General features: G+C 36.8%; 4 protein-coding genes across 6 annotated transcripts; 2 read left to right on the forward strand and 2 right to left on the reverse strand.

The window, feature by feature from the left end:
* Positions 1–756: 756 nt before the first annotated feature.
* Positions 757–5,329, forward strand: LOC126798862 (chloride channel protein CLC-c). Of its 3 annotated transcripts, none has more exons than XM_050525941.1 (8): positions 757–986; positions 1,089–1,321; positions 1,645–1,845; positions 1,991–2,168; positions 2,445–2,707; positions 3,238–3,507; positions 3,625–4,750; positions 4,911–5,329. In XM_050525941.1, the coding sequence occupies exons 2-8, from the start codon at positions 1,110–1,112 to the stop codon at positions 5,001–5,003; spliced, it is 2,343 nt and encodes a 780-aa protein (XP_050381898.1). In that variant the 5' UTR covers positions 757–986; positions 1,089–1,109; the 3' UTR covers positions 5,004–5,329. The 3 variants fall into 3 exon arrangements, with proteins under 3 accessions (XP_050381898.1, XP_050381906.1, XP_050381914.1); XM_050525949.1 differs by having other exon boundaries at positions 1,096–1,321; XM_050525957.1 differs by lacking the exons at positions 757–986; positions 1,089–1,321 and having other exon boundaries at positions 1,698–1,845; positions 1,986–2,168; positions 4,911–5,328.
* Positions 5,330–7,900: 2,571 nt separating this feature from the next.
* LOC126802943 (uncharacterized) lies at positions 7,901–10,248 on the reverse strand. The gene is given in 5 exon segments (XM_050530671.1): positions 7,901–8,733; positions 8,735–8,844; positions 8,847–9,028; positions 9,333–9,584; positions 9,680–10,248. Coding segments are annotated over 5 exon segments (1,497 nt in total). The 3' UTR covers positions 7,901–8,349.
* A 21,624-nt stretch (positions 10,249–31,872) lies between these two features.
* LOC126798913 (uncharacterized) lies at positions 31,873–40,771 on the forward strand. Its single transcript, XM_050526003.1, has 12 exons — positions 31,873–31,952; positions 32,925–34,341; positions 34,800–34,807; positions 35,314–35,489; positions 35,991–36,051; positions 36,143–36,241; positions 36,515–36,609; positions 36,838–36,951; positions 38,682–38,749; positions 39,411–39,521; positions 39,980–40,211; positions 40,520–40,771. Exons 2-12 carry the CDS (start codon positions 33,023–33,025, stop codon positions 40,628–40,630), a joined length of 2,394 nt encoding a protein of 797 aa, XP_050381960.1. The 5' UTR covers positions 31,873–31,952; positions 32,925–33,022; the 3' UTR covers positions 40,631–40,771.
* A 4,525-nt stretch (positions 40,772–45,296) lies between these two features.
* Positions 45,297–48,544, reverse strand: LOC126798895 (uncharacterized). The gene is made up of 6 exons (XM_050525979.1): positions 48,262–48,544; positions 48,105–48,158; positions 47,023–47,096; positions 46,348–46,465; positions 46,170–46,228; positions 45,297–45,548 (listed from the first exon to the last, which is right to left on the reverse strand). Exons 1-6 carry the CDS (start codon positions 48,496–48,498, stop codon positions 45,470–45,472), a joined length of 621 nt encoding a protein of 206 aa, XP_050381936.1. The 5' UTR covers positions 48,499–48,544; the 3' UTR covers positions 45,297–45,469.
* Between the last annotated feature and the right edge of the window lie 23,545 nt (positions 48,545–72,089).

The raw sequence follows: 72,089 nt of genomic DNA on the forward strand, positions 1-72,089 counted from the left end.
TGGCAACATGTAATATCCATGGGGAAAAGGTCCAAATATTAATAATATCCATGACATTTTCTACTAGTTTACAGATATCTTCATCTGCTTGAAACTTAAGCTAGAATAAGATAGTACGTACACGGATACAATTCCACATAAATAAAGTATACCAAATTTGGCACTTTCTTAAACTGAATGAACATTAGAAGATTTAAGTTGAACCACCAAATTTTCAGACCGACTGGTTACATAAGAAATGACACTAACATTGCAGTTTCTTAAAGATACACCATCAAAAACCAACCCATATGAGATGTCGGAAAAACAGAGTTCTAACCTGCTCGATTGCCATCTGATTCCAAGCTTTTTGAACTAATTAGATAAAAATATCTCAGTTAGATATATACAGCTCAAAACATAAAGTTCAGCGCTCTCTAAATTAGTTTGAAACTAAATTAATATTTATATATACATATATATCCGTTAATCAAATTTCCGATACCGTTCTAACTACCGAGAAAAGAGACCAAAATTAGTCGGAAAAACGGAATGTAGGAGAGTCTAGCACCACATATTTCAGAACACCTCACCGTCCACACGACTCAGATATACATTTAAGAGCAAAAAGATAAAAGCTTCCCGCCGTCACGTTCTATTCCGGATGAAGAGAGAAGAGTTTATACGCCACAATATTTAACAGTAGATTACTATATATATACACAATTATACACCACACCAAACATGCACCATTATTATTGACCAATCTGACCACTCGTCCTTCTGGAACCGTTACATCGGAACCTGTTGGTATCTGTAATATAAACATTCTATAGATTATAGAGAAGTCCAGACTCCATTCCCAACATCTAACCATTGCTTGTTGCTGGCACTAAACTCGAACATGGTCACCACAACACTTGATGTTCCATCGTTGACTCTCTAGTCTGCAACCCACAAACTTGTGTGTGTGTGTGTGTGCTCATTTCGATCATACAGTTCAAACTGTAAGTTACAAGTATATGATGTTCTTTTTTCTGATTTGGGTTGTGTTTTCTTGAATCAAGTTAGGTTCTTGGTTAGTAAAGAGCTAATCTTGAAGGGTTAAGTTTGCAGGAGCTTGAGTGATCATGGATCCAGAAAAGAATACGGTGTTTGTTGGCACCAACCAATTCGTTGACGTTGAGAACTTTGGTTTGTTGGACAAGGAGGGTGAGGATAATGACAACAGCAGGACTCACAGCTACAGGGAACCCCTTTTGACCAGAAGGATCACCAACACAACTTCTCAGATTGCCATTGTTGGTTCCAATGTCTGCCCCATCGAGAGCCTTGATTATGAGTAAGCACCTTTTCAAGTTTGGGCTTTGTTACAATTTGTATGATTCGTTACATGATTGTTGGTCCTCTTGATCGAGTTGTCTTCGATATAAGCTTGCTCAATGCTCCCAAACCCAGGATTCGGGTTTGAGTAGGAGCCATATATGTGTGAATTTTGTGATGGGATCTTAGATATGTTGCTGACTTTGGCATTATTTCACCTTTGATGTCTCTAGCCTGTGCAAACAGTATTTAGAGTTGTGTTTCTGTAAGATCTTCATTTCCCAACTGTTATAGAGTCTCAGAATGTTTGAGTTCTTGCTGAGTTATTTTAGCACATTGCAGGATTTTTGAAAACGATCTATTTAAGCAGGACTGGAGGTCAGCAAAGAAGAGTCGAATACTTCAGTATGTGGTGCTAAAGTGGGCATTGGCACTTGTCATTGGGCTTGTGACTGGCCTAGTTGGCTTCTTCAATAATATTGCAGTCGAGAATATTTCTGGATACAAATTGCTCTTGACTAGCAGTTTCATGGCAAAGGAGCAGTAAGCCCTGTTTCAAGTTTTCTACCACCTGAGTCTATTAATCATCTGTTACTTCATTCTAAAATAAAAGTGTATCTGTTACTTGTTCATCGTTTTATACAATCTTAAGATTAAATTGATAGGAATATGATTGGTTTTAGTGCAGATATTACAGGGCTTTTGGAGTATATGCTGCCATGAATGTAGGTTTAGCAACAGCTGCTGCAGCTCTTTGTGCTTTTATTGCTCCTGCTGCAGCAGGTTCTGGTATTCCGGAGGTCAAAGCTTATCTAAACGGAATAGATGCATATTCAATACTGGCTCCAAGCACCCTGTTTGTCAAGGTACACATACGTTGATGTCATGTTCTTCCCCTCAGTCCCTTTATCTGTGTACAAACATGTAAAGTTGTAAACATATTTGCCTATAGGAAAATTAAATGAACATTGTTGCTACATTTTCTCCTAAATAACTGCTCTCTTGATATACTTTCACAGAGCTGAAAGTTTTGCTTTATGTTTCAGATCCTCCGAGTTCTCAATATATTTGATTGAATTTTTTCGATAAATATGAAGCAAATTTTTTTAAATTCAATCTAATATCATTCTGGATTGTTGCAGATTTTTGGTTCCATTCTTTGTGTTTCTGCTGGATTTGTGGTTGGTAAAGAAGGCCCCATGGTACATACAGGTGCTTGCATAGCCTCTTTGCTTGGGCAGGGGGGTTCTCGCAAGTATCATTTGACCTGGTCATGGCTAAGATACTTCAAAAATGATCGTGACCGACGAGACTTGATTACATGTGGTGCTGCAGCTGGTGTGGCTGCTGCCTTTCGTGCTCCGGTTGGTGGGGTTCTCTTTGCCCTTGAGGAAGCTGCTTCATGGTACTCTCAGTCTCTCATAAGAATAATGAGTTGGAGAAAAAAAGTATTAGAAAACAGCAGAGCCAGAAAAGTAGAGATGCTTAGAAAAGAACTCTAACAATGGTGAAAGAAAATGGGTTAAAATTTGCAATTGCATTAAGTTGGCCCATGCCAAGTTGCCAACTAGTCAATTACCCCAAAAATTTCATATATAACTCAACAAGTATTGTTTACATAACGATGCTTTATTCACATCACAGTTGGCTTTAGCTTTTCTACAATCTTAAATTTCTCAAGCCTTCTAGACATATTGACTCTAGCAGTAAAGTTTCTTTAGGTTAGTATATATCTTACATAGTGGTAGAAGTGATGGGTATTCTGAACACATTATGGGAGAAATGTGAAGGGTTTTAAAAGAGAACGAACATAGATGATGTTTCGTGATTCTGGCTGCTATAACTGTGGGAAGTATCAGTTTTGGGTGAAATATGCCTTCAGTTTTGCGAACATTGGGGTTCTGAGTTGTGTGTTCTCTCTGCTGACATCTTCAGGTGGCGAAGTGCACTTCTCTGGAGAACATTTTTCACAACAGCAGTAGTTGCAATTGTTTTGAGAGGTTTCATCCAGTTCTGTGCTACAGGAAATTGTGGCCTATTTGGGCAAGGTGGTCTGATCATGTACGATGTCAGTGCGGCTGATGCAACATATAGTGCTCCAGATATACTAGCGGTATTACTCCTTGGTGTTTTTGGAGGAATTTTTGGAAGCATATATAACTATCTTGTTGACAAGGTCATTCGAACTTATAGCATCATTCATGAGTAAGTCATGTTTCGAGGGAATGATATCACACTACTATATTACTTGCTGATACAATAATATATTTATTGTTTACTTTCCATTTCTGTTAAAGTTCTCTGGGTTTTGTTAATCTGCAGAAGGGGGGCAGCTGCAAAAATATTACTTGTTATCACCATAGCCCTATTGACGTCAGCTGTGTCTTATGGCTTGCCATGGTTTGCAACGTGCATCCAATGCCCTACTGACGAGACTGAGTGTCCTACTGTTGGTAAAGCTGGCAACTATATAAGCTTCAACTGCCCATCAGGATATTACAATGACATTGCCTCCCTCTTTCTGAACACAAATGATGATGCTATTCGTAATTTATTTGGCACCGATACAACAAAAGAATTCCACATATACTCTCTTTTCATCTTCTTTGCTGCTGTTTTCATCCTTGGAGTTGTTACATATGGCATTGCTATTCCCTCTGGACTTTTCATCCCTGTCATACTAGCCGGAGCTTGCTATGGTCGTCTTGTTGGGAGGTTGTTTGAATCAATATCTAGTCTCGACACAGGCCTCTTTGCTCTACTTGGAGCTGCCTCGTTCCTTGGTGGCACTATGCGGATGACAGTTTCCCTATGTATCATTTTGCTTGAACTGACCAATGACATACTGTTGCTTCCCCTGGTGATGTTGGTCCTGCTTATTTCAAAAACTGTGGCTGATAACTTCAACAAGGGAATTTATGACCAAATTGTTAAGATAAAGGGATTGCCTTATTTGGAGGCTCATGCAGAACCTTACATGAAGAATTTGGTCACAAGTGATGTTGTTTCAGGTCCTTTGGTTACCTTCGCAGGTGTTGAGAAAGTAGGCTATATCCTGCATGCTTTGAGGACTACAGGGCATAATGGATTCCCAGTGATTGATGAACCACCATTCTCAGACACTCCGGAGTTGTGTGGTCTTGTTTTAAGGTCCCATTTGCTTACTTTGCTCAATGGTAAGGTCTTTTCAAAGGAGAGGGTTCTTCAAGGAGAAGAAATCTTACGCAGATTTGGTGCATTTGATTTTGCTAAGGCAGGATCAGGAAAGGGACTCAAAGTGGAAGATCTTGATATAGAAGAGGAAGAGATGGAAATGTATGTTGACCTCCATCCTATTACAAATGCATCCCCATACACAGTGGTTGAGACAATGTCACTAGCCAAAGCTGCTATTCTGTTTCGACAACTTGGTCTCAGGCACTTATGTTTGGTACCAAAGAGCCAAGGGGTAAGTTCCTTCTCCTTAATATATCAACTTGGTTTCCTTATTTGTATCCAAATTCATTTTTACCTTGTTTCTATAGTTCAGCAAGAGTTCAGTGCTGCTCATCAAACTCTGCAAGCACACATCTAACGTAGTTTTTGTTGTCTTTGTTTGCAAATGGCAGAGATCTCCAATTGTCGGAATTCTGACACGGCATGACTTTATGCCAGAGCACATTCTGGGACTCTTCCCTAATATCAAGCCTCACAACAACTAGATCAAGAGGGTTGATTAAGTTCAACAAAATTTTGACGGTGCAATATATCCATTGATCTGTTTAATGCTACCTTGTTCGTCGATTGTTTGCCAGTGATTGCAACTACGTACTGGAACTTGAGGTGGTGTATGAACAAGCAAGGTTTAGTTTGAAGAAGAAAGTTTATAGGAATTATAGCTATGACTGGACAATAATCTCAGGATTACTAAACTTGCTCGTGTCTGTCGTATGTTGATGTCCAATTGTCCATGGATGCATAAAGAACTATGTAAAACTATTTAAGACCTGCCCAAGTAGTATAGACTGGGATAAAATTCATTTCTATGCACAGACAAGTATACAAGAGATTCCGTGCATGTCTCCCTTCGTGTATATGCATTGATTTATAATTTTAATTTATAGGTCACTCATAGCAGCTTCTAAGGTTTCTTTTAAAAACTATTTTTACTCACAACTCAATAAATATTAGGATAAATTATAAAAATGTACCATCTCCTAACTTATATTTTAAAAAAGTTACTATTTATGAATTAATTATAAAAAAGTCATCACATTTAAGTGAAAATTCGAAATGTGAAAATTAGAATAAGATCAACAAAATTAGAAAAAAAATCACTTTAAAAATATTTTCTGGACTGTTTTGCCATTTTTCACTCTTTTTTTTTTTCTAATTCCAGTCATAACTTTTCCGTCCGACGACAGATTTTGACGAAATTAGTATCGTTAGAAAGATCTCGCTCCCCTCTTTCATTTGATATACTACCCACACCGAATCAACCAACCGTACAAGGTGCAACAACCATCGCAAAGGGTTGTCGCCATCGATGGAGATGCTCTAAACAATTCCGGCGAAACCAAAGCTCAAGGTTCCCTAATTCTAGCTATTCTCTTCATTCTGAGCATATTTATACTAATCTCATTTGAATTTTAACAAAATTTCGCATACTTTCACATTTCCTCTATGCATATCACACCTCCTGTCACAACCACTATCACACTATCTCTTAACTGTCACACCTATTGTCACAACCACTATCACACCCACTGTCACAGAAACTGTCACACTATCTATTTACACTAATTGCCACACCTGCTATCAAACCACTATCACACCTGCCGTCACACTACCTATCACAGATCTTGTCACAGATGCCGTCACAGATCCTGTCACACCCGCTGTCACACTACCTATCACAGATGTTGTCACAGATCTTGTCACATATGCTGTCACAACTATTGTCACACCCGCTGTCACACCCGCTGTCACACTACCTATCACAACTACTGTCACCAGTCACACTACCTATCACAGCATCTGTCACAACACAAAATTTCGTTCACAGAGGAGAAACTCGAAAATGTACAAAAAAGATTTTTATGGGTCAGTCTACGATGACTGGTTCGTTCACTTAGGAGAATCTACAGTTCCAGAGAATGATCCTTAAGAGATTCGGCCTTAGTGATTCAACATATCTTCCAGAGGCTGTACTCAACATTCCTCCAAATCCCTCAATGAAAGAAGCCAGGAAAGAAGCTGAGGCACTGATGTATGGTGCCATTGACGAGCTTTTTTGCCAGGACATCGATAAAGCTCAAGGACATTGGAATCTTGATTGTCAACTATCATTCAAAGCTCGTTTCAAATTGTTTATTTCGGATGGGAGGAGCTGCTATACTTCTTTCAAACAAGAGCTCAGACAAAAGAAGGTCCAAATATCGATTGGTTCATACTGTTCGCACGCACAAAGGTGCTGACGACAAGTGCTTTAGCTGTGTTACCCAAGAAGAAGATGACGCCGGGCATATTTCATCCACCTCCCTGCCTTGGTCGCCGAGGCTCAGTCAGGATTTGAAGCTCATGTATGTTTTTTTCGGGAAATAATAAAAGTCTGTGGCAACGTGTAAATATCATGAAATTCAAGGGCAACGCTTTAAGCTTTTAGCAATTCGACTTTTTTCTAATTTTGAAATATTTCATGACTTTTTTCTCATTTCATGTGTCAATATAGACTTTTTTATAAGAAGCCTAAAATATTAATATTTTTCTTTAAAATCTAAAATAACACTCTTATTTATAATAATTCTTAATATCTTAAAATAAAATCATGTTTTAATTCTATAATGTGACTAATGTCGTCCTCTCCCTAAAAAAAAATTAATAAGGAAAGTTGAAATTTTGAATTGCCGCAAAAGCCCACAATTTTATTATTCTTCACGAAAGTCTAAAAACCGGCGGAAGGATACTACCGTAAACTAACCAAACAAAAGGGGGGGGGGGGGGACAAAACGTCCTGGGTAGAGAGGAGTACGCGGAAGCGAAGAAAATCAAACGCAGTCACCCACGAGTTGAGGAGAAGTGCCGATGACAATTCAAGTATAGCGAACTACAAATGGGAATATCAGTACTCTGTTTTCAAGAGCTTTACGAATTGGCTCCGAACTGCTATAGTTTGTTATGCAGTACCTTATAAACATGATTCTGATTTATCTTAATCTGAATTTGTTTTGACTCACTCTTTCAGGATCATGGTTGGATTGGTTGCTGAAACACAGAAATCATCGCGTCGTACGTAGTAAGCAAAGGTGTGGTCAGTTTGATCTTTGGCATTAAAAGTTGTTTGCAGAGGTAATGCCCAGAACCCTCTTTGTGGTATCTCTATCATTCCATTTATCTTTCAGAGTAATATATATGAGAAATACAAACATCTGTATTTATCTTTCAGAGTCTAAATAGATTACACTCAAGCTGACTTACCCAAGACTTTCTATAATTGTTTTTGGTATCAGATGCACGAAAAACCCATATTACGTTTGCATGTATCTCTGATATCAAATTACTTTTGCCTGTATCTCTAATGTAATAATTTTGTTTTTCTTCTCTTTTTCCCTAGGAGTGTTGATATCTCAACCTATTCTTTGGTCAAGCCGTCCAAAAGACTTCCTTTGAGGTAGGTTTTGGAGAAGTTCAGACCGAAACAATGAATTTGTATGCTTTACAGTGACTATAATCGTTGGAAACTTCTGTCTACTGATAAAGCAAAGAGGGGAATTGGATAAAGACAGCAAGTTAAATTCGATTCAATGCTCCAAGTCAATCTGTATAAACAAAAACAAATTTGGAAGAAGGAAAATTGAGCTGTTGGGCATGCGAGAAGGCAATTGCGATTATCAGGTTTGAGGGCAAACAATGGCGACATTCCACAGTTGGCTTCATAATAGTCTCACCAAAATTTTCACTTTCATAGCAGCACAGCAGCAGCAGTGTGTATCTCTCCGCACTTAGACGGAGAGAAAGCACTAAGAAGATGCCTAAATCAGGCAATGCATGAAAGAAATGACGTGAATACTAATAAGTGACCTGTCCCTTCATTCTCCGTAGCATCAATGAATGGTACAACTTTTTCTCTTTTATACTACAACACCTTTTCAGTGCTTCAATGTCGTCTTCTATTGAGTTTCTACCATAAAAGCTTTCCCGCATATCCGCAAGGGACAAGAGAGCATTACACACAGAAGTTGTCAGCAACACGGCTTCACTGAATTCAGCAGTTATGACGGACAATTTTTCACTTTTATCTGATAAAATGCCGCCCACATGCCCGTTGGAATTGCCCGCAGTTGTTAGAGCCAGATCAATCTTATCATATGCATCCTGTTGTAACAAAACTATGTACAACAAAAGCAGCAGCAGCTCATTTGGGGGTTCCCCATTGAAGGAAATCTCACAATAATTCCGAGTCGTGGCTGGCACATCCAGAGTATCCTAGTCTTCTCCACAAAGATAGTCTCGCTCTACGATGCTGACCAGAAAACAAAGACTCACTCCACTTAAGTACAAGTCCAAGTCGATATTCACAATGGCAAAAGGATTATCTGGCTCTGTAAATCCACATCTATGAAGAAGTGCAGCATTACCCAATAACCTGTAGATATTGAAGACCCGAGAAAATAAGCATGGGGTTAATAAAATAATTTCAGAGAAGCAGCATTTCACATCAGGCATAATCTGTGAAGTGCTGTCTGGACTATGGATTTCACACAAGTATCAGGAGTTGATACATGTCACTTGTAAACTGCCTAGTTCAATGTTATGTACTGCATTACACGATACAGCGCACACGGGAAAGTCCAATGCTATTTACTACACCATACGGTGCACAAAGGAAACTCTTGGTGGAAACATATTCGTTCAATACTTCAATATACTACGCCGGAAAGATATAGTTTCCTAAATGGCAGGCAATATAGCTCTAGAGTTATCCATGATATATTGAACTCCTATTTCGCATTGTAAACATTCAGAGTGGAAAGGCATTCAATTTAAAGCACCAGTGACAAACCTCAGCCCCGGGCTTAACATCTTTCACCATAACCATCTCCAAATCATCATCCCCACCATCACTAGAAACCACATCATCAGTAGCACCAGCACCAGTACTGGGACCAACACTCGAAGTTGTACTAGTACTAGACTCATTACCATACGCATTGCCATCTTCGCCGCCACTCTCACCCTCCTCGGATTCACTAGATGCAGAGGTATTCAGACGCACATCCTCCGCCCCCGTCTTGTGATTGAAACTGAACCAAACCAACTGACCAATCAGATAATCAAAATCTCAAAAAAAACCAAACATCATCACATTCACATTCAAAACAAACCAAGTAGAGCTTACATGTCGGCAAGAGGAACCATTCCGACTCCGTGGTAGTGATCACCAATCTGGAAAGACCTAGAAGCAATCAGAGTTCTAGCAGCCAAGTAATCCTCAAACCCGAAAAACCTCTCAAATTGTGGACCAATTTGCCCCTGCAATGGCGCAATGCTCTCCTTCCAATCCTCCAACATCACCGCCCTATCCTCCTTCACCGTCCCCTCCAGCTCCGTCCCCCTCAGCAGCTCCGCCGCCGTCCACACGAGCGGAATCGCCTCCCGCTCCGGCAGCACCGCCAAGTACGGCAACTGCTCCCCGAGGCTCCGCTAGTGCATGATCGCCGCCGCGAGGCCGAGGCTACCGTCGAGACCCGCGGCGTCGATGACGTCACGCGCAGAGGTGGTGACGACGGTGAGACAGGCGGACTTGGGGATTGTGGCAACGGCGTCGCCGACGTGGAGGTCGGTGAGGGCTGTGATGGAGAGGGACTGGGTGGCGGCGGGGAGCGTCAGGTCGAGGGCGTCGCTGCATTGGATGCCTCGGTGGTTCATCCACCACTTGAAGGCCCTCACGCGCCGCCCAGCCGCCATTTCCATTTCTCCCCTTTAAAAACCTAGTGCATGTTCAAAATGGTAATACATTTTTTACACTAAGTAAATATAATAATTTATTTACTTTCTTATAGGTATCACGTGACATGCACCTGCTCAGCCTCATCAGTAGTAGGGCTGGGCATAAACCGATTGTAAATGGATGAATCGACCGAACCGAACCGAATATATGGTTTGGCGACCGAATCGATTTCAAATAGATTGGAAAATGGATTCAAGAAGTCCAAAACCGAAATGATATGGTTCGAAAATGATTTCATAGGTTGAACCGACCGTTTATAAACCGAATTAATTTTTATGTATTAAAAATAATAATAAATTAGTTATAAGTTAATAAAGTTATTGTTTGCACAAAAAATAACAAGAACTAAGTTTGTCGCAGTGGTTCCTTACCATTCTCTACACCTAAGAGGTAAGGGTTTCGACTCCCACCTCATGCAAATTTTAAAAAATTTGCAATTGGGTCGAATTATCAGCCCATTTACAATAAATTCGGTTAAAACCATAACCGAACCCGACCCGATTCAAAATTCGGTCAACTCATTCAATTATGGTTTCGGTTTTTGTTTTGGCCCAACCGAATGAGTCGGTTTCGAAAATGGTTTGGGCCAAAAACCGACCCGAACCGAATTTGGCCAGCCCTAATCAGTAGTCTCCAGACTATTATTTCAACCTTAAAGTTTGAAGTCTGAACCCGTCGCCGTCTCTCTGTTCTCTCTAGGCAGTAATAAGTTCAGGTATCAATTTTATTTTTGGATGGTTTTAGTGTTTTCTTTCTTAAACCCAATTCAGGTGTCTGATTGTATCTCCAGTTTGGGGTATTTTTTTTTTGTATTGTTTTACTGTTACACACTGTTTATTTTTATCTGTATTTGTTTATTTTCAGGGTGCCAGTGCCAAAATGGGAGTGGAGGCAACTACACTTGTAATAATCCGGATTTTTTAGTTTAAATTCTTTTAATTTCTCGCAAATTATTATGCTTGGTAATTTGAGTAAAATCACATTTCAGGAATTTAAGGTTGAAAAACGTTACGTTTTCAGTGGTTTAAGAGTTGACTTTTATTCCGTCGCTCATCTCTGAAAACTTTAATCTACAGAAGTTGTAGAGCTTGTCGATACGAGTTCTTAAACACGCGCACACCTTAATCGGACATCATGTTTGAAAGTTGTTAGCAACGGAAAATTGGTTTCCGATTTTAGAAAGCTATAAAAGGACTTTTTTGGAAACTTCAAATCAGAAACACTAAAACACGAAACCGAGCCGCCCCGACCCGATTTCCCCTTTCAGCCAAATCTTTCTCACCGACTATCTCCTTCCTCCGGCCACCGTGCACGACACCGCCAGTGTCGTTGGAACCGCACGGCCAAGCCGCGTCGACTGGTGGTAGCGACGACCCACTCTGCGCCGCGTCTCAGCAACAACCGAGTATCTGAATCGGACACGCCCCAACTCGGCCCGGACACGCGGACATATCCCAACTCATGATAAAAGTGAGTGTTTATGGTGAGATTCGAATTTTGGTCATCCAAGACACCCAACAACTCTACAACCATTCCAACAGATTTAGTTTTTGTTATATTTATGCACACTTTAATATATATAATGAGAGAAACTCGTGATAAAAATAAGAATGCTTGTGGTGAGATTCGAACCTTGGTTATTCAAGGTACTTATTAAGTCTTTAGCCATTCCAACAAGTTATGTTTTCATTATTTTAATACACACTTTGACATATGTATACATCTAAATACTTTCAAATGTATAAATTAATTTTTTTAATAAATATATATTAAAACTAATATTTAATTAACGTGTCTACCACGTGTCCGTGTCCAAACAAATTTCTATATGTTGTGTCTACGTATCGAATCGTGTCCAATACGGACACTCGTGTCCGTGTCCGTGCTATTAGGTGAGTATTAGGCCTAGGAAGGTTGTAGGTAGAGGATTGGAGGGTTTTGATGGCAGCAGGCGAGGCCACGCGCGGCTGGTTGGGTGGCACACAAGCACCACACGCGGCTGTCAGAGAGTGGCGCGTGAACCCCACGCGCGTGAACTGTGTTTTTGTGAATAGGTGTCCGTGAATAGTGTTTGCGTGAAAAACAATGTTTTTAACTGTAATTAATATTCATATGTTGTTATGTGGGTCATTTTCTAAGCACATTGTTATGCTACTAGGTGACCGACGAAACGAGTGAGAGAATCTCTTTTGGTGCCGTAAAAGTTGCACGCAGGAAATAAGGTGAGTAAATCTCACGGTGACAAGTAAACTCTTGGCGGTGACTTGTATTTATGATTTCTTTAAATGAGTGAACTGTCATGTCGATATAATATAGTGAGTCGTCTATATGTATAAAAATGGTAAATACAATTCATATATATAGTTTGCTATATTATATAACGTTATAGTTTTTATTTATTAAAGTATGAAATTTTATTATTTTCGATTAATTATGGCGGATGGGACCGGAAGGGGAGGTAATGTACCTTCCGGTAGAATGAATTATTGGAGTGAGTTTATATATATTGTTGTGCAAGAGTTGCTTGGTTGTAGTACATAAACATGTGTGGATTGTTATATTGTACGTGGTTTTAACATTGAGTCTTGTTAAAACGTTTTCTGGTCTTCGGATGGTGATGTCATATAAATCGGAACCATGTCTTAGTCGGGTGTTGGTTACGATCAGTTAGAGGTCTAGTCTGTATGCCTTGTACTTGATGAGGGGTAACCAGGTGGGCTGCTCATCTCATGAGTACACATGTTTTAAAATGACATTTTGGTAACCATGTGGGCTGCCTTACGGGTAACCAGGTGGGCTGCCCAGGTCTCATGAGTACTCAAATTTTAGTGTGTTATTTGTTACGGGTAACCAGGTGAGCTACCTGGGTCTCATGTGTACTCATATTTTAATATGTTATTTGTTACGGGTAACCAGGTGGGCTGCCAGAGTCTCTTGAATACACATGTTTTAAAAATATTATTTGTATATTTTCTTTGTATGTGATGTATTTTTAAATGTTGATTTATTCATACGGGCTGAAAAGCTTACCGGGTTGGTGTTTACAATCTCGGTGCACCAAATCAATGGTGTAGGGAATAGATCTGCTGGTGAGGATTAGCAGGCTCGGAGAGCTTACTCAGATGATTACTGAGGGTTTTCTTCTTCTGTTGTGATGAGCATTTAGTGAATATTATATTTCCAATTGTTTTAATACTTGAGTGTATTAACTGGTGATGTATTATTCAAGTCAACTGAATCATACTGTGAACTCAGTTTTGATACACTGTTGTTGTAAGATGATTTCCATATATTTGAGATTATTTTAGAGTTTTCATGACTTCGAATTCGAACTTTTATCATTCGAAATTTCGGGGTCGTGACAACACTTGAGGATTCTTCGGCCCAAACCGTGTCGTCGGATAAAGTTGAAGTTAAACTAGATGAAATCAAGAGAGATTGAAACCATAATTGGTGTATATACTTGATATTCAACTATCTATTACAAACTTACGGTACTGGTGCTGCTCTTATATAAAGTTGTTAGTGTAACTATTCTACTAATATACAGTTTGGAATTTACTGATGCATTGAAGATATTGACAGTTTTGTCAATGGTGAAGATTTGCAGGCTTGTATGTCAAGGATTGTGTGCTACTGTTGGTGTGTTGTGTTGTTTCACATTAGCATGCTCATCTTAACACTCTCTCTCAAGTTAGCGCATACATATCAATCATGTCAAACTTGCTAAGTAAATCATTAAAGACTTTTCTGGAAACACTTTTTGTTAATATATCTGACAGCTGCTTTTGTATGGGAACAAAAAGAACACTGATGAGATTGGCATCTAGCTTTTCTTTTATGAAGTAATGATCAACCTCTACATGTTTAGTGCAATTATGTTGTACTAGATTTTGTGAGAAATCAATTGCTACCCAGTTGTCACAGTACAGTTTCATGGTACTTTTTAATTTGACACCCAAATCAAGTAACAGGTTTCTCAGCCATAGTAACTCACACACACCATGAGCCATACCTATGTACTCAGCTTCCGCACTAGATCGTGCCACAAGTCCCACAACTGTTTGTTTCTTGCTCTTCCATGTAACTAAATTACCTCCCGTAAATGTAAAGTAACTTGATGTTGACCGTCTGTCTGTGATATTTCTAGCTCAATCTGCATTTGTAAAGCCACATGCTTCAAGAATATTGTTGTGTTTATAAAACATCACTCCTCTCCACGGAGCTGACTTCAAGTACCTTGAAATTCTCACAATACCATTTATGTGATCCTTACTCGGATTATGCATGTATTGACTTACCACACTTACTGCATATGCAAGATCTGGTCTAGTATGAGTCAAGTAAATCAATCGCCCAACTAGTCTCTAATAACGAGCTCGATCAATAGGTATTTGATCTTGATATTATGCTAAATGATTATTTTGCTCAATAGGACTGTCAACAGGTGTGTAATCTAACATGCATGTTTCTGTCAATATATCGAGGATGTACTTTCTCTGACACAAGTAGATCCCTTCACTTCCCCTGGCTACCGCAATGCCTAAGAAGTACCTTAGTTCACCCAAGTCCTTCAGCTCAAACTCAGAGGCCAACTGTTTTTGTAATCTATCTGTCTCCACAGTGTTATCGCCAGTTATTACCATATCATCAACATAGATAAATCAAAGTTGTAATATTTCCTTGTTGATGTTTGAGAAACAAAGTATGGTATGAATTACTCTACTTGTAACCAACCTTCCGCATGAATTGTGAGAATCTTCCAAACCAAGCATGAGGTGACTATTTGAGGCCATATAGGGATTTTCTTAATTTAAACACAAAGTTACCAAGTGATGCAGCTACATATACAGGTGGAAGACTCATGTATACCTCCTCGGTTAACTCTCCATGAAGAAATACGTTCTTGACATCAAATTGCCGAAGTGGCTAGTTTGAACTTGCAGCCAATGACAGCAAGACCCGAATAGTATTTATTTTAGCAAATGGAGCAAAGGTCTTATCATAGTCTATACCATATGTCTGAGTGAACCCCTTTGCTACAAGTTGTGCTTTATACCGGCTCACTGATCCATCAACATTATGTTTTATTGTACACACAGCGACAACCTACAACATTCTTTTCATCTGGTGGAGGAACAAGTTTCCATGTATTGTTCTTCTACAACACTTCCATCTCTTCCGCTATTGTTTTCCTCCATTTTTTACCATCCAATGCATCATGCACTTTGTTAGATACTAATACAATAGATATTTGATTCACAAATGATTCAAATGACTTGGATAATCTTCTAGTTGACATATAATGGGTTACTAGATACTTAGATTTGGCTTGTAGAGAAAGTTCATATCTTTTAGCTGACTGACCACGAGTAAATCTATTTGGTAACACATATTGACCACTGTTAGACTCACTACTACTGATATTAGTAGACAAACTAACCTCTCGAGTATGATCTTCAATACTAGGGAGATGTGAGTCGGGGGTAGGAGTGATGACATGAAGGGCCAGTTTTGGTACCTAGATGTTTGGGGGCTTGCAATCTGAATATTTTGTGAGAGTTGATGAGTTGATAATTTCAACTGGATTCGTCAAAGTTTCACTCTCCTGAATGACTTCTAATTCATCACCCTCTCCATGATACAGCTCTTCGAAATATGAATACTCCCCCTGAAGAGATGTATCAGAAGAGGTAAAATAGCTCATGTCCTCAAAGAAAGTAACATCCATAGTGACATAGTATTTTCTAGTATATCCAACAAACACACATTTAAGTGTCCGAGCATCCAACTTAGATCTTTGATTTTTAGGTACATGAACAAAAGCAACACAACCAAAGACACGTGTAGGAAGATTGTGAAATGAAGTTAATGAAACATGGGATGCAAGTACCTCAAAGGGGATTTTTCCTGACAGGACACTAGACGAAAGATGATTGATGAGGTGGGAAGAGGCTTAGACAACATCGCTCCAAAGATATTTAGGCATATGAGTGCGAAAGAGAAGAGAACAAGCCATATCAAGCAAATGGTGATTTTTCCTCTCTGACACTCTGTTTTGTTCAAGTGTTTGTGGACATGTAGTTTGATGAACTATCCCATGAGATTTTAAAAAAAAATTGGAAAACATGATTAACATATTCTCCCCCGTTGTCTAAACGAAAAACTTTAATGCTACTGTTATACTGTGTTGAATAAGAGTATGGAAAGCAACGAAAGCTGAAAAAACTTCAACTTTAGTTTTAAGAAGGACAACCCATGACAATCTCGTACAATCATCAATAAACATAAAATATCTCATACTCGACACAGTAGGTTCTCTAGAGGGTCCCTAAACATCAGAGTGAATAAGCTCAAAAGGAATGACATTTTATTGGAAATACTATGAGAGTAAGTAGTACAGTGACTTTTGGCCAAAACACATGTTTCATAATGTAAAACTGACTCATCCATACCAATAAACAAAGTGGGCATGGATTTCTTCGTAAGAGTAAAAGATAAATGTCCTAAACGACGATGTCATAATCAAATTTCACTTAGCTTATCAGATGTCAATGTCATGGCGGTACGGGACTGTGCTCCTAGTTTCTCTCCTACATATGTTTGATCCAGATGGAACAATCTGTCCCTCAGATACCCCCGACTAATTAACTCCCTGGTGAGAAGATCCTGAAAGATCACATATATGAGGTAAAAGATCACATAACATTTAGATTCAGTATTTAACTATGAAACATATATCAAATGATGAGAGAAGTCCGGCACATATTACACATTAAGAAGCTCTATTGTAGGAGTGATACAGACTGACCATTTTTCTAAAAGTGGAAAGGCCTCACCATTGGCATTTGTATGATGATCATGATCGGTTACACCATAGAAATCTGGTTCTTGGACCAACTGAACAGTTGCTTTCGCCTTAGGATGATAACCATGCTTCTTCGGTTTGAGATGCGGATGCAGCTTCCAACAAGTTTCTTGAAAATGACCTGAATCATCATAGTAAGAGTAGTAAGGACGGGGACAATTCCCAAAGCCAGGTGGTGATCCTTGCTGATGAATTGGAACTGAATTTGATTACTGAAGAAGTGGTGTTGGAGATCTCGACTGAACAATAAGGTTAGAAACTTCAACTTGTGCTTGATTGAGACTTTCCTGCTGAGACTCATCCTTACGGATATATGTGAAAGTTGTAGTTAGCCTAGGGGGTTCTATCATTCTAAGCAGCTCTCATTTGGCACTATTATGCTTTGCATCAAGACATCTCAGGAAATTGTGAACTCGCTGAAGCTCCATTTATTTCTGGTACTAAACATTATCCTCCTGATTCTTAATCTTGCAAGGACGCTTCATATCAATCTCAGCCCAAATATTCTTCAACTTGGTGAAATACTGCTCTACTGGCTGCCCATTTTGTTACATTGGCACATTAACTCATGAACTTGTATGAAATCAGACTCATTAGTGTATAGGTCTTCCAATGTCTTCCAGATTGCCTGTGCAATATCACATTACTCTACAAGGTCTACTATCTCCTCATTCATGGCTTTGTACAAGACTGATATTACAAGACTATCATCATCTTCCCACTTAGTTTAGGCATTAAATCATCTTCACTAAGGGCTATAATTGCCCCAGTTACATGCCCAATTTTGTGCATTCATCGGAGATAAGCTGTCATGATTCTCTTCCATTTACGGAAATTGGTTCTGTTGAGTTTGACTCCCTCAAAAGAACTACTTTCAGAATTCTTAACAGATACTTCAAAACTTTTGGACCTCATTGGCTTTAGAGCTTTCAATTCCATCGTCCATCGTAAAATAATTAGTAAATAAGTAGTTATGCAGCGAAAATAAAACTAAAAATAAGAATTAGCCTCAAGTGTATTTACATTGTCGGTGGATCTTCTCTGTCTTGGATGCACCTTCAGTGCCGGTGTATTTGCACCATCAGTAGAAACAATCTAGCATATACTTTACAGACTTTTGCTGGACTTTATGGCCAAAGTGGGTCGGTTTGCAAATGACGTCGGATTGATAGCAGAGCGACATTGGGCTGAGGATGAGTGGCCAACGCGGGTTGGGTTGTTGAAGATGACACCAGATTTGTAAACGGAGTGATACCAAACTGATGAAGCGGGCTTGAGACGCCGGTGGAGGAGGGACTAGGTGCTGGAGATGCGCAGAAGATGCCGGAATGGGAATGTCGAATTGGAGATGCGCTGCAGTCTTGAGAGAGAGAGGACCGTCGTTCTAGTAACAGAATACGACGTTGATGGACTCCAACAAGTGACGATGATGAATTCTAATGACTGGATTTGTCAAACTCCAGGAAATTAGAAAAGACAGACAAAAGACAAAGTCCTCTCGGATATTTCTCTGATACCAAGTTAAACTAGATGAAATCAAAAGAGATTGAAACCAGAATTGGTGTATATACTTGATATTCAACAATCTATTACAAATTTTTGGTGCTGCTCCCATATAGAGCTGATAATGCAACTATTATACGAATATACAGTTGGGAATTTATTGATGCATTGAAGATATTGACAATTTTGTCAATGATAAAGATTTGCATGCTTGTATGTCAAGAATTGTGTGCTACTGTTTATGTGACTGTTTGTTTGTGTGCTGTGTTGTTTCACATTAGCATGCTCATCTTAACAGTTGAGTCCTTGTTGGAGGTAAAGCCAACTCAAATCACCTTTTTGCAGCTTACTCTTTTGTGTTTCAACCCACTTGGATGTTTTACCGATGGAAAATTCATGGCTTTTTTGTTGTCACAGGCTGCAAGATATGATGACATGGAAGATACTACCAACTCAGTATCCCAAGGTGTTCCTCTTGTAACTAAGGACTCTGAGGGCCGTACAGGTTATAATCTTATTTAGCTCTCTCTACTGCTTTGTTTCTTGAGATGATTTTGGGTTATATTGGATGAACTCTGATGGATACATAATTTTTCCATACCAAAGCTGAACGGTTTGGATTCATCATTAAGAATTCATTATGGAATGTACCCTCATATTGCTTTTGCTTAAAGAATACTATTTAGAGAATTTTAGTGTCCTTCACATATCTTTGATTCTTTGGGACTTTGTTACCATAGCATATTTTTTTTTTCCCGAACATCCCCAATTTTGTTTTTGGGTATGTTTAAATGTTAATAATGTTGTCTAAGGGTTGTAACAACCTTTGTAGATGATTTACCTAGAGATTGATGAGCCTTAAAATTGCCTTAGTTTCTGCCATGAGTTAGCATTCGGCCAGTACATAGCTTTTTCCAGTCAAATCTAAGGACCCGATCAATTATATATGGAGATTGAGTTACTGTGGTTGTTCTGCTTTAGAACACAGAGGTTCATGCTAGTAACTAAACATAAAACTGTATCTTATAGGATTAGTCATTGCCTATCTTACGAAGTTAGTCATTACAGATATGTATTATGTCGACTCAAATGTCACTCTCAAGTATAATGATCAAGTTGTAATGAGATTGTGAGTATGAGATGTCGTACCCAAGGAATTGGAAAAAACCTCTCTAACTAGAAGAACCTAAGGGATACTAAAAGAATATGCAAATGTACAAGTCATAAATCAAGGCTCACAAGTGAACCCAAATTTATGATGGATATATGCAAGATGGTGTAGTGATTCAAATTTCTTTCGGATGTGGAGTTACTTCTAAAAACTAAATGACTACTTAAAATGTAAACTAAGCTTTGCTAAACTAGATGTGATGAAATAGATGAAAATTAGGACTTAAGGTTTCCACCTATAACTTCTCTTGTGAACAATGATGCTACTAAATTGAATGATACCACTCTAACTAGCCAATTTCTCTCCATGTATCCCTTTCGGGTATGACAATGGACAATCTCGTTTATTGGTATCAAGCAACCCTCTCGGGTGTAGTACGTAACTACTCAAGTCATGCATATGAATCCGGTTAAGTATCAAATTCATTACCCTAAGTGCATAAAGTTTGGAGATGAAGAAATCATACAAACCAATCATGTTTATCTCTAAGTGATTGTAGTTCACAACTTTAACATGCACATATGATATGCTGTCATGCTTCAAACAACTAAGGTTAATCAAGACTTAATCATTCATCATGTTATGACAAACAATCATACACAAATTGATTAAGTTTAAGCATTGGTGTTCAACTTTTGAACTAGCATATTAGAGTGCTAATGAAAAGTGCATCAAATAAAATATTTATATTAATGTCATACAAGATTGGCTAGAGCTTTCACCCTAATCCCAACAAACTAACTACTCACTCATAACTAAATACACAAACTTCAATGTGTTTATGAACATCAAAGTAAAGAGAGAGTAGAGAGATGACTAGTGAATCTCAAGTTGAGGATGATGTGGATGAACTCATGGAGATCTTGACATGGTGGTGATGGAGATCCTCAAATGATTCTAGATTCCTCTTCTTCCTCCTTGCTTGATGATAGTGTATGAAAAATAGTGGATGATGAAGTGATGAAACTTGGTGTTTTTAGAATGAGATTGGTAGATGAAAATGTTCTCTTCCTCTCTTTCTCTTGGTTGGTGGTGGAAATGGTGTGTTTGGAGATGGTGGTGATGGAAGTTTTTATAGAGGAGAATAATGGTTAAAAAAAGTAGAGAAAGTGAGAGATAATGGTGTAGTGAGTGGGTGATAAAGGAAGAAGTAAGTGATCATGTAGGAAGTGAGTGATCATGGAAGGAACATGGAAGAAGTGAGTGATAAATGAATGAAGTGGATGATAAAGAAGTGAATGATCTCCATTATTAGACTCTTATAAAGAACATGTAATTATTAGAATATATATCTCGTGATGTTGAGAATGATTCTTCATTATTAGACTCTTATAATAATAATTAACTGGAGTTGTTGTATTTTATTTATAACAATAAGTTGTTCAAATGATTACTTATTCGAACAAATTAGTCTAAAACCGATATCTTGTAAGGTCTTACTTACAGTTGAGCAAAGAATATAAGTTTAGCAACATTATATGTAAAAAAAGGAATATATTCTTATAAAAACGGCAAAATTGCCAAAATACACCCTAAATTTGGTTAAAATTGTCAATTTACACCCCAAACTTGTATTTGAGTCAATTTAACTCCTAAACTTGGTAAAAATTGCCGATTTGCACCACATCCGTTAAATTTAACTGTTTTCATCCAATTTTGCGTCAAATGTCATGCACATGAGGGGTAATGTTGTCATTTTATATTTATATTTTTCTTAAAAACAAATACAAATATTCTTTAAAATGAGGATTATTTTTTAATCAAATTATTTATTTACATCTTTTTTCTACATACTTAACCCTACTTCGAATTATATATTCAACATACCCATCCATTCAAATAGTATGTTGTGTATATATATATATATATACACATTGTTGGAGGAGGAACAAAACGAGAATAATAACGACGTAATGAAACAAAACGTAACCATTTAATTATTGATAATGGGGCCTATATATAGGTATTACATAACTACAATCCCGTAGGATTCAGAGTCCTAATCTATTATAGAGATGCGGATTTATCTCTAACAGGAAATCTAATAAGGCTAAGACACACACAATGGTAGAATAGTAATTCTCCCAGAACACACATTTATTTTTAATTTTTAATGTATTTATTTATATTTTTCTAATATCTTTTAACTTATTATATCATGTAAAATAATAAATATATAAATCAATAACATGTTTTGAAAAAAAAAATTTATAACAAGTGTTCATCTTAAGTAATTTTATTAATTTATTTCATTATTAAATATAAATAAATATATAATGACAATATTGCCCCTCAAATGCATAACATGTGACTTAAAATTGGATGGAAAACATTAAATTTAACGGATAGAGTGCAAATCGACAATTTTTACCAAGTTTAGGAGGTAAATTGACTCAAATGCAAGTTCATGGTGCAAATTGACAATTATGACCAAGTTTGGGGTGCAAATCGGTCTTTTTGCCTATAAAAAATATATGGAGTTCGGAATGAATGATGAGATACAAAAAAAAACGGATGTCTAATGAGTGAATAAGATGTGTAATGAGTAACTAATTGAGATATAAGTCAATAAAATATTTAAGGTTATTTTTGGTAAATTAAATAGAGGTCTATTAAGCAAACGCTTATATTCAAAAATAAAATGGAGGTGTAGATAGCATGTGAGGTCTAGTGAGCAAATGTGGAGGTCTAAGAAGCAACACTCTTAGTTTTTTTTACTAAAAATAGTGGATGCACTAGACTCTTTTTACTTTACCTTTGAGCATCTCACTCGACAGATTTTTCAAGCGAAATAATTCAAAATTAAAATATTCTTTGTATGAAATTATATATAATTTATAAATAAATTTAAAATATTTTTTAGTCATGTAATTAATACTTTTAGTTCAAATAAAAATAAAATATAGAGAACTGATGTAGATGTATTTCTAAATTAACTAGTTAAAATTACTTTTAAGTTATTTTAGTTGAACTTATATTTTTTGTTTTTTGTTTTTGAGAAAAGATGTCAACTTAAAAATTTATATATCCTAGAGTTAGCTCAATTGTACAACACAGTATTCATTTGAACAAAGAGACATATATATACGACCATATTATCAAGCAACGTAGTGTTTTTTTGTTTTTGTATAATAAACTGCAGGTGTTCAGAACATAACCTGTGACTCACTGAGGCATTTGCACACTTAATTTAGCCTCCATTTGTTTTTATGGTTGGTAATTTTTTACGTGGTTCTAGAGACATGGGAGAAATTTAGGGCTACCACTTAACGGTGGGCGCAGTCGCAGTTTAAGCTGTGGTTGATTGCTGATCCAGAAATAAACAGTACTTTTTTAGTAAGACTCTATTGGGACATAATGTAGCAAGGGAACTGAGAAAGTGAGAATACACGAGGATGACATTACCCTTTCTAAGTCCCAATGAGTTTATTAGGATATAAATGTTAATTAACCAATATACATATTAATTAGAGTATCTTTAGTAAATTCTCTATTATAATTTTTTAGCAATTTTAGAGAGCACGTTTAACTTTTTACCAAAAATAGTGGATGCACTAGACTCACTTTATTTTAACTTTGAGCTATTGCACTTGACAGATTTTTCAAACGAGATAACTCAAGGTTAAAATATTCATTGTATAAAATTGTATATAATTAATAAATTATTTGAGGAGAAATGAAACGTTATTATTCTCAACGTAATGAAACAGAACATAACCGTTTATTGATTGATAGTAGGGTCTATATATAGGCATTACATAACCACAATCCCGTAGGATTCAGAGTCTTAATCTATTACAGAGATGCGAATCTATCTCTAATAGGAAGCCTAATAAGGCTAAGACACACACAAGAGTAGAATAGTAATTCTCTCAGAACACTCCCCATTGTGTCGCATGCCGAGGTTGCATGGTGCACACATCGTTGTCTTGGTAAAAACATTGTCAAGCAAAATAAAAACCTCTTGGGTAAAAAAAAAAAGCTTGATCGAAGGAAAAAAGAACACAACGCACCAGCTACATTTGATAGCATCACGTGAGGTAGACTCCCCCTGAAGTCTACGAAACAACTCTCCCTGATTAGTGCCATAATCATGAAGTACAAAAAACAACATATCCAACGTTCATTACATGCTTCTCAAAAGTAGTCTTGGACTAATGATTAATCATTAATCTTGTCACACATCCTTAGATCATATATGCTATACATAGGCAAACTTAGATCTTAGGAAACAAGATTGCATAACAACTTAAAACAAGAGTTTGCAATGAAAATCAGATTCTCGGGTAGAATGACCTTCACTCACTTACATGGCCATAAATTTTTCGCTACAATAGGTATCAATGAACTGCAAAATGTTCTGGAAAGTAGACACCCGTAGGTTTCCAATGACATAAAGTTCACAACCTAATTCGATCGGAGCAGTTCACAGTGCTCTGTCGAAATTAACTGACTTGCAAATTTCCGGACAGAACTGTCCTACTTTGTTAAAACAGCCATAACTGACTCAATATGATATATATGAACAAATAGTTAGTGTCCCTGTAAAGTAGACACATAGACCTTTCTAATGGTACCTATTTCATTGAGCGAGCTGTATTGTAAGTCTCGTTGAAGTTGACCTATGAAATTGGACAGATTCTGATTTGTCAAATTCAATGTGTCTTTCAAAAATGAATGGGGGAATTGACCAATGAATGACTGATTTTGGTCCGAGACGGAACCGTACACATCCTCTACACTACCAGTGTCGACTGCTACACCAAGGTGTACGTTGATGTTGCTGGAGCTGCTGGCGGCATTGGTGTGGATAGGATTTGTGTTAGTTTACTAAGTGCAGAACTAAACCCATGTCAAGGGATCAATGCAAGTCCAATGATGATGGATATGCGCATAGTTAATCACATCATGATGAAGCAATATTGTCCCAACAATACATACATATATGAATCTATAGCTCATTGAATCTCTTCATCATCTTTACTTAGACGGAATAGAAAATCAAGAATTAGCTTTCATATGAACACATATGGGTATGAGTTCTTGCAACTGATTGTACTACGTTCTCTCGAACGTTGCAATCTGATTACATAAGCTCTTTGTGGTCTGGAGGCATTTAAAGTCCCTCAGGCACTCTCATATCTATGTCAAGATCCCTCTACAGCTATTCTATGACCACCATCATATGCTGCAAATCAGTTTTCATGGACACTACTACTGATCAAGTAGGGGAAATCAATTATGTTCATAACAAGAGGATATACCTCATCGTAGTCAATACTAGGATAATGAGGCAATCTTTGCGCCATAAGTTCTGCAAATATTCCATGACTTCATCTTTCTCATTACACTTACGAACGATGACTAACATAACAAGTCTAGTTCAGCATGTATTGATCCTTTCCACTTCGCTCAAGTTGTTCATCGTTGATACTTTACAATGGAATAAGAGCATAAGCGACTACATCATCAATCATGGGAGATCAATCCATTAAACACACACGCGTGTTGTATACGATCAATTTGAGAGATTTATATTCTTCTCTAACATTAACAAAAGTAATCTGTAGCATCCCATCAAAACTTAGTTAATACATATGTTTAGAGAATATCTCTTGATGATGGGTAAAATACTTGTGTCTATGCACCTCGCTTCTTTCTGGTTTTTGATTCCAGAGAATAATGGTCTCCCCCTCTGCTAAGTAGGAGCCAAGACCGAAGCTATGACCCTTACTAGTCCATCTTTGCGTTTGTCGCCCTTGTTTTGTGGTGCAATACCACAAGCACCGACAACACCACAACGTACAATGGTGTTATCGTCAGCTTCCTTCCCACTATCAGGGATTGTGCCAACCGTGCTAGGACCATGTCATATGAAATTCTCCCATATTTTGAGAGTTCCAACCTTACCGGCACATCACAACATTTATGTGCGATCTCGTCACTTTCGCAATATCGGTAAAGTCATTTGAGCATTGAATCTTTGACTTTCTGGAGGTCGATAATGCATTGCACATTTGCTCACTTTGAGTAGTACGGAATCTTAATGAGACATAGTGTCACACCACGTCAATTCGTGGCATTAAAACCGGAATGGGAGCATTTCATATCTCCCCCTAACGACCGGAAATATGTCTCATCAAAGTGACCATCTACTAATATCGCAGGATAGAGATCCACGGTTGTAGATTGGAAATAACGGATAAGTATTGGTGATTCATAAATTATAACCAACCAAAATACTTCAGCGTTTTAAGTAGACCCATTGAGATTACTATAATAGAGGCACATAAACAACTTAACCAAATAGGCATAAGTGAAAAGAACATTGGGATCGTATCCAGTCTGTCTGGTACGCACTAAACGCTTGGTGAGTTGTGGGTCTGAAACGAATAAGTGTCGCTGCATGCAACATCATTACATATCTCTATGCAAAAATCGACAGGTTAGTACCCATAACCAAGTCTGAGCTCTGCTAGATCGTGCAGTGAATGAACATGAGAAATAATATGTTCAACGATGATCCTAGTAAACATGCAAAACAAAATCATCAAAGGTCTTGGAGGTGAACTCTCCAACGGTATCCAATCGAATAGATTTGAGAGGATATGAAGGGTGGTGAGCCTTTAGTATGATGATCATAGCTAAAAACTTAGCAAATGCAGCATTCCTTGTGGATAGCAAAGCGACGTGTGACCAACGCGTTGATGCTCTTAACCTTTACTATAAAAATACCGAAAAGTGTCTGCATTCGGTTGCATAGGGTCCACTAATTTCACCTTAAATACTCTGTAAAAATGAAATTTTCTCGATTGGAGCCTTATCAAATAAAGGACTTCTTTGAAATCTAGCAAGATAACAAAATTTGCAAGATGAGCGATGGCCTGAATCACAATCTCTTGTGAAAGAGGGGATGCTGCCACCAATGGCCTGAATGCCATGGAGCCGCCGAGAGGGGCCGACTCGGCCTCATCGTGCATGGCACGGATAGGCACGGCTTCACCGTGTGGAGCACGGGTGAGATGGTCCTCTAATTGCTTCGTAAACATAAAAACTAGATGATCATGTGAATTTCAAAGAACTCAAATCATCATATCTCATTCAAAACCGAGAAGACAACAAAACCGAACCCATGATTCAAAGAATCTTGAGTTACATAAAGCTAAGGAAAGTTATGTCTACAGGCTAACAAAGCTACTGTCTAAGATTGAATAAGCTACTTTCAATGAAATCTGGTAGATTTATTCCTCTCCATTCTTTTAACAAATATCAAGATGAAAATTCATCATTGACATGTATGGCCTTTTAAAACTTAGCAAGGCACGAAGACATAGAACACAATCTCCGCATGAGATCCGTAAAACAACTACATGCGCCGTAGAACAGTGTGGGTGGTTACACAATTAGCAAGACACTCGATTTCATTGCGGGACATTCTCAAAATAAAATTAAGAAAGTCAACTACACGGTGAACTTCTCTATACAATACACCGTAAAATATTGTAAGAGGGGAGATTGAAACAAAGTGCAATCCCATCAAGTGTATCACATGGCAATAGAACTACATTCTTCAACGTAAAAGTTAGAAACACATGGTATTGGAGCAATTGAATACCAAATAATTAGGGTGGTAAAAACCATCCAATTGGTGCGGGTGGTCACCAATATTAATAAAATCGTTTGAGCTATGAAACGAGTTGGAGAAAAACTAGAAAATTAACCGGAAAACTATGTCAAAATAACTCAAAACCGGGTGAAATTTGGACTGGGAAAACATGACAGTAAAAACGACTAAAAATCATCGGAAACTCGCTAGAAACCGGCGGCGCCGATTGCCGGAAAACCGGCCAGCGGCGGCCGAAGTTTAATGTCCGACAGGAGACGTTGGCAAGAACCAGATGGTGGTGCCGGAAACGCCGACAAGTGGCTGGAAGACAGCCAAAACGCCGAAAAATGTTCCGGAAACGCCGGAACAGTAACCGGGAAAAACAACATCAATTTTGACGTTTCGAGGTCCGTTTTCCAAATTCACAATCTAGTACTATTGGGGTCATATGTAACCCAAAAGTGGCTAATTTAAAAACCACGTTAGTTACAAACGTTGACCATTCATGCTAAGTCAAGGCAAATAAAATTCTCATAATATCATCTTGTAAACAAAGAATACGAGAAATTTTATTGAATATGCCAATATTTAATACAACACAACCAAACTTCCTATTTCAATAGACGACTTATGCTAAACTCGAGGAAGAAACATGGCAATGCCAACATCATACTTGAAAAATAGTAAGCAAAAAATATAGTGAAAATAGATTGACTAATCAAAAGTCTGTAGCAACAAAATCTTGCATATCGGATCGGGCAGAGCCTTAGCTTGATGCTAAAAAATTTGCTTACTTGTGAATGGAAGAATGTTACGTTTCCATCTCCAAAATTCCCTCAATAAATAGATACAGGTGTCAAAAATGGCATGTGTTTCTTGGATGTGGAGCATGCATCAAGGTCAACTATGGTAATACAACGTCATAGACGTTTATTGAATCATTTTAAGTGTGTCCCATATAATTTTTTATTTTTGAGATCTTTTGTCAACAAATAGTGTTGCATCAGAGTAATGAATTTCAACTCAAATAAATGAGTACGTAGACCTTGGGATTAACGTTTATAGACATGAGTTTAAGAAAACTCAAACATTCAAATAACAGTCACGATGACGACGCATCCATAAGAAACGAGGGTTGTATAGGTTTCGAATAATCGAAACTATTCAAGTATGTAACTGGAATTAGAAGGGTTGTGATGTATATGGTCACAAAATAATCGATGCATATCAGCGATTCTCATGATCGCACCCAAAACAGCAGTGTACTCAGACAACCACACAAAATCGATTTATTCCCTTTAAATAATAACGTGACTCCCACATGACCGTCACACGAAAAACGTCGTCCAAGAGGGGAATCATATCCCTCTTTGGTCTCATCGGCATTATAAGAAAGGCCGATAAAGAGACATGAAGAAGGCTAATAGCGCCCGATAATATATATATATATATATATATGTTCAAAAGCAGCAACTTTAAGAAAAACATAGTTGTTGGTCTGCCAAATAGACCGCATATAATTAAATTGCTCTGCAAATTGATCGTCATTCAGGAAACTACTTGATGAATTCCTTTTCGATCGTCGTATTGATGTCATCAATTCCACGTGACTAACGTTCGTCTCAGGCATGGATGTCATCACAGTGGTACGACAATTGATCATTTTTCCTATAGAGCATGTGAAATGTAGTTAGAAAACTAAAACGTACAAATAAATGATGAAATAAACAAATATGAAAAGAAAAGGAGAAAAGAAATAGGTTTTAAAGCCCAAGGGTCTATTTGGGCTCGGCATGCCATAGGCCCAAAAGGGGTTGTTGGGTTGGGTCGTGCGGGTCAGATCGGGCAGATCCGGGTCGAGAGATATGGGTTTTGCATAGATGCAACGATTGAGACCTCCATTGATCGCCGGTTGGAGAGGAGGGGGCGGCAGGCTTGGCGGGTACCTGGTCGGAGGCTGCGAGTCCCGAGAATTTTACCGTACTAACTTTGGAGGTTACGACAAAGTTAGTAACTGTTGGTAAAATTCCAAGTATTATATCATTCCTTCTTACGACGATTTCTTAACTTTGTCAACTTTTCAATTCCAATCTATGACAATTAAATTCATGTCGTTATGAGTTCACCAGTACTTTCGGAATATTTTTCTGAGTTTCGAACTATTTTATATGATTTTTCAAAGTTCTGCAATCTTGGAAAAACATTTCATTTTATTTAGAAAATTGGTGAAGAAATCTTGGCCATTTGCTTCATTCACCTTTTTTTCTCAAATTTGATCCTAGCCCTCCATTCTAACTACTTTTCTTTTCATTTTAAAATTCTAACCAAGACTTTTAATTCTAGCCTTTGGATCAATTCCCACCTTCTAATCTCCACCCTCCATTCTTTCATTTAAAAGGGGGGAAATTCCGCATTTGGTCAAAAGACCAAAAACCAACAGAGACCATCGCCTCTTTCTTCCTCGCGTCTCTCCCTTTCAGACCCGACAACCCGACTTCTCCGGCCAGCTCCGGCCACTGCTCGACGCCGCCAGCTCCAGATTGGCTTCTCTCGCTGTCGCTAGCCTCCTGGTGCTGACATGCAGAGGATTGGAGCAACTAACAACCATATGAAAATCCAAGTTCATCGTCTCTTATGTTCATCGATTTCCCAATTTAGTCAATTGGAATTTCTTCCCGTTTCTGGTAAGGAATCACACTTCTTTCATCAAATTATGTGCTTCCTTGATGGCTAGATTCCTATTTAGTTCTCTAGGCATAAAGCCTTGTTGGAGAGCAAAGGAGAAAAAGGAGATTACGGCTTTGATATCCATTTTCCGACAAGAATACGTTCTTTTTGGCCAAGACCATTTAAGGTAGATTTCCCATCCTTCTCCAATTATGTATTCAACAAGTTTTAAATTGGGGGATATATCTTGAGTGTCCTTAGTAATTTTAGAGATATCGGTTTATAGCTAATACGACTTAAAAACCTAAGTCGTAAGTTACACTACCTTATATTGTCGACATATTAATTTTGTTAAGTATTTGTATGAGTGTGACTAAAGTAATTGATACGAGTACTCGATAGTACTCAAAGAAATATGTCAATAAATGGGTAGCATAGTTAACTATAATCCATATTTGACCATCACTTTGGTCAAACCGGGAATAAGGAGTCAAATATCCTATTTTGAAGGCCACGGACGCACGGCGATGGTTTCTTGACAGCATCGACGCATCAGGGACGACGTCGGGATGGGGCAGTGACGACACGGGATTTGCACTGATGGGTCGCCGTTTGTAGTGAAACGACGGAGGATGACATTGGTGGCGTCGGGAGGATAAAAAAATAATCGTCGATTGGGTTGAGAGGTTGAAACAAGAGGGGAAACGCGACGCCGGTATTGGAGCAACAGATGTCGCCGACGGAGTCGACCGATGTAGCCAATGAAGATGATGTGGTGCCCATATCAAATTATTGGGTGCCCTTATTAGTTTCGATCTTTTGGGTTTTTTTTTTCTTGTTCTGACAACTATTTACCAGAAGCTGATGTAATTTTCCGGTGAAACCAAGAAAAAGATGTTGCCGGAGGAAAAGGATTTAGGACCAGGGTTGAATTTTTTTTCCTGGTGGTGGTCTTGTCGCTCAAACATTTTAAAACAAAGTGCATGATAATGTGTTTGAGGAGAAACAAAACGAGAATAATAACAAAGTAATGAAACAGAACATAACCGTTTATTGATTGATAATTGAACCTATATATAAGTTACATAACCACAATTCCGTAGGATTCAGAGTCCTAATCTATTACATAGATGCGAATCTATCTCTAACAGGAAACCTAATAAGACTAAGACACACATAATGATAGAATAGTAGTTCACCCGGAACATAAAAAAATTTAAAATATTTTTTAGTCATGTAATTAATACTTTGAGTTCAAATAAAACTAAAATATAGAGAACTTATGAGACATATTTCTAAATTAACTAGTTAAAATTACATTTAAGCTATTTTAGTTGAACTTATATATATATATATATATTTGTTTTTTTGGTTTTTGTTTTTGAGAAAAGATGTCAACTTAAAAACTTATATATCCTAGAGTTAGCTCAATTGTACAACACACTATTCATTTGAACAAAGAGATTTACATTTGATAATTTGGTTTGTTCCGATTTAATAGGTAAAAATGGAAGTTACCGGAAGAATTTTGCTAGGTGTTATTGGATATGTTTCTGTCCAATCTTGAAATACAGTTTCAGACCAAAAAAAAAAAACAATCTTGAAATACAGTAGTTGAAGTGAGGGGCCCACAACTAACACACAGAAAACGGTTTTGTATCATCACAGCCGTCAGTCATAGTAACTAGTTTGATCGAAAAGACACGAAGTACGCAAAGTCGCAAACCTTGTATACATTTGACAACAACATCATCAAACGCGCGCACAGAAGAAGAAGAAGAATAGAAGAATTAGTGTCCATCCGAAACCAAACAAGCAATGAAGCTTTTGTCTGGTCGGAATTAAGGTAAGAATGGAGAAACAACCCTCCTCACCCACTTTGGTTTCTTCTAGGGTTTTAATTTTTTCTCCATTTTTGTTGTGTGGTCATAAAGCTTGAAGCTTTATTTTTCATTTGTTGTTGGTTTCTGTGAGCTTTTGTGGGTTTGTAGCTAAATCTTATGAGTACCCCTCTATAATCTTATAGCTCTTTCTTAATTGAGATCTTATCTCTGAAACTCCACCATTGCCGAAGCTTGATTCTTTATCTTCATTTTGTGATGATTCTGAGGCTTTAGATTAATTGGGGTTGGGGGTTCAATACGAAGGGCATTTGGGGTCTGCTCAGATGAGTGGCTCATGGTTTTACTTGCTCTCACTTAATTGGATAGAGGGTAAAAGATTGGATTTTTACTTTGTTTTCGATAATGTGTCAATTGGGTGATTTGTAGTTTTGTTACTTCGAAGCTGGATTGGTTTCGCCCCTTTCTTATAATGTTCCCAATTCCCTCTAATCTAGTGTTTTGTTTTACACTTTTATTGAAGAAAAGTTGCATCTACTTTATTGTTGTAGAGGACTTGTCAATGGGTGATTCAGCTGAAAGAAGAGAGAGGGGGTTTGAAATGCGACGCGTAATGCTTCTCGGTCTCTTACTCTCTTAGGAAATCTGATGGATAATATTTCTTGGACTGTTGAGTTTACATGTTTTTGCTGTCCGGGATCTCTTGAATGTCTTTGAAAAGTTTTATGGTGACAGATTTTCTGAACATGACTCAGTGTGCTGCCATATCTTTTATCTGGAGTGTTAATTTTACACTATGTTGCAGTCTGGGTTCACTGAGTCTATGGGAAGTTATTTTCGTGGTAATGTTTCTGAAGTTTAGTTAGTTTCCATCTATTTCTTCTTTTAGTGATGGGTTTAATGTTTGCATTTTGAATACTTTGGGTGCTAATGAGAGTGTTTTAGCCTCAATAAAGTTTCATCACCTGTTAATGCAGGTTTGATCATCTTATATAAGAACAGTAGGAGAAGCTGCTATTTTGTCCACTGTAGTGTTGCATGCTGGTTGGGTACATAAGACCATAAAATCTTAAGCATGAGTGGTGCACCAAAGAGATCTCTTGAAGAGAGTGGCCACTCTTCCTCTTCAAAGTACCCTCACGAAGATTCAGGAGCATACCCCAAGCTGCCGCCATCGGTTTCAAATGAGTACCATCAACCCCATGAGATGGGTCAGGATTCTCGACTAGCGAAGATTCCCCGTACAGAATCCCGCGATGCAGATAGAAGATCTCCCCTACATTCAATATATCGAATGCCATCAGCTTCAAATGATTTGCATGTAGATCACTCTACTGCTTCAGAAAACAAATTGGAGTCCAGAGATTCCAAGGAGACTAGAGATCTTCGGTTTGATAACCGAGACAAAAAGACTGAGATGAAGGAACCATACAGTGAGGCAAGAAGGGATACTCCAAATACGAAGGCTGATAAGGACATAAGACATGACAATAGAGGGGAGGATAATGAGGTAATGTCTGAAAGGGAGAATTATAACGACGCTAAGGTTGACATTAAAGCGGAAGGTTATGGTGTGGTAAGTAGTCACTTAAATTATAAAGAGTACCACAGAGGAAAAAGATATTCTGATGCACCAGTAGCAAGTACAGATACCTGGCATCGTAGTACTTCACAGAGCCATGTTGAGGTTGGAAAGGAAGTCCCCACTACTGAGGAGCGAGATCATGTAGAGGTGCATGAGGCTGTTGGGGAGAACAGATATGATTCTAAAGGTGAGGATAAGTTTAAAGACAAGGATAGAAAAAGGAAAGACCTAAAGCATCGGGATTGGGGGGAAAGGGATAAGGAAAGAAGTGACCGTAGGAGCAATGTGCAAGTATCTAACAGCAGTAGTGATTACAAAGAGTCGGCAAAGGAAGAAAAAGATTCAGACAGGTGGGAGCGAGAGCGGAGGGACACTGCAAAAGATAAGGAAATTTTAAAAGAGAGGGATAGGGATCATACCAAGAGAGATGCATGGAGTGGAGTAGATAAGGTTGGTCTGACTACTGAGAAGGAAGTGGGGGATGGATCTATCAGAATGCTAGAGCATGAGACTCTTCTACCGGAGCAGAAGAAACAAAAAGATTTTGAAAGTTGGATAACTGCTGATAGGGAATCGAGAGAAAGGAGGAAAGAAAGAGATGTTGACGCTGAGGGAGATAGACCTGAAAAGCGTATGAAATCGTATGACAAAGAATCAGATGATGGCTGTGCAGATGGTGAAGCGGTCATCGATAAAGAAAGGGAAGTTTATAGTTATGGAGTTCAGCAGCGTAAAAGGATGCAACGGTCAAGGGCTGCCCCAGGAAATCGGGAGATGCGTTTCAAATCACATTCACAAGACAATGAAGGGTGTGTTTACCAATTCCCTTCTCTGTTTTGGAACTTTTGTTGCTTTGTGGCATTATCTCTAATTCACATTCTGAGAAATATTGTTCTTAGTTTTTTTTTTCCACCTTTATTTCACTTATTTACTTTTTTGGTAGAAGATAAACTGCTTATTTTGCTTAAAAACTTGTAACCCACTTACAGATTGACAAATTTATTGCAGTGATATTTTGCAGATTGACATCAGTGACAATTTTTGTACTTGGCAAAACTGTAGTCTTTGAGATTCTAAGTTTCAAGTAGTAGATAAAAGCTAAGGAGTTTTGCTTCACAAACAGACTATTTGCACGTTGATGGTCAAAATAATTCACTCTGTTTGATGGTCAAATTAATTAATATTCATCTCTGGCATGATAGAAATGGAACTCGTTTCTTTGGTCTATTAGATAATCTAATTATCTTACATGTTTTTATTCATGCAGATCCCAAGGTGCGCTGTTACATCCCATTTTCTTGCAAGACGAATTTATATCTTCGTGATATGTAGATTTCAACAGATATTACTTTTACTTTTGATCCTCACTTTACTCTGATTCATATACATTCACTTTAATTCATTATGTATAATCGGGAAGCTGAAAGTACAGAAATCTTGTTCCTACTCTGCCCTCTTACCTCTTTATATGTGTGTGGCATAATGTGGGAATCAGGCTTCTTATATTATTTTGTTTTTTTTGTTTTTTCTTTGGAAATAGTAAAAAAGCATTAAAGCAAATTTCTAGTAGGAGAGATCAGACTAAATCACATAGTACCAATTAATAAGCATTCCAAGTGGCAAAAGCCAGTTATTTATTTTCCAGCCTCCTGTTGGATAGGGGAAGAGAGTCAGAATCATGTTGTCTATTAGTCCAAGTTTTCCATAATATTTCACAATAGTATTAGTATAAATCATTTGCTTAGTACATATGCTATATGCTAACGCTGCTACTGTTTCAGGTAAATCTGAAATATCTTCTGTTGTTTATAAAGTTGGCGAATGCATGCAAGAATTGATAAAGTTATGGAAGGAACATGAAGCATCTCAGGGTGAAAAGAATGGTGAAACTTCTGTTACTGGTCCAACTCTCGAAATTCGGATACCTTCTGAGCATGTTACAGCAACAAATCGCCAAGTAAGATCTCAGTTTGTGTACAGAATTGATTTGTAATGCAATTAGTCAGTGTGGCTCTGGTATTTATTCTGTTTGTGTCTATGTGATTTTTGTCCTTTAGCAAAGTTCTTTGGTTCATATGACATTGTAAACACTGTCTAGATCCTTTGCTTCATTTGACAAATGTAAACACATGTCTAGATTTTTGAAATATCAGCTACCAATACTTGTTGTACCCCTATATGAGATCACCTGAGAATCATAAACTCTCATGTTATCTTTGGTCATGTAAGCATCTTTGTGTGGGTAATTAACCAACCTTTCTGGAAACAATGATATCTGTCTGTGTTTTTTTTTTTACTTAGGGGTGTAGTCGTGTTGCCTTTGGGCCTTCCTCAGTAGGGTTGTGCGTGTGTTTTTGGTTTTTGGCTTGGGGGGGGGGGGGGGGGGGGGGTTAATTTTATGCAAGCTCATTATTTTCTTTTGTTGTATTTTCTTACTTTTGCAACAATTTGAGTGCAGGTTAGAGGTGGTCAGCTGTGGGGAACAGATATATACACAGACGACTCAGATCTTGTTGCTGGTATGTGGTTTTTATGATAAAGTTATGTTCAATTTTCATATCGTCATTTGATCATATGTGCATCCATGTTAATATCACTGCTGCTTTCCAGTTCTCATGCATACAGGGTATTGCCGTCCCACAGCGTCTCCTCCACCTTCTGCTATCCAGGAGTTGTGTGCTACTGTTCGCATACTACCTCCACAAGACTGTAAGTCTATTTAAATCTTGTCTTTTATGCATCCCAGAGGCATATTGTAAGAATCTATTATTATCTATTTAGATCAAAATATGCCACTTTTACTGACAATAACTTTTAGTTGCATACTATGGAAATAGTATGGGATTATTAGATAATTGGATAGAGATTATTATATTGTATGGCTTTTGGCTTTTGGGGGCAATTGAGATTGGGCTGAGTTGTTTCTGTTTAAATAATAAAATTAAAGAATTTGTGTGAATCTAATTATGACATTTTTATTAGGTTACATTTCTACCTTGAGAAACAATGTTAGATCTCGTGCGTGGGGAGCTGCTATTGGTTGTAGCTATTGTGTTGAGCGTTGTTGCATAGTGAAGGTAATAAGAACTTCAAAGTCAATTAATCATCCTTTTCTGATCTGTGAGAGTGCAATTTTACCTTGTTTGAAAAAATGATGGTGTATCATATGCTTAATATAATTTTGATTACACTATCTACACAATTATGGAGTTGGATTTACTAATGAATTACTATGAACTGGAAATGTAGTGTTGTAATGACACTGTTCTTACAGTGATGTTTGTTTTAAATTGTTTTGTTTTCAGAAAGCAGGAGGAAGTATTGATCTTGAACCCTGTCTTACACATACGTCTACAGTGGAACCTACTCTCGCTCCAGTTGTTGTTGAGCGTACAATGACTACAAGGGCTGCAGCTTCGGTATTGTTTGACTTCCTCTGTTTGCCTTTGCTTTTGTTATATACTTTGGAGACACTTTCATCCTTTTGGCTCTTATCTTCTAGTCCATTGTTCACTACTGCATCTACATTTATGTTAGTCCTTTAGACGTATAATGAAAGAAAATGATCTGATAATACACTTTTAGTCAGAACTTCTTCCTTCTGAATTTATATCCCATTTCACTTGCCATTATTTACATCATCAATGACATTTGCATATTTGAAACATATAACATTTAATGGTCCACATATTTTCTTCTTCAAAACATATACCTTTATGGTTTTTTGGTGTTGGTATAATTTCTTTTCTCATGAGGGGTTAAAATAGATTTTGAAAAAAAAAAAAACTACTTATTGAGTTACTTGTAAGTTCTGAGGATGAAGAAACTATAGCATTTTCTGCTATGGAGATCTTATTCTGCCTCCCTTTTGCTTCTCTGTTATTTGTTTGATTATTAAAAGGTGAAGCGTTTTAAGTGGTAAGTGGAAAGTTGATCTATAGAACAACTAATATATAGTTATACCAGAGGTTGACCAAATGTAAAGTTTCACCAAGTGTGCTGTGTTAGATTTCCATGATTGAGACATGCTAGAAATAAAGGCATAGTACCAAGGAAGTGAAAATGACGCTCATGAGACTGCTAAGAGAGCACTGTTGTGGCTGTAAAATGGGTTCTTGTCTAATCAATTAGAGGGGTTAGCAGGAATGGTCAGGCTCATGAGGTCTATTTTTCGAACACCCCTCAGGGTACCTACTTGGTGATTTGGTAGTGTTTCCTGCCTGCTCAAAGTTTTAGGGTTTGGCAGACCCCAATTTTGATTCAAGTTCACATAGTGCGTTTGGGGGATGGGGACTGCGAGAGAGTAAGATCAGCCCTTTGCCTTCGGATTCTTAGGCTTCTAAAGATTATAGCTTCTCTTGTACTGTGATGGACTGGAGTTAGGAGGTTTTATCTTCTATTTTGGTATTTTTTGCGGGTTTTCCACTTTGGGCTGGTTTTCTTGTTAGGTATTGCTGTTTCACTCTTGTATGGACATGCTGGCCATTGTTTGTATTTGTCCTTTGGTCAATAAAATTTATTTCTTTTCCAAAGAGAAAAAAATAATAAAAACGACAACCTTGCTTCTTAGCTTTTATTGTCAGTATACAACAGTGTTCCCCTTCCTCCTAAGTTTCCTACCTTCTCTGGAGAAAACCTTAGTACCATTGAAGAGAGATGCTGACAACTCTGATCTCCATATATCAGGATTCCATCTAGACTGCATTTTAAAATCTTTTGAGGAGTTGTAATAGCATAAGCTTAGGAAACCTCACTTTGTACCGATTTGGATGATATAAAGGATATACAATAGCAGGGAGAGCTTCTAATGAGGACCAAGTGAGGACTTTTAAATGAGCAGGTGGATGCATGCACATTGGAGTTTTGGAAGTATCAATCAACGTTGGAGACACTCATCCAACCATTCATTTGGAAGTCCTCACTTAGTCCTCATTTTAAGGTCCCCATTGGAAGCTCTTCGTAACAGCTAGAAGAACAAACTTTTCCCAAAGGTCAAACATTCAAGAATTTTGATTTTGTGCTTATGTTCCAGAAATTGCACAATGGTATAGTTTCATAGGTACCCCTTATGCATGTAACACTCCTTATACATTTGTGGGCCTTCAATGTATCATACTTTTTAACTTGCAATATGATTTTCATTTTTCAGAATGCATTGCGACAACAAAGATTTGTACGAGAAGTTACTATACAGTACAACCTCTGCAATGAGCCATGGTAAACTAGAATTCTTAAGTTTCAATTTAGTTGATGTTTTGAGATGTGAACACTTTTCAGATTTTTTTTGTAGAGCTTTTTTTTTTTTTTAATCATTTCGGACCAGAATTGTTTCAGAATAACTCATCTGCTTGTACATTTGAATTTGATTTATCATTTATGTACTAGCTTGTGATCAATGAAGTTTCTTTTTTCTAATGCATATTTTACTTTTAAAAATGTGTATTTAAGTGTTTGCAGTGGTCTAGTGATACATTCTATCATTGTCATTGCTGTTTTTATGCATTTATGAGCATATTCAAGATCCTGTGTATGTGTTTAGATTTGTGTGATTATTGATATGATACGCCTTAATTAGTTGGCATCTATATGTTTAGATTGGAGTGATTATCAATAGAATGCTGAGATTGCCCGTGTAACATTGTCATTGGAAACTTTCCACATTTGAGTACCTTATAGGAACAATGTATGATGTGTTGTGTATTCTTTTTGTTTTTTGCTAGCCTGTGTAACAGTGTCATTGGTAACTTTTCAACATTCGAGTACCTTATAGGCTGAATGTTTCTGCTGTGTTGTGTATCCTTCTTTTTTCTTTGCTACATGTTCCATTCCGTTGATATTATATGCACTTGCTTATGATCGTGCTTGCAAATGTTCTCAGGATCAAGTACAGCATAAGCATTGTTGCTGACAAGGGTTTGAAGAAGACCCTTTATACTTCTGCGCGTTTAAAGAAGGGAGAAGTTCTCTATTTAGAAACTCATTCATGCAGGTATAAATGCTAAATTGGTCATGATCTCTTTCATCATACATTTGACATATGTAAGGGTATCACGTTTTGTTTTTTGTTAAATTTGTATGCTACATAGGCACATAGCGTAGAAGATCATGTTCTTTTTATAGAGAGAATTTCAAGTTTCCCATCCATTTATTTCTTAACTAGAGAGCGTCTCAACAAGCTATTCAACTTCCTCTCATACTGTACTATCAAGAGTGACCTTTACTGCTTCATAAAGTTGCACCATACTAACCATTCTATTCTATTTATTTTTTACTTCTAGACTTTCCATTTTAATCCCAATGCACCAAACCTTTTGATCTCTGTAATAAGGATTGTGAAGAGTGAGACTTTTGTCAATAATATGGAGTGAATAGGGCCTTACAGAAGATTTTGTAGAAGGGTGTTGCACGTAGTAGTCATCTTCTCATCTGTTGAGTTGTTATCTGAAGGTATGAGCTTTGTTTTAATGGGGAGAAGATCATCAAAGCCGGTCAATTATCTCAGATGCATGAAGGTGAGAATGAGAAGAATCAAAATCACACTTCACAGTCCACAAACGGTGAACGAAGTGATTCTGAAAATACTGTAGTAGATGTATTTCGATGGTCTCGATGTAAAACACCGCTTCCCCAGAAGGTCATGAGGTCACTTGGGCTCCCTCTTCCCCTTGAACATGTCGAGGTACTTCCTACTTGTGCAGTTTGCTCTTCTAAAATTCTTTTTATCCATTTTGAAATTTGATGGAACAACGGTTTGCTCTCTTAAGAGAAATTGTTTTAGGATGTCAAATCTAGATAAGTCCTTTTCAGACATGTTGCAGGTATAAATCTATAGTCGATTCCAAAAGGTTTAGATTTGTGGACCATAGCCATCTCCTATCATTGTATGATACAGACATAATGTATATAATGACCATTGGCCATCCATCAAGTCTATTTCGGGATACAGTTCAAATACAAACTCATTATAGTAATTCTTGACTTTGTTAGGTTATGGAGGAAAATCTTGATTGGGAGGATGTCCAATGGTCACAGACTGGTGTTTGGATCGCTGGAAAAGAGTATTCACTAGCACGGGTGCATTTTCTGTCTGTAAATTAGTCTCGTGTTTTCTGTTTTTATTTTCTTTTTTCCGGACTTGTTTGTAGCACTATCTTGTTTCCTGTTTTTGCTAGCTTGATTGAATGTATGGGTTTAGTATTATATATTATATTGAACCAATGAAACTTAAGTTATACATCATTTGCTTATTGCCGAAGGTTATCTGATTTAAAGTTGCCTTCATTGTGCTTTGCTCGTGAAACATAGATGAATGAAACAAGAGAAAATAATATGCATTTCATGAGACATGCAATAATTTGTGGTCTCTGGAATTCGTATGAAGAACTTTGAAGCAATACTTGTTAATAGGTATAACTAGTAGACCGGAATTTTGAGACTCGTCCCTGGGCGTGCAAATGCAAACCTTTGTAAGGGTGCAAGTGAGGTACATACTCTATCGCCTTGCTCGATCAGTGCTGTAGAAGAGTCCTGCCATGTTGCATCAGATTGTTGCCAACTAAGAACGCAAACTTTGTCAAGAGGCGTTGGCAACAGAACCAATGTGAACCAGTTCACTGTTTGTCACTACAAAAAGTAACCAACAAAGTGATGAATTGGCTTTCCATCCTTGGAAAACATGGTCAATGAGCATAGTAATCTTTAGGAATTAGGAGGTCACATGTTGCTTTCCTCCGACTTACAATGTGGGCACTTCTTGCACTTCTCCAGACAATGAACATTGGATTTTGTCCCTTCGCTGCCTAGTGCGCTCATCAGTGTGGCACATATATCTTTAGTCCTTTTCCCACGGTCATGTTACATGTTGTCATCACACGATCTGCTTTCATTTATTCAACAGGGCATCACATTTTATTCATTTCTTGTATAAGTTGTGTGAACCTTTTAATAAAAAATTGTTACTAAGGGGGTGTATTGTATATGGAATTAGTGGGAGTTTTAATATATACTTTTAATTATCAATACAAGTCTAGGTGTATTCAATTAGTATTTTTAAAAGTCATTATGGAATCCATGAAAGTCTGCAAGTATTTAATCCGGACTTTAAAAAATGAATAGAATTTTGTAGGTATTCAAAATATCATTCATACTTATGGAATTATAAACTCATGGAATCCCATAGACTTTGTAGCATTAATTATACACACCACAATCCAAAAATTATCTAGCTTCTAGACCAAAGATTTTCATGGACTTTATCATTGTATTTAAAGACGTTTATTCTGCACCATTTTTCTTTATTTTCTTTTTGTCTTTTCTTTACCGATTTTTTTTTCCTACAACCTAACATGTTTATGCCCATGTTTATTCCTATGATCCCATGATTGTTTTTCTTCTTCTTTATGTTATATTCTTACCTTGTATCTTTACACTTATTAAAACCTCATTCTCATATGTGAAAACATGTTCAATGCTAACAATAAAAACAATGACGATAAAAGAAGTACGTAAGAAGAAAAGAGAATAATAATCATATCAATGTGTCATGAACACTGATTTCTTTAGCTTGAAACTTTATGAACAATTTATTTACTTCCATTTTTAGTACCTATTTGTTAATAGATTAATTTTGAAGGGTTTCTTTTAAATTTTCTTAAATAATTGAGATTCTCTAATGACTTTGTATTTTTGTAATACACACAACCAATAAATTTGTTTAGAAAAAAATTCTAGGATGCATTAATCTCCATCCAATAACACCCATGAGGCATCAGAAAACCCATATGGCCAATCTAGATACTTAAGACGCACCGGGCACCCGAAAATGAAGAAAATTATCATGGAACTGTGGACTTGTAGTTTAGAGACATGGTATGCATATTATTCAGTCACCATGCGTTATTTTCATAACTAACAAAAAAAATTAGTGTCAATTTTTTTATGAGTACTGAGAAATTTATGAGAGTCGATCAATATCAATTATCTAGATTTCACGAATTATTAAAAGTTTGTGGTTGAAATCAATGATTTTGATAATTCTATGAAAATTTGTGTATTTTTTAAAGAGTCCGTGGAATTTTTAGAAAGTTTATCAATTAAAATATGTACATACAAATCTATATACAATATACCCCGTAAATGTGAAGTTATGTGACCGAAGCATCAATAGATGTGACTGATGTGAGCATATAATATGAAACCCCAAAACAATGGGAATCCCAAGTTGCACTAAGCTATGCTACTATGCTTTATATTATTTTATGGCAAAATTGCCAAAATACACCTTAAACTTGATTCAAATTATCAATTTATACCTCAAACGTATAAATGCGAAAATTTGCCTTCTCAACTTGGCAAAAAGGTCAATTTGCACATTTTTCATCTAATTAGTTATCACATGTCATTCACATGATGTACATTTTTTTCATTTAATATTTTATTTCACTTTTTAATAATAAAAATGTAAAAAAAATTTAAGTTTTGTACAATTATATTTGCTAACTCATTCATTTCACGATACTTTTTCTTACTTGATAATTTGTTTTTCCAAAATAACAATACATAATTATGACCATAAGTGAAGAACTAAAACTAGCAAATTATGTCTATAGTTTCTAGCAATCGTCAAGTCTACTTCCAAAGTTTTGCCGTTTTAGAGGTTTGAGTTTTTTCTTGTGTCATCACTTAATTAGCTGATGATGAATGTTTTAATGTACTAGTGAGGAAAAAATATTAAGAAAGAAAGAATATCATGAAGTAAATGAGTGAACAAATATAATTGTACAAATATTAAATTCCTTGTGTTTTTTGTTATTAGAATAAAACAAATATTAAATAACAAAAATGCCCATCATGTGCATGACATGTGACCACAAATTGGATGAAAAATGTTAAATTTAACGGTGAGAGTGTAAATCAGTAATTTTTGCCAAATTGAAGAGGTATTTTAGGGTGTATTTTAGTAATTTTGCCTTATATTAATACAATCGGGTTGACAAACGTCATGGTCTCATGTAGTAGTTAATATGTGTATGTGAAATCAATTGAAACTAAATCATTGTAAACTGGCTTGTCTCACATGAGTTTTGACAAATTTCATCTGTACGTAAATATATAGCACCATGGAATATACAAGTTACAAGTTTATAAAGTCTCCATGTATTCTAACCATATATAGCCATCATCTAAAGCTACGAAATGTACACGTTTCGTAATTGGATATCTCTGTTTCCCGTCTGTCTCTTTAATTACGATAAATTGAATGGGATTATCGCAGTTCTTTCTTCTGCAGTAAATTGATGTGACATGAGCGTGAAAGGGCTTGTGATACGTTGTTCAATCCTTGTAAAGGCTCTTCTCCTCAACCTGGACATCGATCTTATTCTTCATCATTTCACTCCCTGGCTAGCTAGGTCAGGAAACAAGACCTGCAGTTGGTGATTATTGCCCAAGCTTGAAGCTGAGGGAAGGAGATTTTGTGATGCCAAGGAAGAACTTCCTGCTTTTCAAAAAGATTTGCCAGAACCCTCTTGCTCTTAAGGCTAGGATTAATGAGTGGACTGATGGGCGTAGAGTTAGAGCACATATTACTCAATTTGATCAAGACAATCAGCACTGAAGATAATGCTGCTTCCCAGTTCATTACGACCGACTGCAAGTTACAGACCATCTCTGTGTCCAATCTGGAGGCCTGCCCTAAAGCTCTCCCAGTTTAGCAGTAGTGAACTTGTGGATTTGATTGATCATTTTGTATGTATGTCGCTAGTTTGTGATAAGTTTCTTGGCAAATTTGTGTAGTAGTAGTAGTAGTAGTAACATAGGTAAGTCCAATATTCTCATACTTGTGTGAATTCGCAAGTTTCGACCTTTAGTCCGCCCTAGCTAATAAAGTTGACCTGAGCTCTTGTTACCCAGATTACAAGTTGAGGCAAAGCTCTCTCGATTAGTTTAATACTTGACACTTCGACAGCAATAGCTTTAGAATCATATTTGTTTCTAACTCCGACTAGTTTCGTGGTCGACAGTTTAGGAAATTAGTGAGCACTTGGATACCGGGGTATGCTCCAAGTCATGACCAGAAATGTGGCATCTTCCTTAATCAGGTTTTCTGAATGGCCCATAAGATGATGTTAAAGTTTAATTGAACGAAAAAGAACTCACAATATTGATCGAAGTGCTTTGTTGCTACGAATATAATCACAATTATCAGGCAGCAGCTATCACCTCAGGTGCAGCAAGTAAAGCCTCATGGGCGCTGGTGCCGGCGGCAAAGGCAGCTTTAGGTGAGGAGGCTTATTATGCTTCGATTTTAGAAGTACCTTGCACAACGACTAAGGAAGGCTACTTTTCATGATGCTTCTTCCATTCCAGAATGTTTAGTTAAAGAGACCAGAGCTCCAAAAACCAATAAACCCACCAAATAACCTATTTATCATGTTCAATACTAGCACTAGAGGATATATAATTATGGTTTATCCATGTAGCTCAGAATTCTGCAAAGCCCATTTTTCTCTCCCATAATCAAGCTGTTGCAGTTCTATTCTTGGTTGTGCATTGTTAAACGTGGAGAAGAAATATCCGAACTATTCAACAATTGCAAGAATGAGCTCTTAGTAAATGGCTAGAAACTTGAAACAGAGGGATCCTGGAAATTCATTCCGAGTTTTGATGGAGCTGGTGATGTGAGCGGTAGTTTCTCTTCTATGATATTGATCTATCTCTGGAAGTCATTCGTGGAAGAATATAGCCATAATTGATAATTCTCTTATTATGGATATGTGAAACACTACCTTGTTACAAATTAGTAATCTCAATCATACAATTTACATTTCAAGTCCGTGTATTCTAACTCATTTTATGTACCACAAAACTCAAATGTGTACAAGAAATCAATTTCCTCCAGAAGATGAACCACAAGCCTCCTTGTTGCGGAGTATCAACCTAAAATTCAGTGTCAAAACAACTCATCATGATCTTCGACACCATAGACCTTGCAAAAGGGATGTAGCTCAAGCTGTACCTGGCACTCAAAGAACAAGGAGGATATAAATGAATGGCAGCAAACAAAATTAAAAGACACTAGTCGAATACATAAAGAATATCTAATGTAATATTGGCATATTACTTTCATTTAAGATTTTTATTAATCCACTAAAAGATTAAATTTCTTGAAACTTAAAAATTGTATGTGGGACTGCTGAACCAAAAGAACTAAACCACAGTCGCTCGCCTTTTCTATGACAATCAGGGGTTCTTTTTCTTTTCTTTTGAGGGTGGAGACACTTATAGCATGCTAGCTGTGTAACAGGTGATTTAGGGATAAACTCCTGTATCATTTCTATGCTTTTAGGACTTGTTCAATTCATTCAAAATATATGTTGAAACTTGAAACAAAGAAACTTATCATCTTGTTGCTATTGACACACTTTTCACGATCTCAAAAATCCAACAAATGATAGGTTGTTACAGTATCTTGCCCTGAAAAAATATCCTAGATCTGCATCTTGTTTATTTATAAGAACATATGTAGGATATTCTGGAAATTAGCAAACCTACAACCGAAGAAACTAGCGAAAATATAAATGCAACGAAAAAAGTAGATGAAACTTGAGAGAACTGTAATTGTACTCATATCGCATACCAGATCAATGCACCAAATTCCAAAATTATTGCCAGAAGTGTCAGAATTTTATTATGAGCCTGTCCAATGAAAACAAGATAATCAGTTAACATCTGAAATAATTCCAGGGGAAGATAATAACACCATATATACTAAATAATTAAACTGTAAGGAGGGGCGAAGACACAATGAAACTTACATAGAGAGCACAAAATAATGCAATTATTATGCTCGCAAGGTATATGGCTGTTGCATAAATGCGAACAGGATCTAGCATCATTGAGACTTGCCGTTTAGGTCCAATGAGGAATGCTGTGCTGCCATACAAAAGGGTCCTCACTTAACATCTTAAATAAAAAAAAGGTTCCTGGAAAAATTGGTCCTACACGAAAACGGACTAAAACATCCTTGGAAAAACAAAAATGAACGATAAAAGAATGATTAAACATCAAGAGAATAATTTGTTCTCTTATCTTTATATAAGCAGATGAGGTGTTCCAATTTTTAATCCTTATTTTTATTTTTGGGTAGAATGACAAGTTGTTCGATATTGATTGATATCATTTGTTAACATTCACAAAACTTGCAACACGGGACATGTATATTTTAGAACCTTATGGAGCTTATCTTTCACTCTAAATCATAATGATTAGCATGACAAGTGACGATCTGAAGAATATAGCAAACCTCATTTTTGATGGAAGAATGCCTATGGCATTGTGTTCAAATTGCAAAAGCAACTCTGATACCCAAGCAGAGATAAAATATGAAATTAAACACAAAACAATTGCTTACAAAAGTCCGGCCAAACAAAAATGTGAAACTGCTGTGTTTGGCCAACAACATAGAAATTGAGAAGCAGATGTACACAAACCTTCCAAGTGAAAGCAGATTTCCAAGTGTGAACATAATTGCAAACTTGATTGGATGGAAGAAAACAAGCATAGACTGTCACAAGAAAAGAAAAAGAAAAGGTAATTTAACTGAGCTGACATTGAAATTTGTTAAGACCCAGAAACTAACATAAATAGCACATAATGGAATAATACTTTATTCTACTTTACTTTGCTCGAATACCGTCCTTACTAAACATAGACTGATACTGACTACAATGCCAGTACATATAAAAATCGAAACTTATGTCTCCTGGTGATGTTGTGATTGTTTCGTAGTCGGCCAAGGAATCAAGGATATCAAAATCAAAATTACATCAAAGGATCCACTCTAGTTAACAACCAGGTGCATTGCAACTATTGAAAAAATGTTGGCCATTACAAAGAGTTAATCCCCCAAGTTGCAGAGAATCAACTCCAACAACTCTGGGTGGAAAGGTGGCAACAATAGTCAGAGAACCTGATTTCTACAGTGTGGAGAGCGAGGACCAGACTAAGGGTAATGTGCTTATACAGATAGATCCTGGTGCTCTTTCTAAGCCTGTCCCTCATACTTGCATACAGAATAGCAGCCAGACAGTCCAACATAAGACCCAATGAAAATTTGAGCTTCGGGTCAACAATGAAGAGAATAGTTGCCAATTTAGAGATCGTAACTACTGATGCCTACTTTAAGTTAACCTCGTATAGAATAAATTTCAAGCCTACAACACTAGTTTCGGGTTTCACTAACAGAATTCCATGTAAACAACAATATAATGATAAAACTACGAATGTAACAGACACAAAGAGAGCTGTTGCCTAATTAGGGATCCTAGCTACGGAGCTACCGATGCCTGATTAATTCAAGCTCGTCTTATATTAGAATTTCGGTATGCACTAATAGATTTCCGAGTTAATGCCTAGAATTTAGCAATGTCGAGTCGTATAGCATAAATTTGGAGCATCAAACACAAAGATTTCGATATAAACTAACGAAATTCCAAGAAACTAATAGCAATTTCAATGATAGAACTAAGCAAGCATATACAGAAAGAACAGAAATAAATGAAAAAAAAATTACCAGGAGAGTACAAGTCAATCCAGCAGCCAAGCAAATCGCAAAGCCATAAAACCTCTGTAGAATCACAAACACACACACAAGAACGAAATCAAATCTCAAATTGAGAAACGAAAACAAAGAAATGCAGGTAGATCTGAGCAGCGATGGGAGTGTGTACCTGTTTGGTGGACAAGGTGCAGTTGCGATTGAAGTCGTCGGTTAAAGAGTCCTGGTACTGCTGCAGACCGGAGGGCGACGATGCTGCTGCAGCGGCGGCGGCGGATTCTTCGTCGTCGTCGTCGTCGACGTCCATGCCGACGAGCATCTTCATCTTGTCGAAGGCTTGTTTGGTATTGACCTTTTCAAAGGCCTGGTTCATCTTGACCTTCTCAAAGGCCTGGCTTATCTTGTCCATTCTTGGATCTCTCTCTGGAGAATTGTTGCTTAATCTTCTCTACTTAGGGCTCCAACAACTCACTCTTCCTGTTGTGAAACAGACCAGTAGTCGAGTTCCTTTTTTTTTCGTTGTCAGCCAATCATACATCGACACGTGTATTTTTCTAATTAATATTTTTAAGGTTGTAAAAAAGACTCTTAACATAGGAAAGTCGAAACGTTAGTATTACGGCGTTATGAACTCCCTCATCTCTCCTCCTCCTCCTCCTCTCTCTCTCTCTCTCTCTCTCTCTCTCTCTCTCTCTCTCTCTCTCTCTCTCTCTCTCTCTCTCTCTCTCTCCAACGATTGAATATGTATCCCAGAAATATGGAACAAGAAGCAACTATTTACGGATTCAGGTGGGGAGATTCAGAAGACTAGAATCCGAACAGCTTAATTGAGTTTTATCTAGAATGCTCAGAGGGTATGACCCGTGTCAAATAGGGTGTCATCGTCTTTAAAACTCGGTACAAACCCTCGAGTTAAATCAAATTATGATGATTAATTGTTATCTTATATATTTCGAAGTTAGGTGTTATACTGAAGAACAAATTAGTCTACTTTCAGTCCTGGATTCTATGAATTTCTGTTTGGGGTTTGATAGTTTTATTTGGGTTTTGATTTTAATGCTGAGATAAAATATGACCACTTATCTAATCTTGGTTTAGATTGTTATAATTGATAATATTGTTGTTGTAATTTTCAGTTTGAGGGTTTGGTCATATCAAGATACGACGAACCACCTTCACTTCGCACTTGTTTTGGTTGAAACTACAGATAAAACGTGAGATGATGTACGTTGTTGGATATATATGGAAAGAATGGTTGTTTCTTCTAGGTGAAAGCTAGTGAAAATTCTGCATTGTAAATAAGATATTGTTCATAGTTTACTTTATTCTAACTAAGAGCAATCATTTTACTGAGTGTTGTATTAGGAAATATAGGCATGTTTAGTTCATGGATTTTCTATTTTACCGAGCAATTGAGTTAGGCATGTCACAATTTCATTTTTGGAATATGTTTTAGGTTTTTATCATCTCCATTATATTACGTACCACAAAAACTACTCATGTTATGTAACATGTCAGTATACCGATAATATGCATGATGCTCATACCTGCTTATGTTTGTCAATACCTTACTTTCCTCAGTGCAACGCTTACAGTGTATGACTCTTCACAGTTACTTAGGTTACTTGATGAACCTCCAGGTTTTGTGAATGCAACTATGTGTTCTCTTATCTGTAATTTATTCTCTATTTGTACAATGCAGATTCATCGAGCTGCTGCCTAAAGGATCAGCGAAAAAATTTATTTGAGAGCAATATTGTGGGACAAGCTATACCATCAAATTTTATCCCCGCCATTGACAAGGGCTCAAAGAAGCAGCAAATTCGTGAGTTCCAATGTCCTATTTTTGAAACATGGAGAATATAATATCTTTAATTGGTTTCTTCTACTAAAGTTAATACCAACTTTGATGTCATGGTTTCCCTTGCTATTGAGTTTGATGGTAATGCTATTACTGTGCAGGGGCTCATTAATTGGCCATCCAGTTGAAAATGTTCGCATTGTTTGCTCCGGCTTTGTTTAGACTTTAGAGGAACCTTATTGGGATATGTAGCATATGATGTTACTCAATACAACCTGCACCATGGGAAGCCATCCAATAGATTAACTCAAGATATGAAGAAATATCACTTAAACCATCACTTCAGAGTTCAAAGTAAGGGATTTGGGATCACTTCCTCCTAATGGGACAATGTTTTCGGAACAATGCCTTCAACAAAAGCTACAGAGAAAATGAGTAACCAGTAGCACTGGCTGGTTAACATGGATCTTCTTGCTACTGTGTAATTACTATATCTGAATCTATGGAACATGACCGAAAGAAAATAGAGTCTTCATGAATACAACAAAACCTTTTGACCGCTTTGTATATGTGAAAAAATTGAGTTAGGCTTGTCCTTGTAATCTAGTGAAAAATGTATAATGCAGATACAATTTTTCTTATATATATATATATATATATATTTATATCTTTCTAATGAAATGTTTAGTTTGTACTTCTTTGCTCCAATGTCACCCATGATTCTTCATTTATGCTATTTTTATGTAGACATATCCGGTCTCTGTACACTATTAAGCTACCAATGTGTTTGCCAAATACATGGGTGATCGATAAAATATACAAGACTGGGGTAATCTCTACTTGCATCAATATCAGAAGATGGAAACTCTCCAAAAATAAGATAACACGTTAAGTGTAATATCCCGAAAATTTATAATTATTTTCAAATTATTGTTCGGAGATATTTAAATTGGTAGTGATCCGATTATATAGTACGAGGGAGAAAATGAAAGTGTTCGAGCAATTTATACTCAGAAACGTTACCGTTAGGGGTCAAAAGTTGACATTTTATCCGTTAGGAATATCAGAAAACTTCATTCATGAAAGTCATAGAGTTCGTCAATACGAGTTCGTAGACGCGTGACACGTTTTAATTGGATGTCGTATATGAAAGTTGTTAGCAATAGAAGTTTGGTTTCCGATATTGGGATGAGTATAAAAAGAAAGATAGGAAATTAAAAATCAGAAAATCAGTTTGTTTTCTCAAAATCAGCTCTGTTACCGTTCACCCGAGCTCGGGTACTGTTCACGCGATTTTTCCCTATTTGTTGTTGAATCTTTCTCCGGCTATATCTCCGTCGTCAGGCGACGAAATTGAGTGAGACCGGTGGCGTTGGAACTGTCTCTTCGTCCCCTACCGATCTGGGTTAGTGTTTGGGAGAGATTCGAGCTATTTGAAAACCAGAAATGAAGAAACAAAACGACTGTTCCATTTGAAGAAGTAAGGAGAAATCTCTCATTCGGCAACCAATCAAGGTGATTTTTCTTGTTTTTTGAAGCTTGTAGGATGTATATCAACCCTCTAAAATAGTTTTATCTATTTCGAAACACACAAGCAGAATTGATGATTTCTTTTTCTAGGGTCTGTGAATAGTGTCGGGTTAATGTTCTTCGTCGGTTGGACTGTTTAGGCTTCGATTTAGACTTTGGTGTCAACTAGAAAGTTGTTGGAAATGTTGTTTAGATTGTGGTGGACAATTTTGGTGATCATCGGTGCTCACCGTAATGGCGGCGACGCATGAACAGTGTTTCATGAACAGTGATTCATAAACCGTGTTTCATGAACAGTGTTTCATGAACAGTGATTCATAAACCGTGTTTCATGAACAATGTTTTATTAACCATGTTCAACTGTAATGAATTGTCACCTGAGATTATACGTATCGTTTTATAAGCACTTTATCATGCTATTAGGTGACCGACAAAACAAGTGAGGGAATCGCTCTTCGTGTCGTGGAAGTTGCACGCAGAAAATAAGCAGAGTAAACCTTACAATGATCATCATGATCGAAGTAGTGTTATAATTATTGAATTTAGTTTGAGTTGTTAACATAGTCATTGCATCACTAGCTTATAAAAATCGTTCTAAAAATATGTTTTGGTTTAAAGTACTTGAAATTGATCATCTACGGTTCATGGGTAAGTGAAATGCTATTTTAATAAATGATTTTAAAAGATTTTAGTGATTATGGACTATGGTGAATGTCTCACTATGACAAGTCTACCATTGGCGGTGACTCATATTTATGATTTCTTAAAAAGAGTAAACTGTGACATCTATATAATATAGTGGCTTGTGTATGTGTACAAAATGGTAAATATGATACATATATATGGGTTGCTATATTATACAGTGTTACCGTTTTTATTTCAATTATGAGATTGTATTGTTTTGATTAATTGTGGCAAAATGGGACCGGAATGGAGATAACGCACCTTCCGGTATAATGGATTATTGGAGTGACTATATAAATATTGTTGTGCAAGAGTCGCTTGGTTGTAGTACAATAACATGTATGGATTGTTATATTGTACGTGGTTTTAACATTTAGTCTTGTTAAAATGTTTTCTGGTCTTCAGACGTTGTTGGCAGTAATCGGAACTAAGCCTTTGCCGGGTGTCGGTTACGATTCAGTTAAAGCTCTAGTCTGTCTACCAGTGTACTGCATGAGGGGTAACATATGGGTTGCCTGAGTCTCATGAGTACCCATGTTTTTGAGTGATATTGGGTAACAAATGGTGTTTGTCGATGTACTGCATGAGGAGTAACATATAGGTACCTAGATCTCATGAGTACCCATGTTTTAAATGATTTTGGGTAACCAAATGAGTTGCCTAGTGCCTGTCGGTGTACTGCATAAGGGGTAACAAATGGGTTGCCTAGGTCTCATGAGTACTCATATTTTTTAGTGATATTGGGTAACATATAGGCTGCCCAGTGTCTGTCGGTGTATTACATGAGGGGTAACAGATAGGTACCTGGGTCTCATAAGTACTCATGTTTTAAATGATTTTGGGTAACCATATGGGTTGCCAAGTGCATGTCGGTGTACTGCATGAGAGGTAACAGATGGGTTGTTTGGGCTCATGAATACCCATGTTTTGAGTGATATTGGGTAACATATGGGTTGCACAGTGTCTGTCAGTGTACTGCATGATGGATAATAGATGATTACCTGGGTCTCATGAGTACCCATGTTTTTAAATGATTTTGGGTAACAGATGGGTTGCCTAGTGTCTGATGATTACATATATTTTTAAATGATATTGGGTAACAGATGGGTTGCCCAGTGTCACATGAGTACGTTTGTCTTGAAATATTATCTGTCATATTTCATTTGTATGCGATGTATGTTATACTATTGGTTTACTCATACGGGCTGAAAAGCTTACCGGGTTTGTGTTTACAATCCCGGTGCACCAATTTGATGGTGTACGGGATAGTTCTGCAGGTGGGGATTAGTATATTCGGAGGGCTTACTCTAAAGATTTCTTACTTTTGTTTGTGGTGAGGATTGAGTGAATTTTACATTTCCATTGGTTATAATACTGAGGTATAAACTAGTTATGTATTATTCAAGTCGACTGAGTCCTGCTATGGACTTAGTTTCAATACACTGTTATTATAAGATGATTTCAATATATTTGAGATTGTTTAGAGTTTTCATGGCTTCAAATTTTTATCATTCGAAATTTCGGGGCTGTGACATTAAGATTGACAATCTCTATTTATATTTGTCCAATCTTTCAATGTTCAACAAAATAGCATATGGGTTTGTCAAAAAAGAAGAAGCATATAGCATAGTGCTCCTCGATCTTTAACTTGTATATCAACATTTCCAACAAAATCAGAAGGACATGCAAATTGATATTGCTCAATCTCCCCATTGTGTTGGATGTTCTTCCTCTTGCGATAAAGTACTGAATTGTGTTAATGGCTCCTATAACAAAAGCAATTCAATTAATAAAATGATAAACTAATGAAAGTTGTCAACTATATAAAAATAACAAAGGAATTATAATGTATACATTACTTACTTGAAGTTGAAGCAACTGGGTGAAAGAAAGATCTTCTTGCCAACTTGAGGTTCTATCCAAATCCCCCATCATATTATGACCCTGTTAACAAACCAATTGCCAAAACACAATGATGATTTAATATTGATAGACCTCGTTTCAAAAAAAATTTTTTGATAGACCTGCATCTAAACTAGTTGATGACATTATATTGAATTCCAGATGAACAAAAAATTATTTTGTGTGGAACATGGTATGTGCTCAATTGTCATCATTATAGTACTAGAAAATTGCAGGAACAAAAAAGAGAGAGAATATAACAAAGCCAATTACATATCCACAAATTCTTACTTGAGTCACAACATCAGATGGTTGAATACCATATCCACTACTCTTTTGTGTCACTAAATTGGCACCTCTGCTTTGAAATTCCTGTAAATGTTTTAAAAATAGAACCACACATCAAGATAATAAGCTATATTGACTAATTCAATTTAGAATGATAAGAATTGTACCTGCATATGAATTTTTCTTCTTACGGGAGCTCTTGTGGATTTCTTTGGTTCTTTACTCTTCTTTTGTTCAATTGGGTCCTTGAATCTTTTACGAGGATGACTAACTATAGCTTTTATTTTTACTGCCCGCATAGTTGATGTTTGATCAGCATTAGAGTGAACGATTCTCTCAACCACTTCACTTTCAACCACATTTGTCTTCTGGACAAAGTCACTCTCTTCTTTCTTATTCCGATTTTTCTTTATTAGCTCTAAACCTTTGATCATCTCAACCAAGCACTCATGTGCATACTTTGTCAACTCTTCATCATTTACTGCAATAGTTAATACCGTTTGCCAATCGACTCCTTAGAATTACCATGAATCTCATTTCCTTAATAACTACTAATACCCAAAGTTCTTACTTCTCTTGTCCATCACTTTAAGATGTATTGTGATGGAATCTTCTTCACATTCTTCTTGTCAAGTACTTTCAATGCATGAGCACACAAAATCCCAACAAAAGTAAACTTCTTACAACTATAGCTCACATTGTGTGAAGAAGCTTCAAATTTAACTAAGTGCTCATTATGTTCAGAACTATATGCTACTATGTACTCTGATGTCATAAAATTCTTGCCAACTATGTGTGTACTATAATTATGAATTCACACAAATTATTTTTGAAAGAGTAAGAAGACTTCTAGAGTGTATAGCTCAACTCCATGCAACATATGTACACTTATAGCTAAGACATGAGTTGAATCTGTCATCATTTAATCAACGCACAACTCTCCATATCTTCGATCAGCCAAAACTCTTTCATAATGCTCGAAAAAAAACCGCAAAATATTATGCTCCGGCTTCAAATATTTCTTGAGCACATTATTCACTCTTTCACTACGTTGTGTACTTTTCATATCAGCAGTGAAAGTATCTCTCCCATACACCAATGCGCACTTTTCTTGCAATTCTAATAAAGTTTTCAACCACTTGTTTTCTTGCAGCTCATATTTATCAAGCATAACATTCCATGATAATAGCCATTCATGCTCGAACTCATAGTCGTACATACAATTGCCAAAATCATTGGTAAATTATGAAGATCCATGAAAAACATTACTTAGATTCTTAGCAGCATTTTGATAAAGATGCCAAACACATAACCAATGTGTAGATTGTGGACAAACCTCTTTGATTTCTTTAGCCATTGCAGCAGACTGATCAGTAAGGAAAGTCTCAAATAACCATGTAAAAGACTGTTGTTTCATAATATAACAAAGCTGCGCCAAACAATGTTGTTTGCTTATGCTGATTAACTCCAACAAATGGTGCAAACAGACGTCCATATTCATTTGTTATGTATGTCGTATCAAAACAAAGCACATCACCAAAAAGTTTATAATCACTCACCGATTGAGCATTGGCCCAAAATATATTTGTGATCAAATCATCCTCGTCAAGTTGGATTGAATAAAAAAAAAGATGAATTTCAAATTGCATCTTTTGAAAATAATGGAATATAGCAGCTGCATCTCCCTTTTCCATTTTAGACATTCGCTTTCGATGTATGTAATTCACGTAATTGTTTTTTGTAAATCCAAGATTTTGTGGTCCCCAACTTCTCGACTCATCAATTCCATAATAGATTTCAAGGACAAATCAGAATATTCTGCATCATCGACATGTTCTTTTTGGGCATTGGACATACTTCTGTTGACTTTCATCATATGCTTCATTGGAGTGCTAATCAAAGCATGATTATGATCTTTCTGAAATGAGACAACCTTGAAGTTTCTATTGCTCTGCAGTTAGATGCTCATATGTGCTTCACAACTACATCTTATAATTGGTCGGAACTAAGATGCATTGGTACGACGTTTGTCCTCAGTCCGAAAACCTTCTTTTGAATAGGTACAAAGTACCCATGTTACAAATTCTGCACTGTTTTTTCTGCTATTTCTTATTTTCACGTTGAATCCATGCTTGCCACCATAATTGATATAAAACATACATGCACTCTCAACATTCATAAACTCTTTTCTGAGAATTTAATCTTCAATTGCCTCTTCATTGTTTTGATTCACTACATGAATGTCATCACTAAGTTCACATTGCTCTTCATCTCCTAAATTTTACAATTTGCATTCTCCATCCATTAACCTAGAACAATTAAAATTTCAATTAGAACCAAGCAACCAACGATTTGAGGACTTATTAAAGGCTTCACTACATCTACACACACAAACTCAGAGACCCATGCATGATTAGGTATTTAGTATGACTCAATCAATCAAACAACTAAAGAAGAACATGCATATCAAACAAAAACACCCAAAATTAATAATCAAATAATCAAACTCTTTAGATTAGAGATTTAGAACAAAATGGTATACAACTATTCAAAGATTGAATTAAAGATTAGCTCAAGTATAAATACTTACCAGTTGAATGCAAAAGAAATTTTGTTTTGAGTCGACACCTTGTCGGTAAACCTTTTCTGCAAAAGTTTTATAGAAAGCTATGAAGATATCAAGGAATGCAAAACAACTCGAAATATTTGGGAAAACAAATGTTTTATCTAACTCTCCTCTGTTAGGAGTCATTTTTACAACTTTAAAAGTATTAATTGAAAAAATACACATGTCAACACATTATTAGATGTAGTTAGCTCTTGCTGACCATAGCTGGTCTGCTAAGTTTTCTTGTTTTTCTTTTTAGAGAATTACACAGTAATACCAGACAATATTTGAATTAACAAAAAAGTCATCTTCCACATTTATTATACAAACTAACCTTTTTTTTTAATGAGCGACGATTTGTCATTGATAAGAAATGTAGATACTAGATACACCAACTAAACATGGAACACCCTCTAGGGCTTCGTGAACTTAATGGATCCATGCAAAATAAACTAAATCTAGCAATCTAGCAATCTCAATGTCGATGACCCGAAAATTGGAATCCAAGAAAAAGAACCCGAGAACTGTGAGATGAGACACTTATTTTGACTATGTTGAGGTCACCATCAAAATATCTTATAAGAGCCACCCACAAGAAGAGCCTCTCCGATGAACGAAGAAACCAACATGCACCAGGATCCCAAACACGAGCCATCCACCAACATCCCAAACACGAGCCAAAGTGTGAGTGGGCAATTAGACCAAAGCCCACCTCTCATCTAGGCCCGATTTAATCGAACACTTCCGAAGGAAGCCCAAACCCGTCTTGGACACCCAGAGCATATATGCTGCCGACGACTCACATTTCGATGTCCAATCGAACGTCACATCAAAATGGACCACCACTAGCTACATGCCACCGACATGGAAATCAAAACAGCCCTCCATCGTTGCCACCCTTGCTTGCATTGGTAAAAGTCCATATGAGTGTCATCGACACCACCTCCATCGATCTGATCCATCATCTTAACACCAGTGATGATCTAACATGAAGCCATGGCCTCATCCTGTGAAGACCAACCCCATTGTAAGGACATCAGAATCCCACCAAGCCTACTAAGAGTCGTTGCAACCGACCTCCATGATTCCTTAGTTCCTGGATCCCAAACAAGAGACATCTTCATCCATCTAGTAGCGGAGAACACCCACCGCTAGCAAGGAATCTTGAACAAGTCCCATTCGTCTCCAATCAAGCACCATCTGTGAGAAACTGTCGGCAAATTAATCTAATGAGGCTCCAACCAATCCCAAGTTGGATAGAAGCGATGCTTACTCTCTTGGAGAGCGTCTGGAGGGCAGCACGAGGGGAAGAAAACTCGTCAGAGGTTGGTGGAGCTAAGCAGAACCTAGGGCTAGGGTTTGCCGCCGCCATGCTAGAGAGAGGACTCTCTTCATTTTTCCTTAATCTCTTAATTTCTCATGCTCCTCATGTGTTGTTAATAGTATTTTCCCAAGAAATTAAATAAAATAGTTATTTTTGCAAAGAATTAGTGGGAGAGAAAAGTGGAAATGGTGGGGATAATTTATTTTCAATTTTATTACTAAAAATGTATTTTGTAAATATCATTTATACCCTCTTGATTTAATTTACTTTTAAAATTTTATAATTTTTCAGGGTTAAATCTGTCAAATTTTTTAAATTTAGTTCACGGTCGACTCAAATGTCACCATCGAGTATAAGGGTCAAGTTGTAGTGTAGTGAGATTGTGGATGGCTTAGGAGAATCATAGTGGAAAAAATAGAGAAAATTGAGAGATAATAGTGTAGTGAGTGGGATGGTTGGTTATGGAAGAAGTGGGTGATAAAAAAGGAAGTAGGTGATAAATGAAGAAGTGAGTGGTTATGGAAGAAGTGGGTGGGTGACAAGGTAATAATGGACCTAGAGGTGATGATTACACCCAAAATCAAATCAGATTTTTGCATGTAATATATGTGTGGAATTTTGGACAATGTGAAACCATGATTTTGTGAGAAAGAGAGAAAAGTTGTGTAGTTAAATCTCAACTAAAAATATTGGATCTAGTTGTGATAGAGCAATGTGTTGCTTCTCCATTACTCCTCCATAAAGTTAGCCGAAAAATGCTCGGAAAATTGCCGGAATTTCACATTTTTTTCTTCTTATCAAGATATTCTATAAAACATGGAAATGAATTAGTCTAAATTAAATTAAGCACATAGAATAAGTAAATTCTATGTTTTAGGGCATTAGAATATATGAGCATTATGATCCAACAAATATCCCCAAACTTGAACTTTGCCTGTTCTCAAGTAAACTAACCAAAATCTGACATAACAACAACGAAAATAATCTAATCCTTCCAATAATTTCCTCAAAGAGCAAAATAGTGATAGGGCATGGAAATCAAGGTAGGCTTCAAAACTTCATTGATCATGGATCAAAAGCTTGCGTTTTGAAATGTATAACATGTCTCTAGTTTGTCATTTCAATGTACCAAGATTAAGAATGCATGCCTAACCGTGTTAACCATAAACTCACAAGGTATACACTCTATTTTTTCACACAAGTGTTTAAAGGTTAACTACACTACACTAAAAACAATCTCATACAATACCGTCATATGCTTGCTTTTCAATCTTATCTCCACTATCAAACAATACCACATCTTGGATGAAAAAAGACTTTTATTGGATGTAATGAGGCTTAGGTGAGAAGCAACTTAGTAAGCAACAATTCTTTTGAGATTTCGAACTTAAGAACCAAAGATGCCAACAAGTTTCAATTCCTCAAATCACTCCCCAAACTTGAACAAAACTACATAATCAAATGTAACTGACTCTTGTTTTTTTTTTTTAGATTTTTTTTACTTTTTTTTTTGAACTACAAAGAAGAACAAGAATAATAGAATTGCTATACAAACTACAAAGTACACCTCTACACTTCTTCTTTTCCGAGTACGCCCGACTTGTTCTTTAAAGCATCATGACATAAACAATCTTGTATTGCTCACTAAGTAAACTTGAAAGGGTAGGACAAATGTTTAAGCTTAAAGGGTAGACATCTGTGGTGTAAAGAAATGAAAGACTAAGTACACAAAGGCTCAAAATAGAAATCTAAGGATATTCAATATTTTTGGACATACTCATTTGGCCATGGTGCATTCCTAATTGCCTAGTTCATTTCCAAGATGCAAAATTGTGACAAAGAGCTTTGAAAGATATAGAGCAAGTTATAGAGATGCAAAGCAATGAGATGTTCACACATGAATGAAGTAGTGCATGAAACTATGCATGCACTTCAATAAGGCTCAAGTACTCACAATATGACATGTAATAGCTCACACAAGTCTAGCAATGCTTCTCATATTCAATACCTTGAAATGACAACTATATGCATAAAGTAAAACAAGCACTTGATTCATAATGATATTTTGAAAAATTAGAGCTCATAAAACCTAAACATGTTTGAGCCCACATCTAAATCAAGCTCAAATTTCATTATCGGAGTTGGAATGAACCTAAATGAAATACAAGAATACTAACAATGGAAAACAAAAACAAAAAACATTGTTTTTTTTTGTGAACATTAGACACTTACACACCTTCTCCCCACACTTGAACTTAAGATTGTCCTCAATGTTGAAAATATTATTTAGAAAGCAAATTCAATGAGAAGTCCAAGTATTTGGGAAAACACAAACTAATTACAAAACTAAAATAATATAATTCTTAAAATGAAAAAAAAAACATTAACAAGAGTAAAGTTAGAAATTCTCCCCCTTAAAGACCATATTCCATGCTAAGCACCAAGTTACCAACATGTAAAACCAACAAGACAAGGTCCTTGCTATCTACTCCACTAGGTCCAAGCATCACCATTGAGCAAAATTGTCTCCTCAAAATGTCACAATCACTAAACTTTATTAGAAGCAAATGAGGTTAGGAAATAATCATACCAACATGCATTACAGTTATCAAAGTGAATGAGCAAATACTTAGCCATTAAAATTAGAAAAGAAATGGCTAAGCAACATGGAGGTACAACTACAATGAAGTTTCCCCCTAAAGGCATTAGGGGTTACAAAATGAATCCGAAATAAAAAAGAAATAACTGCAAAAAAGTTTTTTTTTTGGCGATTGATCGTTTCAAAGAAGCGATTGATCATTTTCTCTGTTTTCACTCAAATTTAAAACTACAAATAAATAACATGAACAAAATGACAAGCATAAGGAAATGATTAAAAGAAACGTCCCCTTGAAGACCATGAACTTCACCATAAGCACTTCCAATCAGCAACATACAAGGACAAGACCTTGCGATTAAGGATTGTCACTATTGGTGTTGCTCCAAAATAATTGTCATTCACATTCCTTGCATCAAAAACATGGCTACCTCAAAGTAGGGCTTTTCTTTAAGGACTTCTTTCCGGTCCATTGGCTTGATTCACTCAAGGGGGCTTCTTAAGGCACATGTCCCCCTTGTTCACCTTCCTTGAACTTCCAAAGCAAACTCTCATATCAACAAATGTTCATTTGAGAATCCCTCCAATTTGCTTCTTCTTCTTGATGAGAATGTTGGATGACTTACAATTAAGGTATTTTGAACTTGACATACCGAAATATGTGCTCAAGCTTCACTTTTCTCATATCCCCTTGCTCTTGCCTCTCCATAATTACCCAAAGAGCAACATTCATTCATGTAATCCGGGAGTATGTAGGGGAGAAAAGACTTGAAACATGATTTTGTCTCCAAACACATTCATGCTCATGGTGCCTTTCTTCACATTAATCTTGACACCGACGGTGGCCATGAACGCTCTTCCAAAAATGATAGGGATCTCATTGTCAACCAGCCTCTTCCATGTCTTAAACAACAACATCCATCGGTATCACAAACGTTGCACATTAACAACACATTCTCTAAGATTCCTCTAGGGTATCTCACACTTCTATCCGCCAATTGGAGACTAATTGAAGTTGGTTTCAAAGCTCCTTAAAGACTAAGTTCTCTCAAACATGAATATGGCATCAAATTGATACTTGACCCAAGATCTATCAAAACAATTTGTCAAAAGTAGTGTCTCCAATTTTGCTTGGAATAGTAAAGCTTCCCGGATCTTTGAGCTTTGGTGAAAGCTTTCTTTGAACGTGATAGAGCGTTTTATTAAAACGTCTATAATAAACCCTGTAAAGCATCATCGTTAGTATAGAATAAGCAGAGATCGTTCTTTCCGGGGAATTAAAGGGAACTCTAAACTTTTAGTGTTAACAAATAATTGGGGGTTTGAGATTGATTATTAACTACTAAAATAAAACCTAAATTACTTTTTACATGATCGACTTCTCTTTAACAAACTTAAATCAAATTTCACATTACACCACATAATTACAAGTTCGAACCTATCATGCATTTTAATTCGACCAATTACATACTTTTTAGACACCAATACAATTAGAGCCTTAGGGGATCATCTAATCATGCAAGATTTCAATTAACATTTAGATTGACTTATGGCCTAATCTAAATTTGCATGCAATCGAATTTAATAACACTTAGAGTAGAAATCAAACAAGATTACATTTAAGCACCAAATCTTTGTTGGAGACATGTTTCATGTGTGGCGTAACCCACCATGGTTTCACATGCAAATTTCCAGAATTTTTACCACTTTTAATCAACACAAACCGAACCTACTTAGGGCATGATTCGATTTATGTTAATATGGTTGATGAATCTAGCACTCAAACACAATCTTAGGGATTGCATCCAACCACTAAATTCATATGCACATATCTGAAAATTATCTAAAAGTATGAGAAAGATGATTAGAACACAACAATAGAAATACAAACTCATTAATTATAAGAACATAGATTCGGCATAGTCTCAAAAAAATATCAAATACAATCTGAAAATTTTAAAACAAATACAAAACCAATATTTCCACATAAACAACAACTTACAATCTTCATAGACAAAGAATTGTAGATTAACACAAATAGACGAAGCCATGGAGATGAGTTGCGAGAATCACATGTTGTAGGAACCTTGAAGGTGTGTCTTCAATGGTGAAACTCAGTGGAGATGATGATGGTTTTGGGGTGGACGACTTGGCTAATTTGTGACGGACGTTTATGGTGGTGTTTTGGTAGAGTTTTGGCTCTTGAATGCTAATGAGAAGTGATGATATTTGAGAGGTGAGGCCATGTATATATAGAGGAAAGATGGAGGGTTTGAAATTGCTTCTTTCTTCCTATAATAATGACATGTTTTAATCCCTTAAATCATGGAAAATTTTATTCCCTAAAACATGTCATGCTTTAATCCCTAAAAAATGGAAAGTTTTATTCCCTAAAATATGTCATGCTTTAATCCCTAAAACATGCCATGTTTTATGCCTTTAATGATCATCTTCTATTTAATTGTTGCATGACTTGGCTCCATCTTTTTTTCTTTAATTATCTCTTCAATCCAATCTGAAAATAAGAAAATAAAATCATAAGTAAGAGATAATTAGTTTCAAAACCTAACAAGGATTCCTAGTCAAACTAGGACTCTAAACCAATTATGCGTTTTAACTCATGTAAGCACAAAAATGCATCCAATACCGCTCAAGACTCTTACCACGACTCAATGACTCAATAGTACAACAATAAGGGCTAAGCAAAGTACAAATTGAGGTAAAAACATGTTAAGAACGTCGCACAAAGTTCTCCTATCAGAATGATAGCACTAACTTCTTCACATAGCACCATTTGCTCATGCTCTTTGAATTTTGTTTTAGTGCACATGTCCTTCAAGAACTTAACATAAGATGGAATTGTTTTCACGACTTCAAGGAGTGGAATGTTTACATGAACCTTCTTAAACAAATCAATTATCTCCCTCAATTAACCCTCTTTCTTGAGCTTTTTGTCTTGTTTCCATAGAACTTGAGGATAAGGGAGAGACACCTCCACTTCTTGCACATTCTTTAGAGGTGGGTTGAAGGTGATTCCTATTTTATATGACATTTCGGTTGAAGTAGATGTAGAGACGTCTTTGTCATGAGTTCCGGCCTTTGAATTAAATTTGTTCTTCAAGGCTTTCTCTTATCCTTCAAAGACAACTTGCTCATTCTTTGATCTCATTTCAAAACTCGGTGGCTCCCTTGGTATTACAACTTCTTCATTAGTGGGAATGGACTTGACCTCATGCCTTCCACTTCTAAAAATGGAAATGGACTTGATCTCATGCCTTGGGTTGTTCTCCACTTGACTTGGAAAGACACATTGCTTCCTTTGACTTAACTCATTAGTTAGTTGCTCTATTTGTACCTCAAGCTTGTTCATGCCTTGTTGAAGGACATTAATCTGCTCATCTTGGTTGACTTGGTTACCCTTGCTATCCACAATGAAACTCATTAATAAGTTTTCAAAACTTTACTTTTTCAATGGCTCTTGAGGTGGAACTATAGGTTGTATGTAATATCCCGGAAATTTATAATTATTTTCTAATTATTGCTCGGAGATATTTAAATTGGTGGTGATCCGATTATATAATACGAGGGAGAAAACAAAAGTGTTTGAGCAATTTATACTCAGAAACGTTACCGTGAGGGGTTAAGAGTTGAGTTTTTATCCGTTAGGAATCTCAGAAAACTTCATTCATGAAAGTCGTATAATTCGTCAATACGAATTTGTGAACACGCGGCACGCCTAAATCATAGTTCGTATGAAGAAATTACAAATCAAAAAGGTATTTGGACATTTTTGGAAAATGGAATAAATCGGGGAATTGAAATGAGTACTGTTCACGGATATTGTTTACCCGAAAACCCAGATTTTTCCTCCCAAGCGGTTGACTTTTTGCGATCGGATCTCTATCCTCCGGCCACCATAGACCGACGCACCAGTCCAGTTTAAAAGGTTGCTGCATCCCATGTCGATTGGTAGTAGTACCACCCGCCATCTCGCCACCGTTTGGGAGCGGTGAAGCTCGGAAGTTTTCCCGAAAGTGCACAGTTTCGCCAAACTTTACCTCGCCGGAACTCCCTCCTCCGGGAACCAATCGGTGATATTCTTGTCTCATTTGGAAAGTCTCATTCCATAATACAAACCCATTTAACCCAAATCGTTTTGTGGTAGGAGAATCAAAGAAAAGAAATCTTAGGGTTTAAATTGGGAGTTTTCGGTTTTTGTTAAATTAAAGTATTTAGGCTCAAATTTGCACTTTGTGGTGAACTAGAAAGTTGTTAGGAATGTCATTTAGATTGTAGTGGTGAATTTTGGTGGTCATTGGGGGTGGTCGGAAAATGGGCGGTCGGCCGGCCGCCACTTCTGGCGGCGATAGGGGCAACTGCAGCCCTGCCGGAGTTGTTTTCGACGACTTTTTGAGTCGTTTGAGGGATGTTGTGGTGTGTTGGGTCCTATGTCGGAGTAATAGTTTACTCCATTGTGATGTGCTCATCGAGACGAGCATTTATATAGGTCATTTGCATGTGTTAGGTTAATTCTTGAGTAAGTTAGTTGTTGTCAAAAGCTTGGCGATTGAAGGTTGAATTATTGTTTGCGTGTCTCAAGTGTTAATGACTTGCAACCTTGATATGAATTAGGTACACGTTGCTTGGCTATAGAGTGATTGTGGTAGCTAGTATCTTCCTTATTTTGGATAGAAGACGCATCGTGAGCTAAGGTGAGTAAAACTCATAATGATCATCATGATCGAAGTAGTATTATAATTATTGAATTTTGTTCGAGTTGTTAACATAGTCATTGCATCACTAACTTATAAAAATTGTTTTAAAAATATGTTTTGGTTTAAATTACGTAAACTTGATCATCTACGGTTAATAGGTAAGTGAAACGCTATTTTAATAAATGATTTTAAAAGGTTTTAGTGATTATGGACTATTGTGAATGTGTCTAAACCTCACAATGATTATCATGATCGAAGTATTGTTATAAAATTGAATTTAGTTTGTACTGTTAACGGGTACTGTTCACCAAAAAACCCAGATTTCCTCTCCCGAGCAACCGATTTTAGGCCGCCGGATATTCGTCGATTGGTACTGTTCATGGGTACTGTTCACGAATACTATTTGTATGAAAGGTTATTACGTCCCTTGTCGATTGGTGGCAGCGCCACCCGCTATCTCGCCGCCGTTTGGGAGCGGTGAAGCCCAGAAGTTCCCCCGAAAGTGCACAGTTTCGCCGAACTCTACCTCGCCGGAACTCCCTCCTCCGGCCACCAATCAGTAAGATTCTTGTCTCATTTTGAATATCTCATTCCATACTAAAAACACTCCAAAATATTTAACCCAAATCGTTTTGTGCTAAGAGAATCGAAGAAAAAATATCCTAGGGTATAAATTGGGGCTTTTCGGTTTTTGTTAAATTGAAGTGATTAGGCTCGGATTTGGAGTTTGTGGTGAACTAGAAAGTTGTTTGGAATGTCATTTAGATTGTGGTGGTGAATTTTGGTGGTCATTGGTGGTGGTAAGAAAACGGGTGGGCGGCCGCCCCATTTCCGGCGGCGCTAGGGGCGACTGCCGCCGTGCCGGAGTTGTTTTCGACGGCTTTTTGAGTCGTTTGATAGATGTGGCGGTGTGTTGGGTCATTTAATGTCAACAACGTCCGAAGACGATAAAACGTTTTAACAAGACTCAATGTTAAAACACGTATAATATAACAATCCACACATGTTATGTACTACAACCAAGCGACTCTTGCACATCAATATAAATATGGTCACTCTAATAATCCGTTATATCGGAAGGTACGTTATCTCCCTTCCGGTCTCATCCACCACAATTAATCGAACACAATACAACCTCACAATTTAGATAAACACTGTAACATTATATAATATAGCAACCGATATATATGTATCGTATTTACCATTTTTGTACACATACACAACCTACTATATTATATAGATGTCACAGTTCAATCTTTAAAAAATCATAAATATGAGTCACCGCCAAGGGTAGACTCGTCACAGCCTTTCACTAAACCAAAACATATTTTTAGAACAATTTTTATAAGTTAGTGATGCAATGACTATGTTAACAACTCAAACTAAATTCAATAATTATAACATTACTTCGATCATGATGAACATTTTGAGTTTTACTCACATTCACCATAGTCCATAATCACTAAAACCTTTCAAAATCATTTATTAAAATAGTGTTTTACTTACCCATAAATCGTAGATGATCAAGTTCACGTAATTTAAACCATAACATATTTTTAGAACAATTTTTATAAGCTACTGATGTAATGACTATATTAACAACTCAAACTAAATTCAATAATTATAACACTACTTCGATCATGATGATCATTGTGAGGTTTACTCACATTCACCATAGTCCATAATCACTAAAAAATTTTAAATTCATTTATTAAAATAACGTTTCACTTACCCATGAACCGTAAATGATCAAGTTCACGTAATTTAAACAAGAACATATTTTTAGAACAATTTTTATAAGCTAGTGATGCAATGACTATGTTAACAACACAAACTAAATTCAATAATTATAACAGTACTTCGATCATTATGATCATTGTGAGGTTTACTCACATTCACCATAGTGCATAATCACTAAAATCATTTATTAAAATAGCGTTTCACTTACCTATTAACCGTAGATGATCAAGTTTACATAATTTAAACCAAAACATATTTTTAGAAAACATTTTATAAGTTAGTGATGCAATGACTATGTGAACAACTCAAATTCAATAATTATAACACTACTTCAATCATGATGATCATTGTGAGGTTTACTCAGCTAAGCTCCCGCTGCATCTTCTATCCAAAATAAGGAAGGTACTAGCTACCACAATCACTCCATAACCAAGCAACAAGTACCTAATTCATATCAAGGTTGTAAGTCATTAACACTTGAGACATGACAACAACAATTCAACCTTGAATCGCCAAACCTTTAACAACAACTTAGTTACTCAAGAATTAACCTAACACATGCAAATGACCTATGTAAACGCTCGTATCGACGAGCACATCACAATGAAGTAAACCATTACTCCGCACCACCATCGGAGTGATCGACGACAGCACTGTGTTCTTGGGCCCTTCTCTTGCCGAATTCCCAGAGCGTATCAACACCAGAGTGTCGGTTACGATCAGTTAGAGCACTAGTCTGTCTGCTGGTGTACTGCATGAGGGGTAACAGATGAGTTGCTTGGGTCTCATGAGTACCCATGTTTTAGAATGATATTGGGTAACAGATGGGTTGCCCAGTGTCTGCCAGTGTACTGCATGAGGGGTAACAGATGGGTACATGGGTCTCATGAGTACCCATGTTTTAAATGATTTTGGGTAACCAGATGGGTTGCCCAATGTATGCCGGTATACTGTATGAGGGGTAACAGATTGGTTGCCTGGGTCTCATGAGTACCCATGTTTTTAAATAATTTTGGGTAACAGATGGGTTGCCGAGTGTCTCATGATTACACATATTTTTAAGTGAGGATTACTGAGGGTTTCCTTCTTCTATTTTTGGTGATGATTGAGTTAATATTACATTTCCAATTGTTTTAATACTTGACTGTATAAACTGGTAATGTATTATTAAAGTCAACTGAGTCGTATTGTGAACGCATTTTCGATAAATTGTTGTTGTAAGATGATTTCATTCTATTTGAGATTCTTTTAAAGTTATCATGGCTTTGAATTCGAATTTTTATCATTCGAAATTTTAGGGCTGTGACATTGTGCTTGAGGTTTAGATTGATAAAGAGCCCTTTGGAATTGATTGTTGTAGTTGGTGGAGCTTGCAATTTGATAGTCACCACTAGGAATTTGGAAACCTTGGCCTTGCTCACGATTCACAAATCCTTGGTCTCGGTTTTGATTGCCTCCCCACTCATAGTTAGGATGGTTTCTCCATCCGGGATTATAAGTGTTGCTATAAGGATCATTCATTGGTTTGGGTTGGAAACCAACTTGGTTGCATTGCTCCATGCTAACTTGATATGCACCTCCATTTGGACAAAGCATTGTCTCATGTTGGTCACTTTCACAAATTAAGCAAACTTGCTCAACCATCTTGCTTAACATAGGTCGGAGATGCTCTATATTTCTTTGAGCATTGAGAATCAAATCTAGCTTCTTGTTCATGTTGGCTTCAATCCTCTTCAACTTAATTTGCATTTGAGTGTTGGGTTGCTCCATCTCATAAGCTCTTATTTGTTGATCTTTCAAAATCACATTGGCTTCCTTCACTGGCCTCTATCACTTTGAATATCATAGAGTTATGATGTCTTTGCTAGTGAGTCAAGAATGCTTTCCGCTTCAATCTCATTCTTCTACATGAAGCTCCCTTGACAAGCATTGTCAATTCTTCTTTTAGTCTCTTGGCTTGACCCATTATAGAAGGTGCTCAACAAAAGCCACTTCTTCACACCATGATTTGGATAATTTTGCTCCATGTCCTTGAATCTCTCCCAAGACTCATGACACAATTCTGATGGGAAATCTTGGTAAGTCATGAGGGAGTTCCTTGATGCATTACTCTTAGATGGTGGAAAGTACTTCTTGAGAAATGTGGCATTCATCGCATCCCATGAGGTGATACTTGCCGCCAGAATCTTGTACAACCAATCTTTGGCATTATCCTTCAATGAGAAAGGAAAAAGTCTTTGCCTAACATTGTCTTCATCAATACAATTAAGTTGGACCGTTGAGCAAACTTCATTAAATAGCTTGATGTGCTTGAATGAATCACCTACAAAACAACCATCAAAAGCCGGTATAAGTTTGGAGATGAAGAAATCATGCAAACCAATCATGTTTATCTCTAAGTGATTGTAGTTCACAACTAAGGTTAATCAAGCCTTAATCATTCATCATGTCATGACAAACAATCATACCCGAATTGATTAAGTTTAAGCATGAATGTTCAACTTTTGAACTAGCATATTAGAGTTCTAATGAAAAGTGTATCAAACAAAATATTTATATCAATGTCATACAAGATTGGCTAGGGCTTTCACCCTAGCCCCAACAAACTAACTACTCACTCATAATCAAATACACAAACTTCAACATGTTTATGAACATCAAAGTAAAGAAAAAGTATAGAGGTGACTAGTGAATCTAAAGTTGAGGATGATGTGGATGAACTCATGGAGATCTTGACATGGTTGTGATGAAGGTGGTGGTGATGAAGATCCTCAAATGATGCTAGACTCCTCTTCTTCCTCCTTGATTGATGATGGTGTATGAAAAATAGTGGATGATGAGGTGATGAAACTTGGTGCTTTTAGAATGAGATTGGTAGATGGAAATGTTCTCTTCCTCTCTTCTCTCATTCCCCCCCCCTTTTGGTAGTGGTGGCAATGGAGGTTTTTGTAGAGGATAATAGTGGTAGAAAAAGTAGAGAAAAGTAAGAGATAATTGTGTAGTGAATGAGGTGGTTGGTTATGGAAGAAGTGGGTGATAAAGAAGGAAGCATGAGATAAAGGTGGAAGTGGATGTTTGTGGAAGAAGTGAGTGGATGACTAGGTAATGATGGACCTAGAGGTAATGATTACACTTAAAATCAAATCAAATTTTTGCATGTAATATATGTGTGGATTTTTGAACAATGAGAAACCATGATTTTGTGAGAAAAAGAAAAAAGTGGTGTAGTTAAATCCAAACTAAAAAGATGAGATCTAGTTGTGATAGAACAATGTTTTTCTCCTCATTTGCTCCTCCATAAGGTTAGTCGGAAAATGCATGGCACCACCACTTTTGGTGGTGCTCGGAAAATTTCTGGAATTTCACATTTTTCTTTTCTTGTCAAGATATTCTACAAAACATGGAAATGAATTAGTCTAAATTAAATTAAGCACATAGAATAAATAAATTCCATGTTTTAGGGCATTAGAATATATGAGTATTATGATCAGAAACTCAATATGCTTAAATAATAGTATAAATAGATTAGGACATCAATTTAGACTCAAAATTGAGTGGACTTAAATAATTAAAGAGATTGACCAAAAAAAATAATTAAAGAGAAAATGTCTAAAATGCCACTGATTTTTATACAAATTACATTATGCTACTCCACTAACTAACAAATTTATCATTCCACTTTTTTTTTAATTATTTCTGGAAATGGTAGGTGAAACCACAAGCAATGCCCATCTTAAGCCCCCAAACAGAGGCTCAAAACAAACAACAACCAGACTCACCAGAGTAAAATTATAACACATTAGTCATGAGCAAATGAAAACCCATTCTTGGTTACCGCCCTCCTATCTAATGGATGACATTTTTCAATGAGCTTGTCCACGATAGAGATAGCAAGGCAAGCACGTCATGTCCAACTCATCTCGACTTTGTGTTGTAATTAGTCTAATAATGCTTCACCAATAGCTTAATCAGCGCCCTAATAATCTCTGATCGTTTGCATCACGTGGTTGTGTTTGAAAGGCACATCATTAATTTGTGAGGTGCACCACAAGTCCACAACAATCTTCGCCATTGCACATTGATTAAAATCAGTCCCTATTGAGTCAAAAGACACATGATAATAGTGTGTAATTTCATTAGCACATATGTATCTATTAGATATATATCAGTCCATTAGTGCAATGCCTTTGTTGAGGTGTTATTGAGATTATCAGTGTATACTATTTAGATATGCACATACTTATTAAGATATATTGATATGAGCATAGAATACGACGTTCTGAATATGTTATATTTCTCATTTAGTTTAGTTATTCTCTTATTAAGTTTTAACTCAGTTTATTGTTTTTAGGTTCATTGGAGAAAAATAAGAGGAATATGTATTGAAAGAGGCAAAAAAAAGCAAAGAAACCCAAAATCAGATATCGGACTCTGCAGAATAGTCAACATCGACGGACCATAGCGGGCAAAATACATAGAGAAAAATTATGCATAATATATCAATGGAAAATCCTATGAGTGTAGTTTTCCAGATAATTTAGAACCGTAGCAATATCATTGTTCTGGAGAAAGTTATGTTCTATCTAATGATCCGAGGTCAAACTGTCCAAGAATAAAGAGACATTTTAGGGGATTCCTTGAAGCCTAGCAGACCTAAATTCTAAGAGAGTCCTTGCCGTGCATCAATGAAGCAAGGAAGTGGATTAATTTCAAGTCTTTGGATCAGTTTAGCATCATCTCAAAGAAAGGCCAAAATTACTTCAACTTTATATGGCTGCTTCCCTAAATTTAAGATAACATAATTAAGGAGTT

Source organism: Argentina anserina, chromosome 1 (genome assembly GCF_933775445.1).
Source record: "Argentina anserina chromosome 1, drPotAnse1.1, whole genome shotgun sequence".
Classification (NCBI taxonomy): domain Eukaryota; kingdom Viridiplantae; phylum Streptophyta; class Magnoliopsida; order Rosales; family Rosaceae; genus Argentina; species Argentina anserina.

Coding starts and splice junctions, on each gene's coding strand:
- LOC126798862 (XM_050525941.1), top strand. CDS start 1,110: ATGGATCCAGAAAAGAATACGGTGTTTGTTGGCACCAACCAATTCGTT. Junction 1,322..1,644: donor ATCGAGAGCCTTGATTATGA/GTAAGCACCTTT, acceptor AGCACATTGCAG/GATTTTTGAAAACGATCTAT. Junction 2,169..2,444: donor CAAGCACCCTGTTTGTCAAG/GTACACATACGT, acceptor GGATTGTTGCAG/ATTTTTGGTTCCATTCTTTG.
- LOC126798913 (XM_050526003.1), top strand. CDS start 33,023: ATGAGTGGTGCACCAAAGAGATCTCTTGAAGAGAGTGGCCACTCTTCC. Junction 36,610..36,837: donor AGCGTTGTTGCATAGTGAAG/GTAATAAGAACT, acceptor TTTTGTTTTCAG/AAAGCAGGAGGAAGTATTGA. Junction 38,750..39,410: donor AACCTCTGCAATGAGCCATG/GTAAACTAGAAT, acceptor AAATGTTCTCAG/GATCAAGTACAGCATAAGCA.
- LOC126798895 (XM_050525979.1), bottom strand. CDS start 48,498: ATGGACAAGATAAGCCAGGCCTTTGAGAAGGTCAAGATGAACCAGGCC. Junction 48,159..48,261: donor GCACCTTGTCCACCAAACAG/GTACACACTCCC, acceptor GTGATTCTACAG/AGGTTTTATGGCTTTGCGAT. Junction 46,229..46,347: donor CATTATTTTGTGCTCTCTAT/GTAAGTTTCATT, acceptor TTCATTGGACAG/GCTCATAATAAAATTCTGAC.